Below are 72,089 nucleotides of genomic sequence, written 5' to 3' on the forward strand. Positions count from 1 at the left end.
GCATCGCGGAAACGATCCCAAGTAACTTGAATGCCTTCCTCATCAAATCTTTGAGCCATATTGCCCCACCAATCCTCAGCTTCCTTTTCCAGCATGTGAGTACCAAACTGCACTTTCTGAGCATCGGTACAATTCATGACTCGAAAAATCTTCTCAATCGCCTTCAACCAAGCTTGAGCTTTATCCGGTTCATGCTCACCCTCAAAGATAGGAGGATTGTTCCTCTGGAACTTCCCTAAAGCACGGTACTCATCATCATCACCATTCCGATTTCCAGCATTAGCTTGAGGCATTTGGCCAAGAGATCCAGCCAACATCCTCAATGCATCAGCAATGGCATCATCATTCCTTCCAGCAACCATCGTCCTACGACAACCAACAACCCAAAACAAACAAAACAGTATCGATCGTGTCAGATACACAAATCTAATACAACGGAATTAAAGACATTAACGACTCTGACCAACTGGTCGACCATGCTCTGATACCACTAATGTAACACCCCTTTTCTAACTCCAAATATATCATACAATCAAACAGAGTAAGCATGCATAAAGGAAAAGGGCGTCACATGTTATTTTCATCACAATGAAAACCTAAAGCAAAACATCCAACATTCTTAATATGCAAAGATCATATTTGTAACACAATGTAAATCTCATACTTTCATACATTATGCATAAACGCTTGCGGAAAAACAATTGAATTGCTATTAAAATTTCAATGAATATATCCCATACTATATTCATCTACCAAATCGAATTAACATTTAAATCCACAATCTTGGCCACATAGCCTCAAACAACATATCCGAGATCTCAAACAAATACATCCAAATATCCAACAAAACATAGGGAATAACAATATCCAAACATAAGCATAAGTCTAAATAAAATCCCCCCAAGTGTTACATGATCAGAGCATATGACTCGCTACCTAATCCAATAACAAACTCAGGAGCTCCTCGGCTAAATCCTCGGACAAGCTACTACTCGTCGGAACCTGCACGTTATCAACGAAGGATAACATTCAAACAGAAGGGTGAGAATTCAAATTCTAAATAGAAAATATAATAATGGGAAATGCAACATAATTAAGCATACATTTCAAGAATTCATCACTCTTCACAAAACATGTATTTATCTCCGATATAATGTTAACATGTTCCATACCATTAAGCATCGCAACCAATTCACAATCTCACATATTGACGATTCTAATTATATACACATATATCACTCATACATATATATTTCTCATTTCACATCAAACATGTATTAATCACATATATCTCATTCTCATCACATTCTCTAATTCATATAAAATGATTCATCATTCCACATACATGCATATCAATCAAATTCGCATCCACACATTCATACCACATAATCACACATAACAACATTTCACATCGACACGTGCGACTCAAGTGTGACTCTATGCGATATGCATGTGGATCCCTCCGTTATCATTTCCAGTCATGCCGATTGTCATCCTCTCTAGACTAGATAACCACCTCAAAGCCCCATACTCGTTAAGCTTTCAAACCCCGTACTCGTTAGGTTTGGGACAAGTAAATAACCTTCGCGAGATTACCCAACATTGCCACTTTCAAAGACCCATGCTTGTGTACGTGTGCAACAAAACAAGACTCATGCATTTAAGACGATCTCTCTATCTCTTAAACTACACAATCACATCTTTCCAACCTTGCATAACATTACACAACATGCAATTCAACCCAATCTCAACACAATTATCATTTAGCATTCCATTACATAATACATTCAATTACACCTCACACATGTTATTTAATCAATTAATAACACATATTGAACATATAGAAGTAATAGGTATGCAAGTCAAGTCTTAAACAAACAAGAAAATATTTTTGAATATAGTTCGCGCCGCCAACCCTTGGTCGCGCCACGAAGTAACAGACAGAAACAATGTATTTCAAAAATGCAGTACAAGGCAGAACCAAATCATTTCAGAATTCATTCAGTTCGCGCCGCCACCTTCCATTCGCGTCGCGAACACAGCGCAAAAGTGAATTTTCTGTGTAAACTCAGCACAGTTCCCTCTTTCATTTCATCACTCAATTCACAGTTCAGTTCATTATTTGCACACGAATTTCACATACCTATCATACACATAACCCATATGTATCCTTAAATTCATCAAAGTTTCATTAATTATGCAAATCCATGAATTTCACCCAAATCCAAAAGTTAGGTTTTTTACATTCTTTTCATCCAACATGTTATAAATCAAAACCCACCCATAGAATCAAGTAAAGAATCATGAATTACATGTTATTTCTATCCATTCCAAGCATAAACAACATCAAACAACACAAATATCATGGATTATGAAAATACTCAAAGTGAAATCCCATGTTTTAACACATACAACATTACCCAATCATAGATTCTACAAGAATTTGTATTCAAACCCTTACCTCTTGAATTTCTCCTTCTAACTTCAAGAATCTACAATCCTCTCCTCTTCTCTCTTCTACTCTTTTGCCTCTTTTCTCTTCTCTACTTTTCTTTCTATCTTTCTATCTAATTTAGGTTAACTCATAAAATTCTCTTCTAACTCTCATTATCTCATTGGGCTTAACCCACCTAATACTCTTTCTCACTCAACTAAGCCCATTTAACTAATTTCAAATAAAATTCTACCATTTATTAATTAGCTAAATAACATATTGCCACCCAATTAAATAATTATCGCGCAAACAATAATTAAATAAAACACATAAACAATTATTAATCATCAAATAATCCTAATTAATTAAATCTAATAAAAATAGGGTGTTACACCTTGTGGCCAAGAACTATCCCATCCGTTACCATGAAAGTGCACTTCTCCCAGTTGAGAACCAAATTTGTTTCAATACACCGCTCCATCACCACATCAAGATTCTTCAAGCACAAGTCAAAAGACGAACCGTACACAGAAAAATCATCCATGAATACCTCGATGCTCTTCTCGATCAAATCTGAGAAGATAGCTTGCATGCACCTTTGAAATGTTGCAGGAGCATTACATAGTCCAAATGGCATTCTTCGGTAAGCAAAAATGCCAAAGGGACATGTAAAAGCAGTTTTCTCGTGGTCCGCCGGATTCACTGTTATTTGAATGTATCCCTAATAACCATCCAGGAAACAATAGAAATTTCTTCCAGCTAACCTCTCTAACATTTGATCCATAAATGGTAATGGAAAGTGGTCTTTTCTTGTAGCTTGGTTCAACCTCCGGTAATCAATACACATACGCCAACCGGTCACCGTTCTCGAAGGGATCAATTCATTCTTTTCATTTCTCACCACCGTCAATCCACCTTTCTTCGGAACTACATGCACCGGACTCACCCATTCTCTATCGGAGATAGGATAAATCATCCCCGCCTCTAATAACTTCACAACCTCTTTTCTAACAACTTCTTTCATGGTTGGATTCAATCGCCTTTGAGGTTGTGCCACGGGGTGAAAATCATCTTCTAACATAATCTTATGCATACAATAGGCCGGACTAATACCCTTCAAATCGGATAAAACCCATCCTATTGATTCTTGATTCTTTATCAAAATTTCCTTCAATCAATGCTCTTCCTTGCTAGACAAACCACTATTAATGATAACCGGCTTAGTTGAATTGTCATCGAGAAACACGTATTTCAAGTGAGAAGGTAACACATTCAATTCCACCTTTGTCTCTTCAACTTTAGGGTCATCTCTCAATTCTTCAATTTGAGTTTCAAATGGATTCATCTCATCACAAGCCTCAAGATTTCTCAAGCAATCTTCAATTTCTTTCTCTTGGTCTTTGGTGAGCACTTCAAGAGTTTCCATCAAAGTTTTCTCTAGAGGATTAGACAAGTGCATTTGATTCTCCACTTTCATAATAACTTTTTCTGTAGCATCGATTCTAAAACAATCATCATCATCACTCAGATGCTTGATGGCTTCAAAGAGATCAAGACATAATTCTTCGTCTTGGTACCTTAATTTCATTAAGCCATCATCAATGTCTATCATCATTCGGGCCGTCTTCATAAAAGGCCTCCCTAAGATCAATGGTATATCAAGATCTTCCTCCATGTCTATGACGACAAAATCAACAGGAAACCAAAATTTGTCAACCTTGACAAGCAAGTCTTCCGCAACTCCATGAGGATGAGCTGTGGACTTATCCGCTAATGATAATGTCATTCGAGTCGGCTTCAAGTCATTAATTCCTAACCTTCTCACCGTAGACAATGGGATCAAATTAATGCTAGAACCGGTATCCACCAAACCTTTGCCTATATGAACATTTCCAATAGACACCGACAAGGTTACCCGTCTAGGATCATTTGATTTAATTGGTGTAGTGCGTTGAATTAACGCATTACAACACGATCTCACCGTTACTACCTCCGGATCCAAGAATCTTCTCTTTTTGGTGATGATGTCTTTGATAAATTTAGAGTACATCGGCATTTGCTCTAATGCCTTGGAAAAAGGAACATTTATTTGCAACTTACTAAAAATGTCCAAGAACCGAGCATAGTGCTTTGCATCTTCTTTCTTTGATGGACCGGGTGGGTAAGGTAATTTTTTCACATGAGTTGAGTTCTCTTTCATCTTCCCCTTTTCACTCACACTCAATTTTTTTCTCTCTTTTTCCACTTCTATCTTCGGATTTTCTTTTTCCACTAATTCTTTCTCTTTCTCATTTTCAACTAAATCACCCTCAACATTTTTTTCTACTTTAATCACTCTATCTTTTTCACTTTCAACAATTTCTTCCTCAACTATCTCTCCTACACCCATATCAATATTTCTACCGCTACGAGTTAGAATAGACTTACAATAATCACGAGGATTTTCTTGTGTAGTAGCCGGAAAAGAACCTTTGTTTTGATCGGCAAGTTGCTTTGACAATTGCCCGACTTGAGTTTCAAGGTTCTTTATGGTCGCATCTGTACTCTTTTGGCTTGCAATTTGCAATTGCATGAATTGGCTAAGAGTATCCTCTATTGAAAGCTTTGTTTGTTGAGGTTGTTGATTGTAACCACCTTGATAAGGATTTTGATGATTCGATGGACCCGCATCCGGCCTCCATCCTTGTTGATAACCTTGATTACCTCTTTGTTGGTAACCTTGGTTATTGTTGTAAGGTTGTTGTTGTTGTCTCCCACCATAACCTTGATTAGGATTAGACACATAATTCACCTCTTCACCCGGTGGAGGACAAAAACTAGTTTGATGGTCACCCCTACATAATTCACAACACATCACTTGTTGATTTTTAGTAGGGATCCCATTGATCTCTTTGATTTGTTGAGGAAGTTTTAACATTTGTTGAGTGAGCAATTCTACTTGTTGTGTCAATAACTTGTTTTGAGCAAGTATTGCATCACTAGTATTCAATTCAAGAACTCCTGACTTTCTTTGCGATGCACTACGGTTGTGTTGCCCTTGATGATCATTCAAAGCCATCCTATCAATGATAGTAATTGCTTCTGCAGCAGTTTTTGACATCAACGAACCACCCGCGATAGCATCTAAAAGTGTTTTTGGTTGAGGTTGGAGTCCATTTCTAAAGATATGGATTTGAGATAATTCATCAAATCCATGCCCTTTGCATTTTCTAACCATAGACTTGAACCTCTCCCATGCTTCATTGAGAGATTCATTCGGACCTTGAGAGAACACCGCAATAGAAGTTTTTGCTTCCATGAACCTATTGTGAGGAAAGAACCGATCCAAAAACTTCTCTTCTAACTCGTTCCAATTTTTCATAACATTGTTAGGTTGATCAATATACCATTCCTTAGCTTTTCCTATCAAGGAATGAGGAAATAGTCTCCTGAAAACCTGTTCTTCTTCGGCCTCCGGAGCACCAATGGTTCCGGCGATCTCATAGAACTTTGTTAGATGAGTAAAAGGATGCTCGTGATCTGCTCCTGTGAAAGGATTCTGATAAAGTAATTGAAGTAACCCCGTTTTCATCTCGGAGTTCCTCCTATTGGCTTGATCACGAGCAAATTGTGCATTCAGACGAGGGCTATTAACACAAGGCCCTCGAGGTGGAACATTAGGATCCGCAGCCATTTCTCCTTCAACTAAGTCTTCAACCAGATTTGAATAAGAAGATGCTTCTTGTTGTTGTCTTCTTTCCCTATCTAGTTGTCTCCTCCTACGAGTTTTGCTATTCTCTCTACGCGCAGTCCTTTCAATCTCAGGATCAAAAAGGAGTTGATCTGCAGGTACATGTCCTCGCATAAACTGTAATCTGAAAAACTAACCAAGCAAATTAACAAACACAGGGAATATAAATTTAGAAACAAGAGATTAATTATAAGACTCAATACAAAACAAACTATTGCAATGCTTGCAATATCTAAACAACAATCCCCAGTACGGCGCCATTTTGTTGAAAGAATATAATGGAGTACTTTTCGTTTATATCGTATCCACAGGGATTATTGCGATATCACCGCCGTTCTATAGCCTATTTTGTCTTGAGTTAATGTTACTTTGGTTTTGAGTTTGCAAAAGTTCATTCAATACTTGTAGTAGCAAGGAGTAAATTAATGAAAGTTCTAAGTTAAAGAAAATGTATCAAGATTCGATTTCATCGACCTAACTTTGTATGTCTCCTTATAAATATATGTATATGAACTCGTTAACGATCGATATAATTACGTATCGACGTCTATACCGTCCGTGTCCGCAACGATATAGTTAGATTTACCGTATTGTTTAACCGACGATTTCTCCACCGTTTAAACAATACAAATAACGTTTTAAAACCGATACTAAGTAAACATCAAACGCTAAATCCATGTCTGCAACTTATAGTTTGATAGATGATGAAATTAGATCAAGGTACAAACATTGATGTCTCAAACACTTATACCATAGAAAAGCTTTAATAAACAAACTAATCCATCTATATTGATCATCACTTGTTCATACATACTATATTCACAAGAAAAACATACAAAAGTATAGGAGGATTACATCTTGTCTTGATACAAAATAGATTTAGCTATCCATGAAAATGGTATCTTGCTCAAGAATGTAAGGATGAAAAACAACAAGCATCTACGGCGATTAATCGACGATCAAAGCTTCGATTCTCCAATTCTTCAGTTTGCTACAGTAGTTAAGGTTCCTTGAGCTCTTAAGATGATCAAGAAGAAGTAAAGTATCTGATTTGCACTATATATAGTAGTTCTGTTTTCTGTCCAGGGCGCGTCGCGCCCTCCAGCGTGCTTCGCGCCAATACACTCAAAAGTTAAACCGCCCAAACGCGCGACGCGCGCAACTCTCTGCTGGAAGCTTCACAAAATATCTTGCCCAGGGCGCGACGCGCCCATATCACCGCGCGACGCGCGCAAACCTCTGCCCAGCAGGCTTCAATCAAGGCCAAAACTTGCTCAATAACTTCCCAAAATGAGCTAAAACCTACAAAATCATAACTAAAACACATATTAACATAAAATGAAAGCTAAAAATTATAAACTATAAATAATTATCTAAAACTTCAGGGTATTGTACGAATACTCGATAAAAACGGTCGAAAGGTGCCACTAATTAAACTAAATATTAACACAATTTGGCACCTAACAATTTCCCTTTTGGAATTTTTCACCTAAATTTCACATTATAAATAGGATCTTTGACAATCCTATTGAGAGACTTTTTTTTCACTTTCATGTACAAAATTCACACACGCACACAAATTACTTTCAATATTATTTTCTATGCTTTTCAACATTTTTTCTACGCTTCTCTTCTCCCTCCGAGGGTTTGTCTTGAATAACCCTAACCTGCCGTTGTCGATTAACTGACAACGGCCGACAAACCCTTTCTCTTTTTCAAACTCAAATCTCTTAACTCAAACTCAAACTTTTGGCCAATGATTTCATATGAGGCCTCCCTTTTTTAAAACGTTTTTTAAACTTTTGACCAATGATTGCTATGAGGCCTCTTTTGCTTTCAAAATTTTTTTTGCCCAATGATAATACTTGAGGCCTCCTCTCCTTTCAAAATTTTTTTTTCTTCGTTTAATACATGTTTTAGCTAATGATTTCGTATGCTCTAAAAAATGTTTATTTTGGCCAATGATTTTTATGAGGCCTCCATTTTCTAAAAAAACTTTGTTTTGGCCAATGATGTTACATTGAGGCCATTTTTATTTTTGCTATACACGGTTTTTGGCCTTTGGTCATTGTTGTCTCGATATGACAATGACCATATCAAAATCTTTGGGGGTTTTACCCTTTTGGCCAATATGAGGCATTTTTTTAATCTATTAATCAACCATTATCAAAAACCTTTAAAAAAAAACCTAAAGGCCAAATGGGTCCCCTTGAATACAAGGGAGGAAAAGAGTGCCTAACACATTCCCTTTTCCTAATTAACCTACTTACCTAAATCTCTTATTATGTAAGGGTTTCTCACTTGCCCATAAAACAAATAGTGGGTGACGACTCGTTTAAACGTAAATTTTAAGGCAAGTTGCTACACACCTACTTTGCATATTACTTAGACATGTAAATATTTTCAGAAGACATCTCCATAAGTTCATTCTAAGCCTTCTTCCAACATTCTCAAACCTCGGTTAAGGATGCCTTTAACCTCGTTATTATCCTTTAAGAAGAATCCAAAGTCATGTTCACTTTGGCAAATGCAGTTTCAGCTTTCGAGAATGCCTTATGTGATTATGATAGTGCAACACCCATCTGCCTTATTCCCTGGGTAAGTTATTCCACCTTCTCCACCAATAAGTGAGGATACTTGAAAGCTAGCACTTCATTTCCAATCTCCCATAAGAGGTTTCCATCTTAAGAAGCCCATCAATAAATTGGTCTCGTTTGATAACTAAGGCATCAATGTGCTCTATAATCACCTTTTTCCCCTAAAGACGGTCATACATGAAGACGTTCCCTTTTCATGTAGCTCTAAATGCCAAGATGAACTTCCTAGTTCCAGCCCCCATTCTTCGAGTTCGTTTTAAGTACGACTTTCTGGCAGACCCCGCTTCATTGAATCCTCCCATTAGAAGACCCTCATTTTATTTGCACAATAACTAGTTCAAGGCCTCTCCCACCACCAATTGATTAAGAGATTTCACCTTAGATTATTTTATAGAAAGATGGGTAAGAGATGTCGGATAAGTAGGGCTCTTAAAAATATGGACCTCGCCTGAAAACAGAATAGTCACGACCTCGAAGGCCTAACATATAATTTGGGGAGTCCTTCTCATATAAAGGATCATTCTGTAATAACTCATCTTATCTACAAGCAAAAGGAAACTAAGAACTGAAGATACTTACTTAGGAACAAAAATACAAAGGAAAATAAATCTTCCACACTTTCACCAAATATGTCACATGCCTCTCTTCTTTGGCGACGACCTCCACTAGCAGTAATGTCTCTATGTATCATCTATTTCATCTTTGACATTGCCATATAGAGCCCGACACCATCAATAAATTTTAACCTCTCCTAGAAAGCTACCAATTTATTCTTCAGGGAAGTCTTCTCTTGAGACAGGTTGTTAAGAAGGTAGACATAATTCTCAGACTCAGCTAGGAAGTGGTACTGATGCCATAATTTTGGGAACATGTTGGAACATCTTGAAGGCACATCGGGATGAACATTGCATATTTTGGAATGAGCAATCTCCGTAAGGGAGGTAAACAAGTAATACCATTCTTTGAAATTCTTCATACTATCATTATATACCTCAAACATCTTCATGTCCAATCTAAAGGAGATAAAATCTTAAACACATACCGAATCAGCCGAACTACATTAAATGTTAAAAAGATGGAAAACGAGTGACAGGGTTGGCACACTCTTCTTGTATTTGTAGCAGTTATAATTTTTTTACATTGGCCTAACTCACTGGGTGAAGTTGTGAATGAGCTAGTCCAGAGTGATTAAGAAATTCCACTTCAAAGTCGTTAAAAGGAAGTTAGAAGCCTTTTCAGGAGAACAAGCATTCATGAAGATAAAATACACATCCTTTTTCTTCTTTTGTGACTTTTGAAACCTCAATCCATTTCTTCTAGGGACTTTTGTCCCTGGCTCATTTGACTATTGATTTCCCTTTTTCTTGGACTGCAAAAACTTGTCTGTTTCCCTGTTGGAATAAGTCTTCAATGGAACCGTTCAATTGGATGTACTCCTTGGTATTTCAGTCATTAATCATGTGGAAACAACATTTATATTTATCAAAGGTGAATGCTACTGGAACTTCTTAGAAATTAAAAGTCTTCCTTGCGGAAATCCACATTCAGGAGTAATTTTTAAGGAGTCGGCCCCATATTTTCCTTATAGGATGGGTGATCTATCTTCTTTTCCTTGTCATCCCTTACCTTTGTCACTCCTTTTATCTTAGTTTAGTTTCTTACTTCCTTTAAATTTTTACTTGAAGCCTCAATGGATGACCTTGTACGCGACCAAACTCTCCTTATACTATATTTTTATAGCTCATTCTAATAATGATTGAAGCCCTTACGTTCTTCTATCCCTGCACTTTTGAAAACTTTGAACATACCTGACGTATCGAGTTCAAAAAATAATTCTTCATCTTTTAGTTTGTGTCTTTCACTGTGGGAGAATCAACGTTAAACATTTCTATATAGGATCTTAGAGGTTTGACCTTATCCTTGTTGATTGACCCCAACCTGAACCAATTTTGGTTGCTTCTTAGGCGAGATGAAATGAACTGTAAAGCACCCGCGTAGTTTGTTCCATAAATCAATAAATTAGGCCCTTACGCCTCTATACCAGGCCATAGGTCATACTTTCAGAGTAAGCATAAACAATTTTCAAATTTCTGGGTTGTTTCCTCCACTAAAATTTAAGGACATCTACAACCTCAACGTGATCCTCAGGGCCAACCATTACTTCATATGTCTTCATCCCAAGGGGCTTCTAGAGCCATATGAAAATGTGACAGTATTTAATTATTTTGATGAAGGAATTCTTGTTGAGACGATCTTCGTCAGCTCCAGTTCTCTCAAAAGGATTGGATGGAGACAAACCTCAATCATTTATGTTGTGATGCCAATGATGACAATGGAGATTGGACATTTAACTTTTTTGTGGTGTTAGAGAATGAGATATGTGTCTCTAATGGATTCAGAATCAATAATGAAAAGACCATTCCATATGAGTTTCCTCATAGAACGCAACAATTTTGTTGTTCAAACATAAGTCCTCGACTGGTCCTTCAAGGAACTTGTTGTGCCACGTAATGAAATAAGTCATTTTAATTCACCGGAGCTTCTCATTCTAGTGATACATCTCCATACGTATCTCTAAACAATAACAATCATACCTCATAGTAGTATGTTTGTTTATTCATTAGAGGTGGGATCTGAAGGGGCTAATGATGGTGGACTATTATTGTTTTATGTTACATCATAAGATGGTTGTTGAACATTCTCGATTAGTAAAGAAACAACTAATAGTGGAACATCAACGATCGATAACAAAACCTATGATGGTGAATGTGAGGTAACTAATGTTCCCTATAACTATGATGATGCATTTTTTTTGTTTAGGGGATCTTAAGGACCTCTCTATATATAGATTATCATGGCCTAGTCATCATTGTTAATATTGTTTTTCTTCCCTTATCCGCCATTAGATCTTGATGATTGAGATTGTGGAAACATTAAAAGAGATTCCCATTGAGGGTTACAATTGATCTTGACTTGAATTTTCTTATTCACACCTTTTTGTGAACAAGAAAGGTCCACAACCAGACAAGAAGGAATATATTTTCATATACGCCACGAGACATTTCTTATACAACTCTTGTTACTAACAAATCATAAAAGCTTTTTTTTTTTCCATTGACCTAATGGCCAAAACTTCTAAGAAATTGTAATTTTTAGAAAGGGAAATGTGGTGAGTAGGGTTTGAGCTCTAGTCTCCATATAAGTTGTCCTCACCACCAAACCATTTGCCTATGACATCATAAAAACTATTTAAACCCCATTAAATAGATAAAAAGGGAAAAAAATAGCGAATGATTCTATCAGAAGAGACTAAATTGCCATAACAAATTAAATCAATATTTAAATTTCAACAAAAAAAGTACACACATTTAAAGTCTAAAATGTATCAAATATAATTTGGAAATTACTTTTCGCACTCTTGGTGACGCTCACGCAGCCTTGTGAAAAACCAAAAATGCTCATAGAATTTAGAAATGCATTTCTGGACACTCCTCATTCCATATTCCATCCATTCATAAGTGAATCACACTCTCATTTTTATAAAAACTAGTACGTAAATGCATATCCGTAAAAAAAATTCTAAAGTATGCCTTCGGAAAAAATTTTAGTCTAATTTACGCCAAAACTTCCCCTTCCTCATTTCCAGCAAAACATACCAAAATCTCTTCTCAAGTCACTTATATAATATCCAAAGTTTTTTTATCAATCCAAGTGATTTTTCAACTCCATTCAATCTAAGTAGGTTGTCAATCACTTCTTAACATCCATTTAGTCCAAGAGTTCCAACATCAATACACATTTGATAAGTTTTTCAATCTAACTTTTTTTCAAATTTAATTTTCTCATCATACATTATGAAATAGATACATTAGGTTGTGTAATAAACATTACTATATAAGTAGTTACACTCATTGTTAGATAGTTTATTGACCATGCGTTTTGAGCCATTTTTGTTTTCTCTGCATTTCTGCCATTTTTGTGTTTCCTGTGTTTCAGAAAACTATGGTAGTGTACTTTAGTATTTTTCAAAATTTGATTTTCCTGAAATATGGAAACGCACTTCCGTATTATGTCTGTTTGCATTGTTTGGTTTTATTTTGAATGTCTTTCACATGAGTTTGATTTGTTTGTTTTATTAGGTTTAGTTGATTCATTTATAGGTAACATGGGTGACAACCAAGAACAATTGAGGCAAGGTAGTGTCCCCGGATATATTTGTTCATAAGAAAGGATCCTGATCCTTGTAACCACCGATTGGTACTAGGTCATTTTATGCAAAAGTGTTAACTTATAGGGTTCAAGTGTCTCTGGCTTTGTCTCCCTGTCCATTTGTCATCTGTTGCTGTCCCCGAAGCCTCATCAGTCTAGGTTGATGCACATGTTGCTGATGATGCCGTTCTTGAGGAATTTGGAGGAGGCCCATTTGAAACTTAACTATTGACTCTATATGCAAACCATGTTGCTTGGCACGTGTGGGACATAGAGGTAAATTTTATATGTATTTATTCTTTGAAACACATGTGTTATAATTTTTGAACCTTTTGGCAATGATGTACTTTTTGCAGTACTGTGATGCTTTAATATGCATCAACCATGGTAGGAAGATTGTGAGGCTGCAAAACCTGCGGAGTAATGGTTTCATGATCCTACGGAACTATCTAGACAACGAGATTTATCCTTGATCAATTATAATATTATTAACCATGGTATGATGTCATCTTTGGTTGAGAGATGACACTCAAAGATGTCATTTTTCATCTTCCGCATTGTGAGATATCCATCACACTAATCAGGGGAAGATTATTATACCAATCCAGGATGTCCAGACCTGATGCAGTGGATATGATGGTGACCTATTTGGGAGCTGGCCTAAAGGATTCCCTAAAGGAGCTTGAAGACAATAAAGGGTATCATGCTAGATTTGTGTTATTGGAGAAGCTGTATATACACCATCCGACTACGACAGTGAAGGTCGATGGTGATGATGCACATATTCTGCATCATAGAGCACGTGCATTAAGATCATACCTCATGTACTTAGTTAGACCGTTCATATTTTTGGACAATAGTGCTTATTACATCGATGTGGTTTGCCTAGATGCTTCTTATACTTCAAGTGGATTCATGATTACAACTGATGGGTCGCTAGTTTGGTTTACGTGTATTTGAAGTTAGTTGAAGGTTGTCTTTGGAAGACCAGACAAATGATAACAAGTTTCACGCTGTTTACGAGAATACATTTACACCTTTACTATTACCATACCATTTTCATAACACTTATGTTACATCATTACTAATATTTCATATGTACCATTTTTCAGGCATGGATTCTCCAATAGTTTTCACGCATCTCAGGCTGGTCATATGTTGATGACTACACGGAGGATCAACCAAGTGCTTGTTCATTTGTACCTCTAAGAGGAAATTAGGTAACTTAGCCCTTCAGAGTGTTCTTTGACTGCACTGCAGCATATGATATAAGCTACACACCGTATGACAACCCCCGTCAGACGCATCCCTTGGATGACATAGCCTTCTACTCTTGATAGTTGACTTGTGGGTCACGCCTAATGTATCCATATCTTCTTGAGCGAGTCATGGCCAATTCGAGTATCTACAGGTTGCTCCAAGAGATTCCACTGTGCATGCTTCTCCCACCATGGTCCATAGATATGTAGATGCGATGTATGGTGATTTCTATAATCATCTAGTACTAGATGAAGGACGAAGTGTGGTAGCTCCTCGACAATGAAGTAGTACATTCAGCTATATCGAAAGGTATTTCAGAGTGTCATATCTTTACATGACACCAGATGCTCACAGAGATCCACCTAGATCAAATCATTAAGAGGTATTAGAAGAGGAGAAAGCTAGGAGTATTGATAGTATTTGTATTATGAATTATGGATAGTATTATGGTTTTGTTATTTATCATTTTGATCGTATGAAGGATTCTAAATTGATTCTAATATATAACATTTTAATCTTATTACATCAGTGTATGTTTAATTGATAACAAATTTATTGTGATAATATATTTATTATACAAGGCGTATTACATCAATGTATTTCTTAAAAAATGTCAAATTTTACTGTCTAAAGAGTGATTACGGAAATATACTTCTGTAACTTTTATAGAGATGCATCTCCAGACTAAATTATGACAAAATAAAGGTGTGAATTACTTACAAAGAGATGTAATGCATATGCGATCATTACATAAATACATCTCTGACACTTATTTATGGCAAAATGAAGGTATGACTCACTTATATAGAGACACATCCAAAAATTATTCTAATGTACTCGACTTTGAAAACATCCATCTTTAAGAAAACATAATATATTAGTAATATTACCATCTTGAATATTCCGAGGAAATAGCCGGCACTAGCATTACATGTTTGGAATATCAATCTCCACTCTAATCCTACACTTGTATGTTCCTTCTTCTTGTTGTCTCAGTTACTTACATCATGATTTTCCAAATAACAAACACTTTGTCTTCTTCCCTTTATCTCATTCAACATCTTAACTTGATAATAATGTCTTCACAATATATAAAACACAAAGTGCCGGCCAAATGAGCCTTTGATTTCTACGTTGCATATACTTCATCTAAACATTGGCAGCAACATCACCTTCATTCTCAACTTCTATTTCCTTCCTCTATCTTACAATCCTAGTTTTCACTTTGTTATTCTATGGACTCTTTAATCATAGTTTTCACTATGGTCTATGGACTCTTTAATCCTGCATGCTCAATTTCCTTCAACTTCTCAAACTTTCAACCAAACTTATATCTAATAAACTTCCAAGGTGATGCATTTTCCTCCAACAATGTTCTCCAGCTAACCAAAAACCAGCTTGATGGCCCTATCACAAGCAGCGCCGGCCGCGCTTCATTCGACCAACCGGTGAAGCTTTACGATAAACAAACTCATGAGCTCACTGACTTCACAACACATTTCACCTTTATTATGAGAGCTGTTGTCGCGACGCAGTTTGGCGATGGTTTATCGTTCTTCATCGCTCCGTTTCAGTCTGACATCCCGAAGAATTCGTCTGGTGGTTACCTTGGCTTGTTCAACAATGAAACTGCATTTGATACTGATAAAAACCAAATAGTAGCTGTTGAGTTTGATAGTTTTATGAATGATTGGGACCCGAGTTCGGATCACGTTGGAATCAACGTAAATTCGATTCAATCGGTTCAAAATGTTACTTGGAGAAGAAACATTAAAAACGGCTCGGTCGCGAATGCTTGGATATCGTATAACTCTACCACAAAAAACCTTTCTGTTTTTCTTACTTATGCTAATAATCCAACTTTTCATGGAAACTCTAGTCTCTCACATGTTATAGATTTGAGAGATTTTTTGCCTGAATATGTTAGGATTGGTTTCTCAGCTGCTACAGGTCAGTGGATTGAAATACACAACATTCTATCTTGGTCATTCAACTCAAATTTGGAAAGTGGCAATGGTAGAAACATCAAGGTAGGGTTAGGAGTTGGTTTAAGTGTTGGTTTTTGTTCTTTATCTTGTTTTGTATGTGTTTTATGGTTCACTCTTTGGAGAAAAAGAAGAGGAGTACTAAACAAAGGTAAAAGGGACAATAACATTACAGGTTTGGATTACTCGATAGATGACGACGAATTCGAGAGAGGAACCGGTCCGAAAAAGTTCACTTACAAGCAACTAAGCAATGCCACAAATGGTTTTGATGAAAAAGGAAAGCTTGGAGAAGGTGGATTTGGAGGTGTTTACAAAGGTTTACTTTCAAAGGAAACAAGAATGGAAGTAGCTGTGAAAAGGGTTTCAAAAGGGTCAAGACAAGGGAAGAAAGAATACATATCAGAAGTGAGGATAATAAGCAAACTAAGACATAGAAACTTGGTTCAACTCTTAGGTTGGTGTCATGAAAAAAATGAACTTTTACTTGTTTATGAGTACATGCCTAATGGAAGTCTTGATTTTCATCTGTTTGGAAAAGGGGTTATGCTAAGTTGGAATATAAGATACAAAATAGCATTAGGTTTGGCTTCATCTCTTCTTTATTTGCATGAAGAGTGGGAACAATGTGTGGTGCATAGAGATATTAAGTCAAGTAATGTAATGTTGGATGCAAATTTTAACTCCAAGCTTGGTGATTTTGGTCTTGCAAGGCTAGTGGATCATGAACTTGGTTCACAAACAACAGTTTTGGCAGGTACAATGGGATATTTAGCACCAGAGTGTGTGACAACAGGGAAGTCTAGTAAGGAATCTGATGTTTATAGCTTTGGAGTTGTTGCACTTGAGATCACATGTGGTAGGAGGCCAGTTGAGGCAAGAGAAGAGGGTAGGAAAGTTAGGCTTGTGGAATGGATTTGGGATTTGTATGGTAAAGGTGAGATGTTTGAAGGGGTTGATAAAGGGTTGAATATGGAGTTTGATGAGAAGCAAATGGAGTGTTTGATGATTGTTGGATTGTGGTGTTGTCATCCTGATTTTACTATGAGGCCTTCTATAAGACAAGTGATTAATGTTTTGAATTTTGAAGGTGCTTTGCCTAGTCTTCCATCAAAGTTGCCTGTGCCTATGTACTTTGCTCCTCCTATGGAGATGTGTAGGTTTTCTTATAATTCTGATGGCCTCACAAACACAACTAGAGGGTCCTCTACTTACTCTTCTTTGTCAGCAGGGTCTAGAAAATCTCTATTGTAGCCTTGAAGTTTGTGTTTTTGTGTGTCTTGTATTTGGCTTGTGATATAGTAAAATAAAGTTTGAACTCATTCATTTTATGTGTGTGTGTGTGTGGAGAGGAGAGTGTTACTTCCTTTTGCAATATTGGAAGCAAAAATATTTGAAGATGTATCTTCTTTCTATATTTTTAAAAGTCTCAAATTCTTTTTTTCTTTATCAAATTCATCTTAGCGGAATTATAGATTTTGGGCACACTTTGATAACTTTGTTTCCATACCTTTGATAACTTTGTGATTATCTCTCTCTAATTAATCACAATCTACCACTAAAATATATTATTCTATTATTTTATTTATTATATTTTAACTAGAATATGACTCACGCGTTGCGCGGTTGAGTTTAATCTATTTTTTTATATTTTATGTCATGGAAATAATAATAAAAAATTTAGATATGATTTTATTGGTGTAAAATTAAATTATTTCTCAAAAAAGTATAATTTTTTTATATAAATGATATATTTTAAATTATAAATTATATAATTTTAATGTTAAAAAATTGATATTTAAAATAATATACTTTTACATTTGTTAGGATTTAAACTTATGACTTCAAATAGAAACTCAATGCGTGATTTTGTTTTTGAGAAGTGGTGAATTTTAGAAAATATATTCAGTTAATTAAGTATATTTAGTTGGAGTGACTCTTATGTTGTTAGACATTTTAATTCAAAATGAGTTTTAAATTCACATTTTTTAAAATATTTCTTATAATAAGAATAAAATATTATAATGAGTTGAATCCTGAGTATGTTACTGACATTATATATATATATATATATATATATATAAAAGAAAATGACATATTTATTATGTTGTAAATAGTATGATGAAAGAGTAGTATAACATTTTGTTTAAAAGAAAGAAAAGAAAGAAGATACAATTATTTTAGACATATTATATGCAAAGAGATATGTAAAATTTATTTTATTTTAATTTTTATTAATTAATAAATAATTAGAAGGAAAATAGAAATATTGTTTTATAAGTTTTAATTTTTATTAATTAATAATTAATTGGAAGGAAAATAGAAATATTATTTTATAAGTTTTAAGAGAATATGTAAGTAGATATTAGATTAATATATATATATATATATATATATATATATATATATATATATATATATATATATATATTAATTTTATTATTAAAAATAAAAATATTACTTTATAAATTTTATGCCACTATGTAAATAGTTATTAGTTAACATAATTTTTTTTGCATTTTTCAAGATTCGAACTCGTGACTTCATCTATAATTTTTTTGTGATTTTTAACTTTTTGAAAAATATGTATTATATTTTTATACCGAAGACAGCAAAGTTATGAGGCATTAATTGAAGCCAATCCAATCCCATTTTAAAGTAGGCATGGCAACACTCCCTTATTACCTCCCAACCTTCAAGTCCACCTCTGGTGAAAAACCCAAAGTACCCCTGATTTCGGAAATGCATTTCCGAAATGCAAGAAAAATGTGTTTTCGGAGATGCATCTCCGAAAGCGCCTTTTTTTTTTAAAAAATTGTCTTATTTCGGAAGTTCATTTCTGAAAACAGCATTTCAGAAGTTCATTTCCGAAATACTGCGCGTTTTGCAGATTAAGCAAAACAGCCCCCCTCTCCCAATTCATTTACCCTAATCTTCTTCCAAACTCAACCCCAAAGAGATTTTTCTGCAAACCACTTCCAAGCTACATCAAAGGCTCCATCTACTTGCTCTACTTCATTCAAAAGTCCTCCAATCTATTCAATCGGTAAGCATTTAAATTTTAAGATCTATGATTAAAATTTATATTAGGGTGTTTACAAATAGCAAAAAATGTATTAGGTTAGGTTTGTACTGATATTTAGGATGTTTAGAATGTGTAGACATAGGTTTGATTTAGGATTTTTGGGGTCTGCCATTGGAGGTTGCAGAGAACTTCTGCGCAGGGGTGTTTCGGAAGTTCATTTCCGAAAACACCTCCATTCCCAGTTTCGGAAATGAACTTCCGAATTGTATTAGAAGTGCAATTTTTTTTAGTTTTTTTTGTTGTCTCGCATATTAATCGATTTCAACTGTTTACAGGAACATGTCAGGCAACCAACCAGCACGCATCAGACAGGGTAGAGAGACCCAGACTGCGTCGGCTAGACGCGAGCGGGCGGCGGCGCAGTTGGCGTCGACACAGGGACGGGGGCAGGGTCGGGGACGACGTGTGCGAGTTCCCGTGGAGATGGGCGAGGGTACCTCCTCATCTGGATCTAGGAGTAGGCTGGCTCGGGTATCTTCTTCGCGCCAGCGAGAGGAGGAGGAGGAGGACGTGGCAGTGCCATACCACGAGGCGGAGGGGGTACCAGATGTTGACCCTCCACCCGGGGAGGAGGATAAGCAGGAGGACAGCTACCCGAGAGGGCCCATTGACACTTCCGTGCTGATATCCTACCGCAACCACGTCGCTCGACGGATCTGGGAGGGAGAGGTATTTTTTATAATTTGCCCGACTACATTATTTAACCGTTTATAATTTAGACGTTTATTCAATATTTTATTAACCGTCTATTTAACCGGTCTATGTAACATACTTTTTTATTTGTTTTTTTGTAACAGGAGAGTGAGCCGTTGAAAATGGTGAACCATGCCCGAAAGATTTTCAGTCTGTTTAAACCGACCGCCGAGTGGTTTAACGACGCTGTGAGAGGTTCAGGGCTCAGTGGGCTCTGCATGACGGGGTACACCACCATCAGCCACGGCATGCAGGGGGTTTTGTGGAGCGGTGGCACAAGGAGACGTCTTCTTTCCACTTGCCGGTTAGGGAGATGACGATCACCTTGCATGATGTGGAGTGTCTTCTCCACCTGCCGATCAGGGGGCCACTGTTGACCCACTCCCGGATCTAGAGGGTCGTAGCCACTGAGTGGATGGCGCTCTATTTGGGTATGGAGCCCGAAGTTGCTGACTTTGAATGCGCCACGACATCTGGGCCTCATATCTGGTTCACCACACTGAGCCGCTATTTCGAGTACCACCTGGACGCGGCGGCCGATGCCGAGGAGGCGGGGGACGAGCTATTTACACAGTATCACTGTGGCTGCGCTCTCCGGTGCTGGTACATGCATGTGGTAGGCGCTGCAGTCTTTGTGGACAAGAGTGCAAGGTACGTCGACGTGACCTACCTCCGCTACTTCATGGACCTGGCCACCGTTCACCAGTGGAACTGGGGGGCAGCTACTCTGGCATACCTAAACTAGAAGCTGAATGAAGCCTCCAACTGGAGGATGAGGCAGTTGACCGGATCCTGCATACTACTCACAGTACGTTTCATTTTAATTGTTCCGTATTTATTTATGTTTCGTATTTGTGTTTCGTATTTACTTATGTTTCGTATTTATTTATGTTTCAGAGTTGGATCATCTCCTACTTCTAACGCATCCACTGCTTCCACATCGATCCTGCGTACGTTGACGCCATGCCCAGGGCTGCCAGATACATTCTCCAGAGGGGGAACAATGCGGTGGGACCATACCGTGGGTACTTGGACCGCACGATGCACGATGACGTCACCTGGAGGCCGTTCAGCGACTACACTCAGATTGTCCCCTTTGACGGCATATCTCTATATTCTGGCTGGTTGGCATGCGGGACTACCATCATGGTCCGGTATCTCCCTGAGCGGTGCATGCGGCAGTTCGGATTTGTGCAGATGATACCCAGGTCACCTTTTGAGGCTGCTCCCGACACAGTGACCAGAGTGCAGCTCACTGCCATATTTGAGAATTAGGAGCATCATGTGGTACCGGAGGAGTATCGTCACATTCGGGTCACCCAGGACTGGCACAGTGTGGAGGGGTACGTCACATGGTTCTAGCAGGTGTCACATCCTCTGCTGACACCCGACGCTCCCAGCGCTCCTAGGCCAGCACACGAGGAGATCCTGGAGAACCAGCAGGCCGAGGATGACCACGCCATTGATCTCCCGCCGATCTGCCAGCGGATAGAGATGCTTGGGCGGGACGCGTTGGATCGAGGTGTCGTTCATCAGGGTGGTCCAGAGGCAGTCGCCGTGATGGAGATGATCGTCATTGATGCGGGCCGTGCGGCGGCATACAAGCGTCAGAGGAGGTCCTAGGGAGAGAGGGTTAGGAATACCCAGTAGTGGTCGGGTTTATTTTTTTTTTGTTTTCGGATTGTATCTTTCGTACACTATTATTATTTGGATTTGGATCGGATCGGTTTGTACATATTACTATTCTTATCATATTAGTATATTAGTATTTTCTGTTTATATATCGCTTATTTTATTTGCCGTCTTCCTTTAATTAAAAATACGAGGCTGTTTCCAAAAACATAAAAAAAAAAACACAGTTTCTGCATAATTCGGAAGTTCATTTTCGAAACCCCCCAAAATCTGAAAAAAGGTGTTTTTGGAAGTTCATCTCCGAAAACACCCCCGATTTGGTGTTTTCGGAGATGAACTTCCGAAGTCTGAGAAAATTTTAAAAAAACAAATTACTTCGGAAGTTCATTTCCGAAGCAGGGGTAAACTGGGTTTTTCGCTGGGGGTGACCCCCATAGGGAGGTGGGTAAAGAAAAATTCTAAAAAATCTTTGTTTCTTGTCTCGATCAATGGCTCAGATGAATAATTGCACTCCAATATTGTCCCAAATAAATTTTAGTATACCCATCTCGTCCTATGCCTGCAATGAAATCTTTTTTATTTTATAATAAAATAGTATATTTTCCCAAATCAAATACTTGCCCAAATTAATAATTTTTCCGAATTCACAACATATCCTCAATTTTAACATTAAAATACATTACAAATAATAAAGTAAGAAAATATTGAAAATTACTATCATACTTTTCAAATAATTCAAATAGTTAAGAGTCTACATCAGTCCATACATGATATCAATATGTATTATAAGTAGGGACAATTTTCCCTCTAAGTTATGTTTTCTAAAGATGAGTTAGGCCCAATCACATTTCTTAACGTCGTATTATAGTCTATCGATCGAACCATGGACCGCCCAGAGTTTATATTCGCTGATCAAGTTCAAAAAGAGTGTTGGGCGTGAGGGGATGTATTAAGAAAATCGAAGTCCAACATTAGTTAAAGATAGAAACCACAAGTCAGTTTTGTAAGGTTGAGTTAACCCCAATCGATTACAAGAAAAAAGAATCATAAAATTACAAGAAAAAAGAATCATAAAATTATACAGAAGCGTCCTGAATCGTTATTGTAGATTGAATCAGATAACGATGATCAATGACGTTGCTGCGCTGAACTCACCTGTGTTCTGGAATCGTTGCAGTTGTGTGTGTCAGTTTTCGTTTTCGCCGATGATGATGATGTGGTCCGTGAGGTGAAGCTCGCGTTGGTGTTTGCGATTGCGTTGAAGATTGGAGGATCTGTAGGTTGTGCTTCTGTTGTTGATGCACCGTGGTTGCTATTGAATCTGCTTGAAGGATAAAGTTGTGTCGATGTGCTGCAGATGGATGATGGGTTCTGTATGTTGCGTTGCTGCGATCAGAATAGTGAGGCAAGTGAAGTTGTATGTTGGAGACTCTCTTGCAGGTTTAGATGCGTCAATGAAACGAATGTTTGAAGATTGTGGATATGTTCATTTGCGGTGTCGAGTTGAGTTACAAAATTAAATAATTTTTTTAAGCAATTTAAATTTACATCCATTTTAAATTTAATGGGAGTAATTGATATCTGATTATAATAATATTTTTAATTTACACCCGATTTTTAATAAATAAAGTGTAATTTGTCACATGTTAATCCTTAAAATGAAACTTTATTTACAAAATTGCCATCACGTTTCTAATTTACACCCGTTTTTAGAATATCGGGTGTAAATTTTTAAATTATATTGTTCTTTTTGTACTAGTGATCACACATTTTAACATGATATCAAGAGTCTCGTTTAAAATACGGTGGACCAATTGCTGGTAGCTTTCGGCTATTTGGCTACCCATTATTTATTTTCACGCTCTAGATGTCCAATCTTTAGCTTGAGGTAGTGTGTTAAGAATCCTTTATACGATAATATATGACTTGAACAAGTGTTTATAAGTGGAAAAAAATCTTCAATTTAAAAACTAATTTTATAGAGATGAGTTAAGTTAAATCTCCTCTTAAGACAAATAATAAAATACAAAATAATATATCAATGCATTAAATATATAACTAATATTTTGAATTATAAAAAAAAATCAAATAATCAATATTATTAAAATAAAATGGTAAAAAAAAATCAAATTAATGTTCTTCCATATGTGTTTGTCCTTTTGATATTTTTTCAGAACCCTTTTGAACTCACTCGATGCTTTTCGGATATGTCTGAATGCTTGTACCTCTAGAGTCTGTTCCCGTACATTCAATGCTTTTCTGGATGTTTCGGACGTATCTTAAGGATCATTGCTTTCATCCAACGCTCTTCTGGATGCCTTTGAGTCCTTCAGGATCATTGCTTTCATCCAACGCTTTTCTGGATGCCTTTGAGTCCGTCAACCACAGTAGATTATAGTACTTGTACTCTGGATTTATTTTGGATTGTATTTTATTTAGACTTCTTTCGACTTTGTTATGTACTCTTGATTTATAACTTTTATTTTAGTTTTTGCATTCTGGTTTCCAGAGGAATGGGGTCCTAGTAATCCAGAGTTCATGCTTAGAGGTATGGACGCTGGCCAAGCATTGTTCTCACCAGAAATCAAACTCGACATTCCTTGAACCTCTGTTGCTTAGCAGAAACTTGTTTACCACTAGAACCCAAGTGTTTGGTTACTCTTGATTTATAACTTTATATATGCCATTTTCTGCATAGCTGTTTTATAGTTGTAGTTTTTCATAGCATAACTTCTGACTAATTCATCTGAGTATCACTAAAAAAACTTAAAATTTACTGTCTAAACTACGTACAAAGATATATCTCCGAATTCTGTCTAATAAAAAAACTTAATTTTTTTTTACTTATATCTAAATTTTAGCTTTAGCATTAATCTATCTAATCTTCTAATTATATTATGTCTATTTTATTATGTGCATCAAACCAACCAAAATCAAAATGTATTCAAAAAGAAAATATTAAAATTAACAAAATCAAATAACTTTTTAAACTAAACTAGTAGGAAACCCGTGCTATCGCACGGGTCTGGTCGGGATGATATTACATGAATCAGTCTATCATTTGTAATGTTCCCTTATATAAATTAACGACATATATTTAGCCTAAGTGTTTTCCAAGTTTTAGTAAATATTAATAAATGTTAAACACATGACACAAAACGGCAAAACAATGAAAAAGCTATTAATACATTCAATTTTTTATGTCTTAAAATAAAAACAATAAACATATTTGCTGGTATAAATATCAGATGCTATCTTCTTGTATGATTGCAACCAGCCAACAACATGCATCGTATACCTACATTATAAAATGTATAAAACAATATATGATTAAGAATAAAATTTAAGGCATATCAATATTGTGTGTTTCATATAGAGTTACAAAGATGGAAAAGAAGAATAAGCTTACCTTCTAACAAAGTGATTGGAAAACCTCCTTGTATACAACATTTGTGGTAGTGGAGCACAGAACATTCTCTTTGTCATGTATTAAGATTTTAAGACCACTTTTTATAGTAACTCTTGAGATTGCAACATAAAGTTGTCCATGACTAAACACGGGAGAAGGCAAATACAAACCAACACTATCAAGAGACTGGCCTTGAGACTTATTAATTGTCATTGCGTAAGAGACAATAATTGGAAATTGTCTCCTAATCAACTTAAATGGCCACGGTGACTCTGAAGGTGACATAGACATTCGAGGAATGTAAAAAAGGTTACCTATGTTCTTGCTGTCATACCCCAATTTTTGACCCTAAGATCCTATATCATTCATATCTCAATCACTAATCAAGAGCTTCACTTGGAAGTTTTGTTTATGGTGTTGCACTCACCTCATCAATAAGAGGGACCATCAAGCACCAATGATTGTTTATCTTGTATGCATACTATACTAACCCAAATACCAAAAACATTGCTTTGTTTCTTTGTAGGCTTTTTTTTTGTAGGTACCAAGCCAAGACATGCAATAAACAAGGCATTTTTCAAATTTTTGACTGATGAAATCGATTTCCCTACTGGGTAAATCGATTTCCCTGCAGCAATCTTCAACAAAATCACATTCTGGACAGCATGAAATCGATTTCCCTAGTGTATTTTGCGCCAAATTCTCTTCTGGAACAGAGTGAAATCGATTTCACTCCTGGGGAAATCGATTTCCTTAAGGCGAAATTCAAAAAATATAAGGAGGGAAGCTTGACATCATTTTGGCACCTTTTTCTTTGATTATTTTTGATCATTTTACCAATTTTCCACCTCATCAAAATTAACCCCTTCATTAAACCCACTTAAACCTCATTTTACCATTTATTACCATTTAAATGCCACTTTAATCACCAATTAAACACAAGCTAATTACCAAATGCAAAAAGACCAAATTACCACTACTCTTGCTCTCATCCTATAAATAAAGCCCACTACTCTCTCATTTCTCAAGCTTTTGAGAGCCAAAAAACCCCTTGCAATTTCTCTCCTCATCCCTACCAAATTCACCAAAGCTCTTTGTTCTTTCATAAAGTTTGTGAGTCACATCTTGAACCTCACAAACTTTGAGCTAAACCACCATCTATTTCACTCTTTTTTCTTCAATTGTTGAGAGATCAAGATTTGTGTTGGTGATTCTTGAAGTAGATCTAAGTTTTGTTCAAGATTTGGTAATTTTCTTCATCCTTTTTGTATATCATGATGTAGATCTTTGTTGCTTGTGTGTGATGCATCTTTGATGCTATATTGGTGCTATTTGATGGTGATTTGATGGAAAATTCGTGCTCCAATTGATATGTGATCATAAGGTGTTTGTATGTTTGCTTAAGTCAAGTTTTATGCCTTTAAATGTTGTTTTTGCTGAAATTTGCACTGGTCAAATCGATTTCCTTAAGGCTCAAATCGATTTCATGCTGTACGTAACTTGTTTTTTTTGAAAACTGCCTTATGGAAATCGATTTCCCTCTGCATGAAATCGATTTCCTACTGGCAGAATGTGTTTTTTTGCCTTTTTTTATGCTTGTTTTGGCTTCCTACTTCCTCCACTTCATTAATATCATTGGATCTAGGATGTTGATAGGTTTGAAATGACCTAATCCATAATATTAGATGAATGATACTAATGATAGTGTGAGTTGATTATCTTTTATGTTTTCATTCTTATTTTCATCTTATCTTTCTTTTGATCGATGAAAGTCTTAACATCTTGAGAATTCTATGGATTCTTGATGAAGACTAGATCAATTTGTTTTCATTCTTAATTTCATCTTATCTTTCTTTTGATCGATGAAAGTCTTAATATCTTGAGAATTCTATGGATTCTTGATAAAGACTAGATCAATTTGTTTCTATTCTTATCTTTTTCATCTTGTTTTCTTTGATCGATGAAAGTCTTAACATCTTGAGAATTCTATGGATTCTTGATGAAGACTAGATCAATTTGTTTTCCTTATTATCTTTTCATCATATTTGCTTTTGATCGATGAAAGTCTTAATATCTTGAGAATTCTATGGATTCTTGATAAAGTCTAGATCATTTCTTCTTCTCCTTCTTATTTCTTTTGATTAATAATCTTGATACATGGAGAGTTCTCCTACATTTGTCCCGACTCGATAAAAGATCAAATATGGAAGAGAATTGTATGCGGTTGATTTAAGACTTGTGGAGGTTTTTATCGTGTAGTCGCTATGATTTTATCAAGCTTCTGATAAGCCCCATTGACTTTAAATCCGAGTACATCATTCACTCACCATAGATCTTCCTACTAACTTTGATAACATACTTGACAAGTTTCAAGATGGTTATCTTTAACATTTAACAACTAACTTTAATTTCCGCACCTTTTATATTACCGCTCTTTATATTTCTCGCCTTATCGCTTTACTTTATCATTTCATCATATTTACTTTCCGTCATTTTCTCTTTGTCCACTTGGACATATGTTTATGCTTCTGTTATTTTTCTTTTGACCACTTGGACCATACTTTATTTTTTCGCTAAAACACTAATAAATAACCAAAATCTAAAAAATACATAAGGTTCTCTTTGGACTATCGGTTACTATCCCTAGCACTTTGGAGATTCGGACTTATGGACCTAGTACCTCTGGACTCATTCTATTACTATCCTGTGATTGTTCTGTCTGTCTGGCATTGTTCTGTTGTATGTTTATGTGTGCAGGTATTTCCTTGAAAGTCCTTGATGGTTAATTCCAAGGCATTGAGATAAGGATTTTACCTGAAAACAGCCGTTACTCTGCCCGATTTTCGTCAGAATTCTTAATGTGCTTAATGAAAAAGGGTTCTAAGACAATAAGTTCATCTGGATCCCCCAAGTGTTAATGCGTTGGTATTGATAAGTCCAAAGGATGGGAAATCTACCTTGACTCACAATGTCAAGTGTTGGCTTCTTATTTGGTTAGACCGTTTCTTTCCTTAGCTTTTATTTTACGCAATAGGATAGCCTCTTCATCTCCTCCCATTCTTAAATTTTCAAAATCTTCTCCCTTTTTCCAAAACATTCTTATGTTTGCAAACCTTTTCAAAACCTTTTCTTAAAAATATCTTTCGCCCTTAGTGGCTTTTCTTCAAAAGTTTAGACACCGTTAATTGTCGAAACGAGCGGTTATACCCCACGATTTTGAAATTGATTGATAATAACGAGATCTTTTCCGCGTGAGAGAGCTAGTGGCATACTCGTTGATTTTATCCGAGTTGGAGCCCTTCTTTCATTTGCGATGCAAAGAACTTGTTTGTTCTCATGCTCAAGATCAATGGTTGAGTATTTCTCTCTAACGACAACAAAGTGTTTATTCGTTTTTAAAACGTTTTTCCCAAAAGCGGAACTACATTAGCTCTGACTTCTCCATTGCACCGAGGAGGTATGTAGGCCCAAAGCTTAACGCTTTGCCGAGCTTATTTTAAAAATAAAACAAACCGTTTTTTTAGCACACACACAACACATATTTTCAAAAAGGTTCCTGTGGAGTACCACAGATATGAGGGGTGCTTAAAACCTTCCCCTCATATAATCAACACCCGAACCTGAGTTCTCTTTTCTTGTTTTTTAAAAACAAAATTTTGGGTTTTACGTTCTTTTCCCTTTTCCTTTGAAAAAATAAAGCGCGGTGGCGATTTCAAAACGGAATATTGATTCGAGTCAATCCCATGGCTTCGATGTCAGATTTTCCCCGCTACAGAAAAATGGCGACTTCACTGGGGAACCAGTTTTTTAAGTGTGTTAAGCCTATTTTTGTTTATCTGTGTGTTTTATCTGTATATATTGTTGTGTGCTTTGTTTGTTATTTTCTTTTTTTTTCTGTTTGGTGCTCGATGGTTCCTCTGTGATGAGATAAAGTTCTAACCCGAACTTTTGTGAGTAACTTGAGATAGGAGGTGGTAAGACCAATAGTCGCATGTCAGGAGCAATCCTTACCATGAGCGTCATATGGTGGAACCCCAATCAGTGGAGGCCTCATGGAAGGTAGTAGAGGTTGTTACGAACCATCGTGATAACGCTATTACTTTCAATAGTGAGTGTCCGTAGAAGCTGAATGGCCTAGAACCTTTTTAACACATCTAAGCCTTTTTTAGGATGTAGTGCAGAAACAAGATCAAGTACCAATTTGAGCTTGTTGTCATGCGATACTACGCTCAGACGAGGTCTTTTTAGGCATATTATTGGCGCCCATGAGCAATTGTGCGTGCCGGTAATATCCGATAGAAGATTGAAAACTCTGGGAACCTTTGTAGAACCCGATCGGCAGGTACAAAATTCCCTAGATCATACCTTTTGGGATGGTTGGACCCATGACTCCATGCTCGTGACGTCGAACCTTTGAACTATGATCTTATGTGACCTTGCGTACTCTTGGTTGTGGTTGATGCATAAACCATGCATTCATGCATCCATGAAAACTCTTTTTCTTTTGATTTTCAAGGAACTTAGAGGTCTTTCCTTGTAAACATCATAAGTTTCATCAAACTCAATGGATCTTGGGTGTTGATGGGGTGAAAACTCTAATCCACCAAAATGGATGATTGATTTTGATGATAACTTAATCAAGGCTTTAGTCCAATGTTTGAGTGTTTACAAGTTAATATCTTAAGTTCCTTGAAACTCAAAAATTAAAATAAAAAAAAACAAATTACTGCATTGCATGCATCATTCTACATTTGGTCCTGCTTTCTAAAGAAGTTTTCCAGAGCCTTATTTCCTTTCTCCTGGTATCATCAGTACAACGCTCGTGCTAAGAAGAAATGGAAAGCATCAAACAAGAGATTCTTGAGCTCCGTGAAGAGGTGGTTACTTTGAAGGCTGGTATGGAGCATCTGACTGCTCTAGTTGAGGCTCTAGTTGCTGCCCAAATCAATCCTCCTATGAAGGAAGAAAGGATGGCAAAAGTCTTTCTTGAAACTCTGAACTCATCCTTTCCTAAGGGGATAGTAGTCCGTACACCTACTGACTCCCATGGAGAGGTGGATATGAATGCGCTTCTAGAAAAAGATGTCAGAAAGGAATGTTTGCTTGAAGAAGGTAACTCAGTTGGTATTGTGAAGAAGTTTGGTAATGACTTTTCAAAGAAGAGAATCAGAGGAGTTAACCATCATCAACGTCAGTATGTCATTCCTGTATCCAATGCAGTTCATGCGATTCCAGATTATCAGCAGAGTACTCGTCATCGAGCTCCTCCACCGAACGAGCAAAATCAACCTCAAAAGGGGAATTTTGGTCCTATCCCCATGACTTACACAGAATTGTACCCTGCTTTGATTTGTAAGAATTTGGTTCAGATAAAGTCACCGCCTCCTAATCCCGAGAAACTCCCTTGGTGGTACAATGCTGATGTTACTTGTGCTTTTCATCAGAATGCTCCTGGACATGACTTAGAGAATTGTTGGCCTCTAAAAAATGAAGTTCAAAGATTAATCCATGCTGGTATTTTGAATTTCCAAGATGTTGGTTTTGATGTTCAAGCCAATTCTTTGCCAAAACAGGATTGAATCACTATTGATGGTAGCCTGAAGTTTGAAAGATGTTTCCTTCAGCACAAACCCAGATGGAGAGAGTTTTTCTCAGTTTTTAGTATTCTTATTGATTTCCATTTGTGATATTTCTTGTTTTTCAATGCATTGTTTGCATGTAGAAACTTGTTTATTTTTGAATGTTAATGCTAATGCAATGATAATGTTTGTCTTGAAGTAATCCATTCGTTTCACTCATGTTTATTTGTTTTTATGCATTATGATACCAATTACTTTTGCCAAACTCTTGCTTATGCAAAGATTGGAAGGAGGATGATGATCTGAAAATGCAAAATTTCTGGTTGTATGCTTTTGAATAAAACCCTGCTGATGATGTACAGGCATTGTTTCAAATTCCCAAACACTGGAGATATAAGGAAGATAATCCCTTGTTAACCCCTTTGAGCCTTGAAGTAGGAGTTTATTTTCCAAACGAAAAAAACCTAATTTTTAACCTGGGGCAGGGTAGTCTTCAGTTAATTTGACCGAGTGTTCATATTTCAAAAAGGATTGTGCATCCAAAGGTCAAGCACGTCATATCCACATCAATGGTTGGATCATGGAAAACCACAATGGTTATTCCCCGCACATCAAAGGTTGGATCATGGAAAACCACAATGGTTATCCACCGCGCATCAAAAGGCTGGAAAATGTGAAACCACAATGGTTATCCTCCATACGCCAAGAAATGAGGCAGTCACAACCCTCTCAATAAGTCAAGACAAAGTCAATGTCACACGATTTGTTCAAATCAAAAGAATAAAAAGGAAAGAAAAAAGAAAGAAGAAAAAAGCTCGCTAAGTCAAAAACTTGAAAACAAGTGACTTAGGCAAAAGTTAGAGCATCCCGCTGGACGACCAATTCAAAAGAATCAGTCCAGGCAAAAGTTAGGGAAATAAATAAATAAAAAGAGAAAAGAGTGAAAAGTGAAAAGAAAGGACTATAAAGCAAAAGTCCTCAACAATGAACAAATCTGTGTGAATACAAAAATGAAGACAAAAGAGGTGACTGTTACTCCCAAGAAAGCTTCATTAGGTCCTTAATGGCACAAAATCCTTTTGAGAGATGAATACTCATGTTGAGTTAACTGAACATAGGACTGGAGAACATCACGAAGTTGGGGTGGGCTAAATAAACTTTGAGCCTAAAAATCCTTTTTTCTGAAAACCGTGAACCAGGCCAAGTTACAACCCTTGAAAGTCCTAATTGAAGCAGGGTTTATTTCGAAAGCATACTTAAACAAGAAAGCGTTCCTGACTCCTATCGGTTATGCTGAAAACTTGTGTTGGTATCATATGCATACAAAAATCAATGTCATTCCTTAACCAGTGATTCATTCACAAGGTTTTGTGACATCTTTTCAATAAAACTTCAAGACTTACATAATTGTTGCATTTTCATTATCATTCTCAGAATAAACATTTTTCTGCTTGTAAACATTTGTTTGACATCCAGGAAGTTTACATCTGATCATCAGTAGAAAAATAAAACATTGCCAGGGGCATGTTGTTTTCCCAGTATAATGCTTTTGCAAGTTTGACTACCATCATGGGGCAAAGCTCGAAGACTTTGTCGAGTAAAAGAATGTGCCAAGTTTAGTCAATCTGGGGCAGTTACGTCGAGATTTGACAAATCTCTCCAAAAATCTGTTGATATGGGGCAGATTATTCCAAGTCTTCATGATGCCAAGGATCTCTATGAACCTTTTTGAGGTAGTTTCCTTTCATAGACCATGTAATCTGAGGCAAGTTTTGAATCAGAAGTTACCTTGATCACCTCATTAGCTTGAAGAACAAAGGTTGTTGCCATGATCAATCCAGAGTATGTCACTCTCTACCAAGAAGTTTTGAGACAACCGTTGACTGTTGGGTTTTCTTTCTCACCTTGTGTTGAGTTTTGAACTAAAATCCCCCGCATGTTAACTTGTTTGCTTTGATGTTAACTTCTTATTTCCTCTGCAAGTTCAGAATGGAGATTTTCTCCAAAGAAATTTTCTCTGATTTCCATAATAGAGCTTGATGTGTTGTCCAATCTTTTTGATAAGAAGAAGATGATCTGTAAACTCCTCACAGAGATTGATTAATCCCCAGTTGAGTTTATTCCTCAAGGGGCAAAGCTTTGTTTGACCGTTTCTATCCAGCTTGTTCTTGGAGTTGAACTTTGGTCTCTTACAATACTATTTTGAACCTCTCTAGGCTGGGAAACCTAGATTGAGAAGGCATTTATTTTGCACCTCTTGAGGATTATGCTTTCCTCTATAATGGAGAACTTGTTTGTGATTGATGTTCCTATCAGATATCGAAAGATTTATTTTCCGGCAGTGATGTTATTGCACTCCCTTGGAATTTGTGCTTGAAAGCAAGGGGCAGGTTTTGACTTTGAGCAACTTGTGTTATCCCCATCATGTTTTGGTTGACAACAAATTGAAGCCTCTTTATTTGAGCAAGTTTGTGCGTCTCCACATATCAATCTTATCTTCAAATCAAGTGATGATCTCTCATACTTTATGAACTTCTTGATTCCAAATGGAAGAAGCTCAACGAATGGCAGTCTCTTTCAGCAGAAGACAGTTCGTTCCGCTTAAGGATTTCTCGACAGGGTCGGCAAATGGCAGTCTCTTTCAGCAGAAGACAGTTTGTTCCCTTTGAGATAACGGATGGCAGTCTTCTTCATGAAGACAGTTCGTTTAAGAATTCTAATTTTAAAGTCAGCAAATGGCAGTCTCCTCCATTAGAAGACAGTTTGCTCACTTTTTCCTAAGATGGGTCAACGAATGGCAGTCTCTTTCAGCAGAAGACATTTCGTTCCGCTTAAGGATTTCTCGACAGGGTCGGCAAATGGCAGTCTCTTTCAGCAGAAGACAGTTTGTTCCCTTTGAGATAACGGATGGCAGTCTTCTTCATGAAGACAGTTCGTTTAAGAATTCTTGTTTTAAAGTCAGCAAATGGCAGTCTCCTCCATTAGAAGACAGTTTGCTCACTTTTTCCTAAGATGGGTCAACGAATGGCAGTCTCTTTCGGCAGAAGACAGTTCGTTCCGCTTAAGGATTTATCAACAGGGTCGGCAAATGGCAGTCTCTTTCAGCAGAAGACAGTTTGTTCCCTTTGAGATAACGAATGGCAGCCTTCTTCACGAAGACAGTTCGTTTTTGCTTAAAGATTCCTCAGCAAAGTCAGCAAATGGTAAGTCGCTTCAGTGTAAGTGACAGTTTGCATCCAGTTCCTTTTCTCAAGCCATGTCCTTGATTAAAGAAGAAGTTGATCCCTATTCTCAGCGGCAACTCATTGTTCTCAGCAGCTTATCGTCAACCATTGAGGCGGTAATTCAATTTTCTTCTACCTTCAACTATTGAGTTGGTAGCTTATCGTCAACCATTGAGGCGGTAATTCGATCTTCTTCTACCTTCAACCATTGAGTTGGTAGCTTATCGTCAACTATTGAGACGGTAATTCAATTTTCTTCTACCTTCAACTATTGAGTTGGTAGCCTATCGTCAACCATTGAGGCGCGAAAGGTGGTGCTATAACCTCTCTGACGCGAAGTGTTTTCCCCAGAGAAGTTTCTTTTCCCACCAAAGTTCCGTCTCTCCAACAAAGTCTTGCTTTCCCCAGTGGAGTCTCTACTTGCAAGACATTTGTTTCCCCAGCGGAGTTATAGCAAGACATTTATTTTCCCCAGTGGATCACCTGTTACTCCCCAGTGTTGTCATGCTTTATTATCATCACATGCATTCATTAACATTGCATTGCATCTTAGGATCAAAAATTGTGTCTTATATATTTAAGTCTCTTCGATTTTGTCAAAACGAAGATTTCCAATCATCGTATCTCCAAATCGAAGAAACTTAAATAGGGGCATCTGTCATACCCCAATTTTTGACCCTAAGATCCTATATCATTCATATCTCAATCACTAATCAAGAGCTTCACTTGGAAGTTTTGTTTATGGTGTTGCACTCACCTCATCAATAAGAGGGACCATCAAGCACCAATGATTGTTTATCTTGTATGCATACTATACTAACCCAAATACCAAAAACATTGCTTTGTTTCTTTGTAGGCTTTTTTTTTGTAGGTACCAAGCCAAGACATGCAATAAACAAGGCATTTTTCAAATTTTTGACTGATGAAATCGATTTCCCTACTGGGTAAATCGATTTCCCTGCAGCAATCTTCAACAAAATCACATTCTGGACAGCATGAAATCGATTTCCCTAGTGTATTTTGCGCCAAATTCTCTTCTGGAACAGAGTGAAATCGATTTCACTCCTGGGGAAATCGATTTCCTTAAGGCGAAATTCAAAAAATATAAGGAGGGAAGCTTGACATCATTTTGGCACCTTTTTCTTTGATTATTTTTTATCATTTTACCAATTTTCCACCTCATCAAAATTAACCCCTTCATTAAACCCACTTAAACCTCATTTTACCATTTATTACCATTTAAATGCCACTTTAATCACCAATTAAACACAAGCTAATTACCAAATGCAAAAAGACCAAATTACCACTACTCTTGCTCTCATCCTATAAATAAAGCCCACTACTCTCTCATTTCTCAAGCTTTTGAGAGCCAAAAAACCCCTTGCAATTTCTCTCCTCATCCCTACCAAATTCACCAAAGCTCTTTGTTCTTTCATAAAGTTTGTGAGTCACATCTTGAACCTCACAAACTTTGAGCTAAACCACCATCTATTTCACTCTTTTTTCTTCAATTGTTGAGAGATCAAGATTTGTGTTGGTGATTCTTGAAGTAGATCTAAGTTTTGTTCAAGATTTGGTAATTTTCTTCATCCTTTTTGTATATCATGATGTAGATCTTTGTTGCTTGTGTGTGATGCATCTTTGATGCTATATTGGTGCTATTTGATGGTGATTTGATGGAAAATTCGTGCTCCAATTGATATGTGATCATAAGGTGTTTGTATGTTTGCTTAAGTCAAGTTTTATGCCTTTAAATGTTGTTTTTGCTGAAATTTGCACTGGTCAAATCGATTTCCTTAAGGCTCAAATCGATTTCATGCTGTACGTAACTTGTTTTTTTTGAAAACTGCCTTATGGAAATCGATTTCCCTCTGCATGAAATCGATTTCCTGCTGGCAGAATGTGTTTTTTTGCCTTTTTTATGCTTGTTTTGGCTTCCTACTTCCTCCACTTCATTAATATCATTGGATCTAGGATGTTGATAGGTTTGAAATGACCTAATCCATAATATTAGATGAATGATACTAATGATAGTGTGAGTTGATTATCTTTTATGTTTTCATTCTTATTTTCATCTTATCTTTCTTTTGATCGATGAAAGTCTTAACATCTTGAGAATTCTATGGATTCTTGATGAAGACTAGATCAATTTGTTTTTATTCTTAATTTCATCTTATCTTTCTTTTGATCGATGAAAGTCTTAATATCTTGAGAATTCTATGGATTCTTGATAAAGACTAGATCAATTTGTTTCTATTCTTATCTTTTTCATCTTGTTTTCTTTGATCGATGAAAGTCTTAACATCTTGAGAATTCTATGGATTCTTGATGAAGACTAGATCAATTTGTTTTCCTTATTATCTTTTCATCATATTTGCTTTTGATCGATGAAAGTCTTAATATCTTGAGAATTCTATGGATTCTTGATAAAGGCTAGATCATTTCTTCTTCTCCTTCTTATTTCTTTTGATTAATAATTTTGATACATGGAGAGTTCTCCTACATTTGTCCCGACTCGATAAAAGATCAAATATGGAAGAGAATTGTATGCGGTTGATTTAAGACTTGTGGAGGTTTTTATCGTGTAGTCGCTATGATTTTATCAAGCTTCTGATAAGCCCCATTGACTTTAAATCCGAGTACATCATTCACTCACCATAGATCTTCCTACTAACTTTGATAACATACTTGACAAGTTTCAAGATGGTTATCTTTAACATTTAACAACTAACTTTAATTTCCGCACCTTTTATATTACCGCTCTTTATATTTCTCGCCTTATCGCTTTACTTTATCATTTCATCATATTTACTTTCCTTCATTTTCTCTTTGTCCACTTGGACATATGTTTATGCTTCTGTTATTTTTCTTTTGTCCACTTGGACCATACTTTATTTTTTCGCTAAAACACTAATAAATAACCAAAATCTAAAAAATACATAAGGTTCTCTTTGGACTATCGGTTACTATCCCTAGCACTTTGGAGATTCGGACTTATGGACCTAGTACCTCTGGACTCATTCTATTACTATCCTGTGATTGTTCTGTCTGTCTGGCATTGTTCTGTTGTATGTTTATGTGTGCAGGTATTTCCTTGAAAGTCCTTGATGGTTAATTCCAAGGCATTGAGATAAGGATTTTACCCGAAAACAGCCGTTACTCTGCCCGATTTTCGTCAGAATTCTTAATGTGCTTAATGAAAAAGGGTTCTAAGACAATAAGTTCATCTGGATCCCCCAAGTGTTAATGCGTTGGTATTGATAAGTCCAAAGGATGGGAAATCTACCTTGACTCACAATGTCAAGTGTTGGCTTCTTATTTGGTTAGACCGTTTCTTTCCTTAGCTTTTATTTTACGCAATAGGATAGCCTCTTCATCTCCTCCCATTCTTAAATTTTCAAAATCTTCTCCCTTTTTCCAAAACATTCTTATGTTTGCAAACCTTTTCAAAACCTTTTCTTAAAAATATCTTTCGCCCTTAGTGGCTTTTCTTCAAAAGTTTAGACACCGTTAATTGTCGAAACGAGCGGTTATACCCCACGATTTTGAAATTGATTGATAATAACGAGATCTTTTCCGCGTGAGAGAGCTAGTGGCATACTCGTTGATTTTATCCGAGTTGGAGCCCTTCTTTCATTTGCGATGCAAAGAACTTGTTTGTTCTCATGCTCAAGATCAATGGCTGAGTATTTCTCTCTAACAACAACAAAGTGTTTATTCGTTTTTAAAACGTTTTTCCCAAAAGCAGAACTACATTAGCTCTGACTTCTCCATTGCACCGAGGAGGTATGTAGGCCCAAAGCTTAACGCTTTGCCGAGCTTATTTTAAAAATAAAACAAACCGTTTTTTAGCACACACACAACACAGATTTTCAAAAAGGTTCCTATGGAGTACCACAGATATGAGGGGTGCTTAAAACCTTCCCCTCATATAATCAACACCCGAACCTGAGTTCTCTTTTCTTGTTTTTTAAAAACAAAATTTTGGGTTTTACGTTCTTTTCCCTTTTCCTTTGAAAAAATAAAGCGCGGTGGCGATTTCAAAACGGAATATTGATTCGAGTCAATCCCATGGCTTCGATGTCAGATTTTCCCCGCTACACTTGCCAGAAATAATTTTTGCCTCAATGACATGATTGGCCAACCTTGTGACAATCAATCTTGTTCCATTACACAATCCATCTGATTGGTCCAAATTTCTCATAAGCATAATGGGAGTACCAACTTTCAATTTGATTCTAAGATTTGGTAAACCTAATGTCCTTAATTTGCTAAGAAATTCTGGAGTTAGCACTTCATAAGCTTCGGTATAACTCGTGTCAGTTCTATCGATTGAATCGTAACTAAGATACTCTTTCTCTTCACCTAAAAAAAATCAACAGAAAGATACGAACATTAGTAAATTCAAAATCATAGGCTGCATATTCTTTTTCCCATGCAACAAAAAAAGAATAAATAATTATTACCTGGTATAATGTCCAATACATAATGATTGATCTTATCCACAACTTCAATGGTTGAGGCAAGAATTGCTTTTCCTTGTAGATATGCAACATCTTGGAATACATTAACCAAATTGGGATATGTATTCTCAACAATAGCTTTGATAGGATCTTCATAATTGGTAATCAATAAATCTTGAGGAATCTCTATGTCCACCAATCCATAATTTGGTTCAGATATCTTACCATCACCGACATTTAAAATCCATTTTGAGAACTCCGCTAATTCCTTAGAACTTGTATTATCGCTTCCCTGCTGAAGTCTCATGTTTTTTGTCAGTGTTAGAACCTGGCAATAGTCCCAGATATAAGAGGAGCATATGGATGCATGAACAATATCAGAACGCCCTGCTCTCGGAACAACTGGAAGAATCTGTCTGAAGTCTCCTCCAAAAACAACAACTTTGCCGCCAAAGATTTTATTCCCAAATCCCTTCTTGGTCATGACGTCTTTAAGTGTTCTATCCAATGCCTCAAAACAATTTTTATGAGCCATAGGTGCTTCATCCCATATTATCACGTCCGTTGCCTCGAATAATTGAGAATGTTCAGTGTTTTTGTCAATATTGCAAGTGGAGTTGTCAAGTGTTGGCACAGGAATTTTGAACTTGGAATGAGCAGTTCGTCCACCTGGTAATAACAACGAAGCTATACCGCTTGAAGCAACAGCAAGCACAATTTTTTTCTTCGAACGAAGTGCACTTGATAGTGTCCTCCACATGAAAGTTTGACCAGTCCCTCCATAACCGTGTAAAAAAAAGACCCCTCCTCTTTGTTTTCCGACAGCTTCCATGATTTTTTCAAAGATCGAGCGTTGTTCATCTATCATGCATAATGTAAATTGTGATATTTCAAAAAATATCTACCTGTGGGACTGTCAGCTTATGCAATCAAATAGTATAAATATAAATTATCACCTGTAAGGGCTCGAAAGAGATTGTTGAAGTTTTCTCGCTCAGTTTCAGTATTATAATCATGTTCTTCGTAAATCAGTCGGTTTCCAACGTGCCGTGTGACATAAGCATCCGGATAAGGAATGTCTTTGAATTCGTGCAAACTTCTTCGATTGGATTGCAACATATTCTCAATCTCAATGAAGGTCAAGTTTTTCAACTCAGCTTCTGTTAACTGCATATCTATAAAAAAACACCAATTAAAACTTGATATGTCGTGGCATGGAAGTTAATTTAAAAGGAACATATTTTAGAAGATTCCTTGTTTGTGAGAACCTCAAACTGAGATACGCATAAAAGCTTGTTATACACACAACAAATAATCTATTATAAATATATCGCAACAATGTACCTTTTATATTAGTTAACTGTCTTTGTTGGTGCAGAATACCGTCGGACAGCGTCTTCCAAGTTTTTTGCCAAACGTGACGCGGTCTGTTAATTGTACCGGACAATAGCATAGTTACGAATAACTTTCTCAAAAAATGTCCCGAACCCCAATCTTTGGCCTCGTTAATGGCTGCAACATATTCCTTGTCATCATTAAGAAATCCCATTTCAAAACATGCATCCCTAAAACTGTCCCGAACAATTCCACCGACCTTTTTTATATCCTCGTAACATGTTGGCCCTTTTGCAACAGTCAGCATCATTCTCAGGTAATACAGCTCACCTGTACTTGGAGGAACCCAGATTAGTCTTCCAATGGTGTGCCCTCTCTTACGCGGTCTCCATCGTCGGTATCTTTTATCATAAACAAACTTAGTGAGGAAATTTGAGTAGGTCAGATTTCTGGCCTCTAGATATGTTTTGTTTGCTTCCATCCAAGCGGTAAACATTGATTCCTTCACACTTGGTTTTTCAAGAACCTCATCTATCAGTTCGTAATTTGTATAATATACCGAATTATCGCCCTCAAGATGAAAATATAATCTTTCTACTGCAGGAGACCTTCCATGAATGGGAAAAGAAAATATTCTCCAACATGCTTCGCTTGGTGAGACATATCTACAATCAAGATACTGCTTGATTTCATCGCCATTTTTAGTGGTCAAAGGACTGTCGTTGTCTCCTACGACAGCAGCGGTAATCCTGTCATACCCCTTGTTTATATATTTAAATAAGTACTTAACCGAAGTACCTTGATTACACCATTCCATATTAATGTGAGCTTGAAATTTCTTCAACAGATATGGATTGTGAGGAACAACAGATCTGTTATCAAGAACAACGTTTTTTATCGTAACAGTGTTTCCAGTATCCCTCCTTCGGTACACAGGATATCCATCCTGATCAACTACGGTCTGAGGCTGCCATTTTTTTGGAAAGAATTTAGAGCATTTTGCGTCTTTCATGCAAGGTGACAGCATGTTTGCCAAACCACACGAACCGTGAATCATATGTCTCTTCACCAGATTATACAATTCCACATCATCTTCTTTTGATGGTATATCTGCTGAAATGATGTTGTTTATGTCCTCGGCAGTGGGATACTTGCTTTGAGGATGCATGAATAGCAAAATATGTGCATGTGGTAAACCCCTCTTTTGAAACTCAACGGTGTATATATCTGCATAAAATTATAGCAATGAGAGCTTATGATTATATGAGGTTTTAAATAGAAGTGATAAACATAAAACATAGTTTGACGGCATGAAATTAATAATATGACTTACATGCAACCACTCTCCCTAAGACATGCTTCTTAGTCAAATCAAACAACAACTCATCCAACTTAATTTTAAAAACTCTTGATATAATGTCGGGACGATCATGGGGCTGCAACCTCATTGGGTGAAGCAGTCTTTTGACTTCGGGCCACATTGGATTGCATGTAAATGTGATAAAAAGGCCAGGAAAACCAATATGACTACAAATAGCCATTGCATCAAAATACAATTGCTCCATGTATCTTCGACTTCCAACATAAGTTGATGGTAAAACAACCCTCTTACCCTTGTTTGCTCCTTGAGTGTTCTGATCATGTTCTGGATCGTTCAAATTATTGTATTTTGAAACTCTTAGTTTTTTCTGGTGCAAGCGTATGTAATTCAACCTTTGAGACTCCATCATGGTGAAACCATCAACCAAAAATTGCTGAAAAAGCCTTCTGGACATCAAAAGTGTGTGTGCTTCGGTTGGTCTGGTTTGAATCCGAAACGTAAGCCATTCTCTGATAGTAAGTTTATTCTTCTTTTTCTTTGCTTTTGTTTCCCTGTGTAGAATACCGATTCTAAAACCATCTTCGCCATATGGAAACAAAAGTGGATATTGTAAAGCAAGATAACTTGGATGAAACTCACTTATCCTTTTCATCCTCCCACTCTGTCTCTCAAGTATAATATGTCTCTTAGAACCTGTATCAACATCACCAACGATAAGTGCGGCAACTTCAGAAACTGTTGGTTGATTATAAACTCTTCCGTCCTTGGATCGATCGGCGATTAATTTCAGTTTTAGATCGGGTACATGAGAATCTTTTAGTCGATCTGCTGCCATCCTAAATGTTTTAGCATGTGTGTTGAACTCATCAAGCATAAGTTTCAATTTTCCAACCGCTTCTGGATTCACATTAGGATTATGACTGTAACACATTTTATAAAACAGTTAGTGTACATGCATTATGAACTTATATAGAAGAAGGTAAAACATAATAATGTCATAAAACAAAGGAAGAATTCAGACATTACCCTATTCCTTCCATTCTATGATGGATTTCATTATCAGTGTCATAAATATAAAGCTGTGCAAATTTTGGTGTTTCTCCATCTAAAGGGAGCATGCTCCCAATTCAATGGCAAGTCTGTCCATGTATCCTTATGTTAGGCGGTCCTCCTGCCGATTGGTATCTATTGTCAAACTTCATTCCGGGTGACGTAAAAGAAAACATAATGTTGTATAATCTGCAATACTGCTGATTGTTTATACAGTCTGAATCATTATCATCAGACAATAGATGCTTTAGTAACAGTGGCGGTTCATTCAAAAGCGGCAACACAACTTTAACATTTCCACAACATAATTGGAATTTGGGTACATCACTATGTTTTCGTTTGTCTGTCTTCTCTTGATACCACATCAGTGCTCCACAATGTATGCATTCGACAATTGGATCACCGATATCAGAGTAGCCTGTTTTATTCAAACAAACACGAAACAAGTCATAATTTAGAATTAAATAGTCACAAGTATAGATGTTTCATGACTACAGCATTGAATATGGCATGGCTTACAGGAATCTAATCACATTAGTTAGTTTGAAGTATAAAATAAAGTGTCACATACATCTATACATATGTACCAGAATCTTTCACGTTTTGCGGCGCATAGTTTGGTTCTATGGTTTCTTCATCATCAAGAGTTGATGCTGTGTCATAGTCAGGATTTGCATTTATGAACTCACAATCACTATCAGATATTGAATCATCCTTTGTTCCATCTTCAACGGTTTCATCTGCTTCTTTATTAACACTTGTGTTGCGGTGAATATTGCTTGTGGATGAAGACTCATCATAATGATCAATATTTGAGAATTTTTTGAATAGATTGGCGGCCATAGATTGAATAGCACCAACATTCAATTGTCTTCTGGATGAAACGACTAATCCACTTTGCAGTGTATTAACGTTTTTGAAGACTTGATTAGCAAAGGAAGATGTTGTACCACTTGAAGGTGTGTTTGTATCGAGGCTGACAGGAGAATTGAAAGCATGTTGTCTGCTCAGCCGTGGCGTATTTGGTTGAATAATTGTCTTTGTTCGTTGATATGATGTCGCAGCTACCAGGTTAGGGGACATGGTATCCATAGTACATGTTGAATTTGAGCTGCATGAACCAACTTTGGGTGTTGTCGTATTTGACTTCAGTTTATAAGCATTGCGTTGCCTTTGATTCTGAAACTTATTGACACTAACGTTTCCACCCGTTGCTGATGACCTTAGAAGCTCTGCTGGATGTGTATTCAAATTTTGACTCCTTTGATTAATCACTGAAGAAGTGATGTTAGAAAGTGGTGTTCTGATGTTGTCAATGGATGGATGATAGTTCCTACTGAAACATACTTCAAAATCCAATTCTTTATCACCAACTCTACTTCTTTTCAATCTTCTTTCACTGAGAATTTGTTTCCTCCTTCTTCTTGCCAATGCTGCAACTTTCTTACTCTCACAATCGTGTGATTCCATAATAGCTATGTAAATGGTTTGCTAAGTATACCTCATGCAAACAAAATAAAAGACAACACCTATAGGATTCTAATGTGAAAAGTGTTTTCTCATACCTATTTTGTTATTTGAACAGTCAGCCAATTAAAACAGAGAGAATATGGTAAGGATGTGTATACCTATTAAATGTCCACGCACAATGGTATTTGCTATTATCTTTAACGTGCTTTGCCTTATTAATAATTAACCATCTAATTATGACAGTAAAAACGTTAAAGACATGAGAGGGGATATTAAAGTTGATGGTTAAGTGTTTGGTCAGCATAATTATTCCATTTAATCAATTAATGGTAAAATAACAAAACTATTGGTAAACCACAAAAAGGTTACAATCAATGATAACATTGAATACAGAAAAATGGCATTAACGAAAAGTGCAATTAAATTAAAAGAAAAAAAACATTGGAAAACGCAAATGCAGTAAGTATAATCCCTCACCAATGAATAGTAACAACTTATACTTGTAATGTGAAAGGGCAGACACGTTTTGCAAGGCCATACCTTTTGAGATTTGCTTCCAGATTTTCTTCTTGTGTTATAATCAAAAATCAAATCACATATCTCCTCTTACTATTATCCCTTGCATGCAAAAACAAAACCAGTCAAAGAAACATACTCCCAAAGCATTCGATTCAACACATCCCTGCGAAAATGTCTTATTCTTCATGGAGTGGCGGGTAAGGTTATGGATAGAACGTACATACCTCTGTTTGTCTTTGTTGCAACATCCATTTGATCGTTTTTTTATAATAATCTGGAAACAACCGTGGTAACTTCTGTTTGAAAACAGGTTCTTGTCTATTGACACTGAGGAAATCAACTGCATATTAGGCAAGAAAGCTGATGACGATGAAGTATCTGATGGAAACACCAAATCTGTATTGAAAGAAGTGAAAGTTGAGGAGGATGAAATAGGGCAAAGCTCAAAGACCCAACTGGCTTCTTTGTTGAATGAATTAGGGCAAACCTCTGGAGCAAACCATGATGCGCTGCCGAAGGATGTGAAAATGGAGTGTGATGCTGGCCAGCCTTCTCAGATGAATAACAATGATAAAGTGCTGCAGAAAGAGATATCATGGGAAAAAGAGATCACCAAGTCCCAAATTAGAGGTCATCAAGTGATGGTAAGATTTCTGACTTCAACAGTACTTTACTTTGTACGGTTAATGATGTGAACATTGTTAATAACAACAAATTTGTAATGCAATAACACAAACCAAACATCATTTAACAACTTCAATAAACTAATTGTGTTGATCATTAAGCATGGAAAGTTCAAAAATTAGAAAAAATCATGTAACTATTTATACTTTTTAATATCTTCAAAATCTTGGTTGGTGATTATTGCAGACTATTAATTATCTTCTACTGCATCATTTATAAGATCTTTGATTTCAATATTAAAGTGATGTTTGTACGATTAATGATGTGAACATTTGTAACAACAACCAATTTGTGATGCAGCAATTCCCTCAGGAGGTGATAAAGAAAGCTCTAAGACCGGACATAACAGGATGTAGGCTGTATGATCTTGAAGACTTATCTTTCTATGAGTGCAAGATTCTGAAGTCAAACAGAAAATACGTTGAAGTGTATCTTGGTTATGGTTGGTATGCATTTGTACAGGACAGAAAGTTGAAGGTCGGTCATAAGGTGGTATTCAACTATAATTCAGACCAGGAAATCTTGTACGCGAGGGTTGAGAGGAAAGTGAAGCAGACCAGCAATTAAGTTAGCTTATCTATGTGTATTTGTTTTTTCTCTTTGATTTTAACTTAACTGTGGGTACAATCAAAACAATCGTTTTTTTGTTAAGGATATTTAAGACATGTGTTGATAACTGTTGTTTTATTGGCCATGACATATTTTGATGTATGATTAAGTAACCTTCATAATGAAGGTAGTACTGAATTATCTTTAATGTTTAAACTTGCATATATGGTGTTGTTCTTTAATTTTCTCATTAAATTCGCAATGTGTACACATTGCCTGTCCATTATTGGTTGATACCCTACTTATGTAAATATGTTTATAACTTAAACCACGATAGTATTCAATATAAGGTTACTTATTTTGTCTGCACTGGATATATCATCTGGATCAAACTATACATTTTTTTTGCTGTTTAAATATATTGTTAACACAACTTCATAATTTGCTCAATGGTTTAAGTTACATTGGCTTGTCAAGAATGAACTCACCATTTTGGATTTAGAAACCTAATCTGTCAAACACAATCCAAATATCTATGTAATGATGACACTTATAGTTTTCCAAAACTTGTTACAGTCAATTTGTAAGGGCAGAACCTAACTTCTACAAAGTTTTCCATAACTGTTATTCACATATCTGTTTTTTAAAATGTTTATAGTTAGGCTCATTTAGACAGGGTGTTTTTTAATTAGAGTGTTCGTTTTCTACTTAGAATATAAACCATGCCATCAACTCTAAATTATAAAACATATACAAATGCATATCAATACAGCATGATAGTGTTAAAGATAAAACTTTAGGTTGTTCGGAATTCGATCAATTAAAATCTTTAATAATATATGACAACAATGGTATATTATTTAAGCAATTCAAATTCAAATTCATTAGAAGCATTTCAAACAGAAGTAGATTTGAAACAATGCTCATCATGATAAACTCAAATCAATGAAAACCTTGTATATATCATAACTAAATGGGACAATTGTAATTCAACATATCTATGTCTTTAGAAAACCTCAAACTCAACAATTATGATAAACTAAGTACCAGAACAGCAAAATAAAATATCATCCAACTAATTAAATAAACCAAATCTCTTGATCATAAGGCAATGTAAATTTAAAACTTATAAATTTTGAAGCTAACTATTTCTCCTGTTTAATATCTTTGGCCATCTTGGTTGATGATTGTTGTACACTATCATTATCTTCTACTGCATCATTCATAAGTCTCTTACATGGAGTGAGTCCTGAATTTTCAATGCTCAGGTCATTTTCTGCAGATGCAGATAGAGGTTCCTATCATGAATAAAGAAAGGCAACGATAAAATTTACAATAATGACACAATGATAAAGTTGCCCAGCAAGTATAGAATATCACATGTAAAAAATACATACAGAAATGCTATTCATGTCATCCTGGGACAGAGGTTCTGGTGCTCGAAGCTTTGAGGTCTGGTGAAAATAACAAACAGTTAGTGTACGCCCTAAGAAAACTAAGCACTCATCAAACGAAGATTACAAAAGATTACCTCTTCAAATTTGAAACTCTCCTTAATTTTATTACGCACATCTTCATCAATCTTGAAGCCAATGACAGAAAGTCTCCCATTTTTAGGCTGATAAACAGCTCTAATTGCCAATTCTTTTGCCAATATGGAGTCAAGTTCGTAAGGGAACTCAAGTGGATCGTAATCAACAGACTATAAGAATAAATAGTATTAGACACATTAAAAACCAAAAACAATTGATTTAAATATTGTTGTATGCAACAATTACATACCTGTGTTAAATCCATCTTCATTTGAAGAGCAGACTTCCCAATTAACTTCACGCAGTTTGTGTCCCAAAAGACGAACTTTGCCTTCGAACTGCCGTCAACAGCTGTTATATCAAGCTTATACCTTAATGATTCATGAAACATAGGAGAACACATCAATCTTCACTGTTTGTAAGAGAATATAAACATTACCAGTTGGTAATGGAAGAGGATTATAAAGTATACCGTGGCACAAGTTCTGGGCTAATATGATCCTTAAAACACTTCAGCTTTCCATCCTTGGCAGTCACACTCCTTGTACATTCCACACATCCATCATAGTACCACCCCATCTGCCCAGCATCAAACTTATCGAGGGTAGCAACGGTAACACAGGTTGTTTCCTACAAAGTTGGAGAATATCAATTACAGTTATATGAGGCTTTAAGAACGATAGCAATATAAGGAAACATTCATTCTTTCTTACATGTTGCAGATTTGTTATCTCAGAGAGACTCATTATTTCAGCCTTCCAAACAAATTTGTCATAGTCAGAATAAAATGAGTTTTGCGTCGTCTCAACTTGTACACTTGAAGATGATAACAAAGGCAAATCAACACCAAGTCTGAAAAATGTAAACACAACATTAAATTCAATTAAAATCAACATCAAGTTAAATAAATTATTATGCAAGACAGTTAAGAAGAAGATCAATAAGCATTCCAAACGATATAAAAAAGAAACAGACACATGCTATAGCACCTTTCTGTTAGACTCTTGACTTCCTCAATAGCAAGGTCATTAATCAACAGTTTCGTTCCATTCCATGTGTTGGAAACACTAACTGGAAATCCTCCTGAATCACAGGAATTGAAGAAACATTTACAACTGTTGGATATAAAAGATATTGAGCATTTACATTTAAACTATTGTATCATGCATGATTACCTTGAGCCTCTTTAACCCTTGCATTGATTAGCACAATGACAATATTTGATGCTTGCTTATTATTCTTATAATACTCATATAGCTGAACTGCAAGTTGGCCCCAAAGAGTACATTGTACAACTGTTTTGCTGGCATCTACAATTGAAAAAACTATTCTGTTCTTGTTGTTGTCACCGTTAACTTGGGTTTGAGTGATATCAGTGATTCCTCCAATCAAATCTAAGAAAAAAATGGTTGGTTAAAATTTTTCAACAAAAATAAATTATAATTTCTGAAACTAGGGTGTAGGGAACTTACCAACCAAAACATTTGATTGAAACCTTCCTTCAACTATGGAATTCAAAGCAATAATGTTAAGGTAGTTATGAGGGATGTCAGGAAATTCTGCCTTCTTAACAGAAGTTGACCCACAAAAAACCAATTTGTATGCATGATTTGTCGACTTAAAAGCAAAATCATTCCTCCCAACTTTAAAATTTTGCATGATATAAGAGTTTCCTGTTTCAATTTCAGATTTGAATTTCGAAAGCAAATAAGCAGGGACAACAGCCTGAATCATATCACGCTGAAAGAAACGAACATTTCATCATCAGTGGTTAATCAATACAAAACATATAATAAGTAATCAGTGGGGAACCATATCCTGCTACAGTACCTTACAATCAACCAAAACCATCTCCATGTGTTCTTTGTTTGAAGAACTTGTGACAGACCATAGATGTTTGCATCTAACAGCGATCTTCCACAAATCTTTTGAATCATTGATCTCTTTCAATGGCTCAATTGGGCGAGACATGATTCACATACAAACTCTGCAAGAAGAGTAGAGATTTCAGTTAATTATCAAAGATGAATCAAATGGAGATTAATATAAACAATGTTTAACAGAAGTTAGAGACGGGGGGATGGAGAAGAAGATAGTGTCTTGAGACGAAGGAGGAGTGAAAATCGCGGGGAAGGTGATGGAGGCGAATGATTTGTCTTGAGATGGAAGAGGAGCGAAAATCACAGGGAACTGAGATGCAGCAGAATATACATGGTTATGCATTTGGTCATGTTTCATGCAGCCTATGGAACACAAAAAGTTTATGGAACAATGAAAGGTTGCAGTTAATGAAGAAATGGAGTTCTGTGTTTTCCAAGCCAGATTTGTGGCTTTTTTTCTTTGATTCACGTGGCCAGGGATTTATTGTGTAGGGGAGTAATTATGAAATTGCTTTGATATTTAAACTCAATTATATTATCAATGCAGCTTTTGACATTATTTCACCTAAAATATAAAATAATATAAAATAATATAAAATAATATAATATAAAATAGATAAAAAAAAGGAAAAACCAAATAAATAAAAATGAAACCAACCAATCAAACAGTGACACAATAGATAGCATTTAATGTCAAATGAATATGGTGGCTTTATTTTTCAGAAGGACAAATTTACCCATGGAATTTGAACGGTTTTAGTTATTTAATCAGAGGGCTTAAAGTGTAATTATCAGGTACTTTACTTTTTATATATTATAATAGATTTATTATTATTTTAACGTGTAACTTAGGGAAGTAGTATAAATAATTTATTGCTTTATTCAATTCAATTGAATTGAACGAGTCAAATGTAATGAAATTTTTATATTTTTGTAGGTACCATTTGATGCAACCATTTTCAAAATATCATCTATATAACTCATTATTATCATCTCAAGATTGTCACAAAAAAACTCATCGTTTCTTTTGAACTTCAAAGCATGGCTCCTAGATTCTATTCTCTTACATTCTTCTTCATGTCCTTAATCTTCTTCACTTTCCCTATTAATTCAATTCACTTCAAATTTTCCCGTTTTGATCCTAGTGAAGCCAACTTAGTCTACCAAGGTTCTGCAGCACCAAGTGATAGACTAGTTAACTTTAACATCAATGAATTATATACATGTCAAACCGGAAGAGTCTTCTATTATGAAAAAGTGTTAATTTAGAACTCAAAAACAGGCCAAGTCACTGACTTCACAACTCATTACACCTTTATCATAGACACCCAAAATAGATCTTCATATGGCCATGGACTTGCCTTTTTCTTGGTTCCTTTTCGTTTCGAAATCCCACTCAATTCTGATGGTGGATTTATGGGCCTATTTAATACAACAACAATGGACTCACCTAGTAATCAAATTGTTCATGTGGAGTTTGATTCTCGCGCAAATGGTGAATGGGGTGAGACAACGGAGCATGTGGGAATCAACAATAATTCGATCATATCATCAACCTCAACATATTGGAATGCGAGCGTGCATAGTGGAGATAATGTTGATGTAAGTATTAGCTATAATTCTACAACCAAGAATTTGACTGTATCGTGGAGATATCAAAGTACTTACGATCCTCAAGAAAAAACTAGTCTTTCATATCAAATCGATTTGATGAAGGCTTTGCCCGAATGGGTAACTATAGGATTTTCTGCTGCAACAAGTTATGTTGGAGAAATAAATCATCTTTTGTCATGGGAATTTAACTCCACTCTGGACGACAATGAGGATAGTAATACAGAAGAAACGAGACTAATTGTGATAATAACAATCTCTTGTGGGGTTGCAATAGTAGTGGGAGCATTGGTAGCATATGTAGTAATCAAGAGGAAAAGAAAGATTATTGAAAAGCAAAAAGATGAGGCTATGCATTTAACTTCAATGAATGATGACCTTGAACGAGGAGCAGGGCCGAGAAGGTTCGTCTACAAGGAACTTGATATTGCCACCAATAACTTCTCTGTGGATAGAAAGTTGGGCCAAGGTGGTTTTGGAGCTGTTTATAGAGGTTACTTTGCTGATTTAGATTTGCATGTTGCCGTGAAGAAAATATCAAGAGGATCAAAACAAGGTAAGAAAGAGTATGTAACTGAAGTTAAAGTGATTAGTCAACTTAGACATAGGAATCTTGTGAAGTTGTTGGGTTGGTGTCATGACAAAGGTGAGTTTCTTCTTGTTTATGAGTTCATGACTAATGGTAGCCTTGATTATCATTTATTTGGTAAAAGGACGCCCCTTTCTTGGAGCTTAAGGCACAAAATAGCTCTCGGGTTGGCGTCTAGTGTGTTTTATCTACACGAAGAATGGGAGAGGTGTGTGATACATAGAGACATCAAATCAAGTAATGTTATGTTAGATTCTAGTTTCAATGTCAAGCTTGGTGATTTTGGGTTGGCGAAACTAATGGATCATGAGCTTGGGCCTCAGACAACTGGTATAGCCGGAACATTAGGCTATCTAGCTCCGGAGTACGTGAGTACTGGACGGGCCAGCAGAGAGTCAGATGTGTATAGTTTTGGTATAGTTGCTTTGGAGATCACCACTGGAAAGAAAGCTGTTCAAATTATGAAAGACAAAGATGGAGGAGATAAGGGAATGATTGAGTGGGTTTGGGATCATTATGGAAGAGGAGAGCTACTTATGGCAATGGATGAGAATTTGAGAAAGGATTTTGATGAGAAAGAAGTAGAGTGTTTGATGATTGTTGGATTATGGTGTGCACATCCTGATGTGAATCTAAGACCATCCATTAGACAAGCAATTCAAGTGCTTAATTTTGAGGTTTTGATGCCAAATCTTTCACCAAAGAGGCCAGTTGCAACCTATCATGCTCCTGCGTTGGATGTAACCTCAGTACAAGCTTCTATCACCACAAGCCTTCAAGATGGTCGTTAATTGACACTAGCAATGGAATCATCACGGTGTTTATAAAAATGTTGTCATCTAGGGAAATGTTAACCAGTATCCTTAGGGCAATGATTAAGACTTTAAAATAGTAATCTTATCTCGGTAATCTGCGTATTTAATGCCTTGAAAATTGAAATATTAAAATTTCTATAAAATATTTTCTTTTTTAGGAATGCTTAACCATTGCCCTGAGGGCACTGGTTAGCAAGACCCTTATATGTATTGTATCTTTGTAACATATAACTTGAGGTATAAATGTTTTGTATAAGTATAGTGTTATGTGTTTACGAAGAAATGAAGTATGTATTATGTGCTTTGAGGAAGTAAAGAAATACATTTATTAAAATTTCTAAGACCAAGGAGAATCACTTATAAAAAATATCTTAATATTAATATAGATTCGTCGAAGCATAGATATATAAAGGCGCGGTCTATCGTGAAAGCATAGATATATAAAGGCGCGGTCTATCGTGAGAAATTTTCATAGGTCTCTAGAGATATTTTTTTTACCTGAGTTATTTTGTAGAATCTAAAACCTCTGTTATTTACAAATTTTATTTTTACTATTCATAAAAAATGTACTGTTTATTAATATTTTGCTAGATTTTTTATTTTTTTGGGGTTAATAACCCCGCTAAATACTCTAAAAAAATTTAAAAAAACGACGATAAATTATAGTCGCTCACTTGAGAGACCTTAGTATAAACTTTAATCAATTGTGAACACAAAAGTTTTGTAAGGTTGTAATGTGGCCAAGCTATAAACATCTTTGTTTTTCTTAGAATTTTATTAGCCGAAATTATATACAAACACATATCTTGGTGATTATCTGGATTTGGTTCTGTTTACAACATTTTCTATTCTTTGATTTTTCTTTTTTCTTCAAAAATATATATTCTTTTTCCTATTGCAATGTCAACGAACTTTTTTTTTTTTTCATTACATCACCAATTTAACACACTTGTATTTCTTTATTCTTTTCTTTTCACAACAATAAAATAAACCCTTTCTAACTTGTATAAAATTATGTCTTGAAATTTTCTTCTTCTATTCTTAGACAATAGACAATTCATAACTTTTCTTTTGAGGTTTAAGGTTTATTGTTTTTCCAAATCAACAAATTTTTATATACAGTATTAAGTTTTGTTATGACCAAGTGGTTTCATTAATCATTTAAAAAAGTACTTTGATTATTTCCATGAATCATACATATTGATTAAGAAGTAAGATTTTGTCAAATATCACATATTTTTGTGCCATTGTCAACAACTCTTAGTATATAAACAATAGGAGTTCACGTATTTCGCCGGCTAGGTCTAACGCAATTAAAAAATATAACCAACAACTTATTTTACAGGAAAAATGAAGTTGCATTATGATAAAGAAATGGAATTCATTTTCATTTTAACATTCAAGGATGATTATGAAATTTTGAACTTTAATAACCTTTTGAGTTGATTGCTTTTCAATTCATGTAATTGCTTTTAGTTTTCTACATCTTTTGACTTTTTTCAAAATATAACTTTTTGAAGTGATATGTTTTATGACAAGTAAATATTTTACCGTTGACTTGTCGAATCTTTTTCATTTAGACCTTTCTCTAGTTTTCATATTTTGGAGATATTCAAACTTTTATTATAATCTATTCAAACTTTTATTATAATCGTCAATTTTCAAATCTTTAACCTTTAAAAATTCTCTGTGTCTCACAACCGTTTGAACTTCATTTAGAGTAGTACATTTCTTACAAAAAGCAAGGTATCCTTGAAGTTCACAAAGGATCTGGATAATAAAAGTAGAGTCTTGTCCTCGTCATCAATCTTCATCTCAATATTCTCAAGATCATCAATAATCATATGTAATTCGATCAACTGTTTCACTATGGATTTATTCTGAAAATTTCTTTACCCACCTCCCTATGGGGGTCACCCCCAGTGAAAACCCCACTTTACCCCTGCTTCGAAAATGCATTTCTGAAGTTTTTTTTTTTTTTTAAAATTTTCAGACTTCGGAAGTGCATCTCCGAAAAACACCAAATGGGGGGTGTTTTCGGAGATGCACTTCCGAAAACACCTTTTTTCAGATTTTGGGGGGTTTCGAAAATGAACTTCCGAATTATGCAGAAACTGTGTTTTTTTTTATGTTTTTGGAAACAGCCTCGTATTTTTAATTAAAGGAAGACGGCAAATAAAATAAGCGATATATAAACAGAAAATACTAATATACTAATATGATAAAAATAGTAATATATACAAGCCGATCCGATCCAAATCCAAATAATAATAGTGTACGAAAGATACAATCCGAAAACAAAAACAAATAAACCCGATACCACTACTGGGTATGCCTAACCCTCTCTCCCTGGGACCTCCTCTGCCGCCTGTATGCCGCCACACGGCCCGCATCAGTGACGATCATCTCCATCACGGCGACTGCCTCTGGACCGCCCTGATGAACGAAACCTCGATCCAACGCGTCCCGCCCAAGCATCTCTATCCGCTGGCATATCGGCAGGAGATCAATGGCGTGGTCATCCTCAGCCTGCTGGTTCTCCAAGATATCCTCGTGTGCTGGCCTAGGAGCGCCGGGAGCGTCGGGTGTCAGCAGATGATGTGACAACCGGTAGAACCATATGACGTACCCCTCCACACTGTGCCAGTCCTGGGTGACCCGAATGCGACGATACTCCTCCGGTACCACATGATGCTCCCAATCCTCAAATATGGCAGTGAGCTGCACTCTGGTCACTGTGTCGGGAGCAGCTTCAAAAGGTGACCTGGGTATCATCTGCACAAATCCGAACTGCCGCATGCACCGCTCAGGGAGATACCGGACCATGATGCTGGTCCCGCATGCCAACCAGCCAGAATATAAAGATATGCCGTTAAAGGGGACAACCTGAGTGTAGTCGCTGAATGGCCTCCAGGTGACGTCATCGTGCATCGTGCGGTCCAGGTACCCACGGTATGGTCCCACCGCATTGTTCCCCCTCTGGGGAACGTATCTGGCGGCCCTAGGCATGGCGTCAACGTATTCAGGATCAATGTGAAAGTCGTGGCTCCGGGAGAAGTAAGAGATGATCCAGCTCTGAAACACAAACACGATAATGTAACGTACCGTAAGTAAATACGAAATATAAATAAATACGAAACATAAGTAAATACGAAACATAAATAAATACGAAACAATTAAAATGAAACGTACCGTGAGTAGTGTGCAGGATCCGGTCAACTGCCTCGTCCTCCAGTTGGAGGCCTCATTCAGCTTCTGGTATAGGTATGCCAGAGTAGCTGCCCCCCAGTTCCACTGGTGAACGGTGGTTAAGTCCATGAAGTAGCGGAGGTAGGTCACGTCGACGTACCTCGCACTCTTGTCCACAAAGATCGCAGCGCCTACCACATGCATGTACTAGCACCGGAGAGCGCAGCCACGGTGATAATGTGTAAATAGGTCGTCACCCGCATCCTCGACATCGGCCGCCGCGTCCAGGTGGTGCTCGAAATAGCGGCTCAGTGTGGTGAACCGGATATGAGGCCCAGATGTCGTGATGCACTCGTAGTCAGCAGCTTCGGGCTCCATACCCAAATAGAGCGCCATCCATTCATTGGCTTCGATCCTCTGGATCCGGGAGTGGGTCAACAGCGCCCCCCTGATCGGCAGGTGGAGAAGACACTGCACATCATGCAAGGTGATCGTCATCTCCCCAACCGGAAAGTGGAAAGAAGACGTCTCCTTGTGCCACCGCTCCACGAAGGCCCCCTGCATGCCGTGGCTGATGGTGGAATACCCCGTCATGCAGAGCCCACTAAGCCATGAACCTCTCACAGCGTCGTTAAACCACTCGGCAGTCGGTTTAAACAGACTGAAAACTTTCCGGGCGTGGTTCACCATTTTCAACGGCTCTCTCTCATGTTACAAAAAAAACAAATAAAAAAGTATGTTAAATAGACCGTTAAGAAAATATTGAATAAACGTCTAAATTATAAACGGTTAAATAATGTAGTCGGGAAAATTATAAAAAATACCTCTCCCTCCCAGATATGCCGAGCGACGTGCTCGCGGTAAGTAAGCAATACAGAAGTGTCACTGGGCCCTCCCGGGAAGCCCTCCTTCTGCTCATCCTCCTCCCCGAGTGGAGGGTCAACATCCGGTACCTCCTCCGCCCCGTGGTATGACACTGCCACCTCTTCCTCCTCCTCCTCTCGCTGGCGGGAAGAAGATACCCGAGCCAGACGACTCCTCGATCCAGATGTAGAGGTACCCTCGTCCATCTCCACGGGAACTCGCACACGTCGTCCCCGGCCCTGCCCCCGTCCCTGTGTCGACGCCAACTGCGCCGCCGTCCGCTCGCGTCTAGCCAACGCAGTCTGGGTCTCTCTACCCTGTCTGATGCGTGCTTGGTTGCCTGACATGTTCCTGAAAACAATTGAAATCGATTAATATGCGAGACAACATAAAGAACTAAAAAAATTGGACTTCTGATACAATTCAGAAGTTCATTTCCGAAATTGGGAATGGAGGTGTTTTCGGAAATGAACTTCCGAAACACCCCTGCGAGGAAGTTTTCTGCAACTTCCATGGCAGACCCCAAAAAAAAAGTTCAAAACAAGTTTTATTCAATCTAAACAACCTAAATAGAAGTACCAACCTAATCTAATACAGTTTTTGCAATTTCTAAACACCCTAATAGAGATTTTAATAATGGATCTAAAAATTGAAAAAATTGAAAAACTTACCAATTGAAGAGATTGGGATGATTTAGGTTGAGTTTGGGAAGCTTTTGGAATGTCTAAATGTTTGATACACACTTGCTTTTGCAGAAATTTTTGAAGAGAGGAAGTTTGAAGTAGATTTAGGGTAAAGTGAATGGGGGAGGGAGGCTGTTTTGCTAAATCTGCAAAACGCGCAGTATTTCGGAAGTTCATTTCCGAAATGGTGTTTTCGGAAATGCATTTCCGAAATAAGACAAATTTTGAAAAAAAAAGGCGCTTTCGGAGATGCATCTCCGAAAACACCTTTTTCTTGCATTTCGAAGATGCATTTCCGAAGTAAGGGGTATTTTGGGTTTTTCACCAGAGGTGACCTAGAAGGTAGGGAGGTGGGCAAAAAATTTTCCTTTATTCTCTACCTTTTGAAATGAGTAGCGTTGTTATTTCATATACAACTTGTGAGTCAATTAATGGATCATATACAATGAATCATATTTTGCCTACATATCAAAGTCGCATCCTTCTTCCTAGCAAACTCCATTAGAGCTTTATCCCTAAAGCACAATATAGTAACACTAATGACCTTATCCACCATATCGGTCTTCTTTGCTTGTTTTAGGCGTTCAAAATGAGGATCTATGTGCTTGCAGGTATAGTCAAAGTGATCCAAGGTGAATATTATGGATAGAAAAGTTGCAAGTCAACTGATAGTTATTTAGGACATCTATGCTATGCTATTAAAGATTAGGACATCTATTTAAAGTTAACATTATGGTCAAACAACTTTCAAATGAAGACTTTGATTTCAAGGATTACACGTGGTTTGACCTCTCAACTCTCAGATGATGGTAATAAACATGAAGATGTCTCAAGCATCTTTAAGAAGATTTAAGGCTCTTGTATGATGCTAAAGTCAAATATAAATATGTCAAACTTGAAGCGTCAGATTTGTGAAAGAGAGGAAATACAAAAGCTCGCCTAGTCGTGTCCTTCTGAGTGACTTATGTCTTGTAAAGAAACAAGAGTATTTATGAAATATTATGGCTAAATCAAACACATCTTATAAAAATATTTTTGAAGCCTCTCATTTTTTACTTAAACCACAAAAATTGTTTTTAAAGCCTAGCCAATTGAATAGAAGAGTGTCTAATTGATTTAAATACATTTTCCAACTGAATAATCAATTAGATCAATTACCTAATCGATTAGATTATGCTTGGTTGAGTATAAAAGTGATTGGGAAAGTCTCTTAATGATTGATAACAACTGCATATCAAAACCTTCTATTTTTGGCATTGAGAATCAATTATTTAGGTCCTCTAATCAATTAGCCTAATTGATTACAACATTGATTTGGCCTATGGATTATTTCCTAAATTATACCACACATTAGCCTATAAAACGAGAGCTTCTTTATCACTTTTGCACATCCAGAATACGAGCTTTGTAGTGTTATATTTTCAAAACACCTAGCATAGAGCGATACCCTAGGACCGCCCTAGGAGAAGACAATGAAACAAGGTCGCATGAATGGAGGTATTACCTCTCCCTGAAGTCTCCCTCGCCCATGGAGGATAGAACATGGTGTAAGACATGTATTGGAGAAGGAAATAGTCATATCGCTAATGACTCACGTCTTCCTTGAAAATAGGGATTCAGCTGTCCACCATTTGACTATGAGGGCGGTGTCCTTTCCAATGAAAACCCTAGGTACTAAAACTCCTATAAATACATCATCCCTCAAGTGAATAAAGACATACTCTAAGTCAGACACACTCTAAGTCATACATACTTTAAGTCACACACACTCTCCACTAATAAAAGGGCACTACCCTCGCAACCATCGTAACATATTCAACCAATCTAATTACCCGTCTACAACCAAGCAGTGTCGATCATCTACAAGATCTCTTGTAACAACCCGGACCCCTCGCAAGGCAATCCCGACACTGTCACCTCACGATCTTCTCTACCCCCATCTCTAGTAAAGTTTTTGCCTTTCATGGGAATCGAACCTTGTACCCTGGGGATCAACTACATGTTCAATCCATTCTCACTACCAATTGAGCTACATCATGTAACACCTGAGGACAAAGAGGGCAGAAGGTGGTTGTGCAGGTAGACTGCATGGTTGAAGAAAAACTTATAAGGATTGATTGATACTACCTATACCAATAAGATGCATCTTCTTTTCGGTAGCCCATTCCATAAGAACTCCACAGTTAAGTGTGCTTGACATTGAGAAATTTAAGGATGGGTGACCTTCTGGGAAGTTTCCCGGAAAGCGTGTGAGTGAGGTCAAAGCATGCTAAAAAGACTCGTGTTAGTTTGTGGGGTTAGTCGATAATCCCGAAAGCATCAGACCTCTCCTAGTGGTTTCCACATCGGAATTTTCACCGCATGTAACACTCGAGGCCGAATATGGAAAAGAGTGGTCGCCACATCGGAGTGAGAGGGATCCCGAGGCTGTGTAGGTATGGGACTGCATGGTTGAAGAAAATCTTATAAGGATTAATGGGTACTAGTTGGAGACTCGAGGAGTTTGTACAGTCTGTCTAGTTGTTCTGTAGTGAGTGGAAGCTGAGGTGAAGAGATTTGCTGCCCTTAATTATAATTACTAGCCTGAAATGCACAACCACCTTTCTTCTTCCAGTTAGGAGGTTTCCCTTTGAGCTTCCAACAGGTTTCACGCGTATGCCATTCACGCTTGCAGTGGTCACACCACGGAACTTTGTCTACCCTTTTTCCCTCGTCAAGGTTCCTAGTAGCCAAAGTTGAGCCTTCAGATTCAGAGCTTCGTGGTGTCTTGCCCATCATAATACCTTGTCGTGCCTCCTCCCTTCTTATTTTTGCAAAAGTTTCATGAAGAGTTGACAATGGTATTTTTCTTAAAACTCTACCTCTTACCTCATCAAGGTCTTTATTGAGCCCAGCGAGAAACATGAAGACAAGATCATTTTCTTGTCTTTTGAGAAACAAAACACTATCTTCTGTACACCTCCAATTATCGTCATGACATATATCCAACTCTTACCACAGAGTCAACAACTCATTGTAATAAGCACTAACATTCCTGTCCCCTTGTTTCGCATGCCATAACTTTGATTTCAAACCAAACATTTGTGAGGAGTTTTGAATATCAGAGTATGTTTCCTTAACAGCTTCCCATACATCCTTTACAGAATGCAAAAACATGTAAGGCTTACCTATTCCACTTTCCATAGAGCTTACCAACCACGCAATAATCAAGGAGTTTTCAGATTTCCATTGTTTGTAAAGAGGGTCTCCTACTGCCGGTTCAACTACTGCTCCTATTAAAAAACCAAGCTTCCCTTTGCTATCCAATACCAAGCAAACTGGTTGGGCCCATTCATTATAGTTATTCCCATTCATCTTAGGAATATTGACCTTGAGGGAGTATGAGGAACCCTCTTGGTCATTACCGCCTATATTGAAATAACTGTCATTATTTGTGACACCCGACGTTTCGTCATCGTTTCTGCCACCATTGTCATTTCCTCTACTGCCGCCATTTCCACGGCCACCGCCGTCACCGCGGCTACCGCGGCCGCCTCGTTACCGCGACCACCATTACCACGACCACCACCATCACCGCAGCCACCACCATCACCACCATCATTGTGGCCATCACCGCGGCCACCGCCGTCTCCTCTATCGCTGCCATCATTGGATCCGGTGTAGGATGCTTCTCTTTCAAGATCTCATGCATTCATCAATGGCTGCCACACAGCTTTATATGCATGATTCTGTATGTTCACAAGATTAGTTTTGATACTAATTGGGATTGTACTTGTTGGAGTTGGAATGGGAGTGGGAGCAATTGCAACATATGCATTACTTCGGAGAAAGACAAACAAAAGTAAAAAAGAAAAGGAAGAGGCTATGAATGATGAAGATCTTGAAAGAGAAGCAGGTCCAAGGAGGTTCTCCTACAAAGAATTGAATTTCGCCAACAATAACTTCTCCATTGATAGAAAGTTAGGTCGAGGTGGTTTTGGAGATGTTTATAAAGGTTACTTTATTGATTTAAACTTAACAGTTACTGTGAAGAAAATATCAAAGGGATCTAGACAAGGGAAGAAAGAGTATGTAACTAAAGTTACAGTTATTAGCCAGTTGAGACACCGAAATATTGTGAAGCTGTTAGGTTGGTGACATGAAAAAGGTGAGTTTCTTATTGTTTATGAGTTTATGTCTAATAGTAGTCTTGATTCTCATTTATTTGGAAAAAGAACACCTCTTTCTTGGAGTGCAAGGCATAAAATAGTTCTTGGATTGGCTTATGGTTTGGTTAATCAACACGAAGAATGGGAGAGGTGTGTGGTACATAGAGATATCAAATCAAGTAATGTTATGTTGGATTCTAATTTCAATGCCAAGCTTGGTGATTTTGGGTTGGCGAAACTAATGAACCATGAGCTTGGGCCTCAAACAACTTGTATAGCCGGAACATTGGGCTATGTAGCTCTTGAATATGTGAGTACAGGTAGGGCCAGCAAAGAGTTAGATATGTATAGTTTTAGTATAGTTGCTTTAGAGATCACCACAGGAAAGGAAGTCGTTGAAGTTATGAAGGACAAAGATGGTGGAGAGAAGGGAATGATTGAGTGGGTTTGGGATCATTATGGAAGAGGAGAGCTACTTATGGCAATGGATGAGAATTTGAGAAAGGATTTTGATGAGAAAGAAGTAGAGTGTTTGATGATTGTTGGATTATGGTGTGCTCATCCTGATGTGATTCTAAGACCATCAATTAGACAAGCAATATTCAAGTGCAAAATTGAGGTTTTCTTGCCAAGTCTTTCACCAAAGAGGCCAGTTGCAACCTATCATGCTCCTACACCTTCTGTAGCCTCAGTACAAGATTCTATCACTACAAGCTTTCAAGATGGTTGTTAATTGAGACTTTATCAATGGAATTATGAAGGTGTTTCCACCTTTCTTGCATCGGTTTATGAAAAATTGTGATCACTTGTACGATAATATTTTCTTTCTTGATTAAGTTTTAATATAGTATGTGTGTAAATATGTTGTACATAAGTTTAGTGTTACATACTCAAGAGTATTTGGATGCACTACTAGAAATACTCGATTGGAAAATATTCTGCAGGAATACCTGCGGATTTTCCTGGGAATTTCCTAATAAAATAAAGTTTCTTGTGGATAAAAAATTGGTAGAAAATTCCGCAGGAATACCTGCGGATTTTTCTACAGAATTTATATTTCAGAGAAAATATCTCACTACACTATAAAATCCGCAGGTATATTCGCAGGAAACATTCATGCGGAATTTGCTGCGGTTTCTTTTTATAACAAAACCAAACTAAAATACGAAATCGGCAGGTAATTCCGCAGGAAATTTTCCTGCGGATTTTACTGCGAATATCTATTTTAATTATTATTTTTTTTATTTTACTATTTTTTATGGTGTTTTTTATTTAGTTTAATTCTAATTTTTAATCCTTATTTTTTCTATGTTAGTAATTATTTTTATAATGTATTTTAATTAATTTCTAATTTCAATCTTAGTTTTTAATAATAGATATATTTCATAATTGTTGAAAATTTTCATTTTTAATTTTATTAATTACTTAAACGTTTCTCATATTGGAATCAAACCTACTATGTAACTCATATTGCACCAAACAATCTACCAGTAGGACAGTATTTTAAGTTAATATTTCTCTAAAACAAAATATATGTATAATTTATTAATTTCTCTATTTACGTCATGTTGGTCCAAAGAATCTCCAAGTAGAACAGTACCTTAAGTTAATCTGACCAAAATTTAAATGGTGTGTATCGAACCTGCATTCTTAATTCTTAAATATTGAGTCAAGAACCTACCAATAAGACAATAATTTTTAAATTATTGATTATAAAAAATAATATATAATTTTTTCCATTAAAATAAAACATTATTTTATAAAAAATTAGTAGATTTAAATATTTACTAAAAATATTAATAGTATTTTATTTAAATTTTATCAAAATTTAATAGATATAAAAAGTATGTAATAATTATTTGTTGATAGTTATTATATAATAATCATATCAGTTTGGTTTTCATTATTTTGCTTAGGTTTTGAATCAAATAAGTATAATGAAGATTTTTTTGATTTGGTTTAGTTTGTATGGTTGGTATAATCGGTTTTTTTTTCTTTCACTTAGACCCCTATTTTTGTTATATGGTGATGTTTCAAACAAGTTTCATCATTTTTCAAACATTTTCTTTCCAAATTTACTTGATGTCAAATTTCAAAGTAAATCTCACTAAATTATATTGAATAATTAAAGCAATTTTTAGAAATATACTTAAATAATTTAATAACTTATCTTTTAAGAATATAAGATATAAAATGATATAATATATAAACATAATTAGTAATAATAGTAATAATATATGTAAATATAATTATTTTCATTTAAAAATGTCATATGTCAGGATGTCACGCTACATTTTTTTATAATTCTTTTTATTTAATGTTAGATTTTATATATTTTTATTTTTTGAAAGTATATGAAAGTTATACTTAAAAATATTAAATAACATATAAATCTAAAAAAATTAGAAAAATAGAGAAACCCTATGGAGCATTCTCATGCCACTCTCGTCTCTTCACTATCGACCGTCGCTGTTCGTGTTCTCACCGCAGTCCACCGTTCTTACCGCCGTCCACCATTCTCATCGCTGTCCACCGTTCTCGTCACGGTTTGAATTCTCATTTCGTTCAACTTTCCCATCACAGTTCTACGATTTCATATCTTCATTTTCACTGAAAACTTGCTCGCAGGAACTTGAAACAGTGGTGTTAAACAATGGAAAATAGAAGGGAAATGTGTATTGAAAAACAACTTAACCAAAGTTCATACAAGAGTTTGAGAGAGAGAATAGCAGAAAGATCACAAATCTCACATGCCCTCAATATTCTTATTACAAGCATTAAATATATCTCATGTTCTCATGTATCCCTTGAGCCTGGTGCTTTCCTTGCGTACTCTCTCACTTCTACGTGCTTCCGCTATTTCCGGTTGGTTAGCAACAGAATCATTCCCTCCATTTACTGCATGTGGGTCCACTTGTGAAATGGGTGACTCACTGGTTTCTAGAAGCTTTGTCATATTTGTTTTCATTACAATACCTTCCTCTTTGAAATCAACCTTGTCCTCAAGGTTGAAAAGTGGAAACTTCTGCTGCAAGCTTACTGCATCCTCCCAAGTAGCTTCAGAGATAGGCTGCTGATCCCATTGCACAAGGACTTGGTAAACTTTTTGTGACCCTTTGAAGACGGTTCTAGCTTGCAAAATCTCCACGGGCCAAATAATTGGACCAGTATCACTCATAGTAAGAGGAAGTGGCATATATTAGTTTTGAGGAACACCTTTAAAAGGCTTCAATTGAGAAATGTGAAAAACTGGATGGATCTTAGCATGGTCCGGCAACTTCAACTTATAAGCAACTTCACCTACTTTGGTTAAAACTTCAAAGGGTCCAAAATATCTCATTCCCAACTTTAGATTTTTTCTTAGTGCTACAGATTGCTGCCTGTATGGTTGCAATTTCACTAACACCAGCTCTCCTATTTGCAATTGAACATCCCTTCTATTCTTGTCTGCTTGTTTTTTCATGTACTGTTGAGCCTTTTCCAAGTTGCTTTTCAATTGTTGTAAGATTCTATCTCTCTCCAGCAACTCTTCTTGCAGTGGTGGCGGGTCCGAAACTTGAGATACATATCTTGTCAATGTAGGAGGATCCCTTCCATATAAGGCCTTAAATGGAGTCATGCCGATGCTGGTTTGTAACGCCGTGTTATACCAATACTCTGCCCATGTCAGAGCCTTAAACCATGACTTAGGATTGTGAAATGTGAAGCATCTCAAGAATAATTCCAAACCTTTGTTAAGCACCTCTGTTTGACCATCGGACTGCGGATGGTACGCCGAGCTCATGGCTAAAGTAGTCCCTTGAAGTTTGAAGAGATGTTGCCAAAAAGCACTAGTGAAAACCTTATCTCTATCGGACACAATCGATTTAGGCATACCATGTAGCTTGACAACATTGTTCATAAAAGTTTCTGCTACTGACTTACTAGTGTAGTCAGACTTCATGGCCATAAAGTGAGCATATTTGGTTAAACGGTCCACCACTACCATAATAGTAGTATAACCATGTGAGGAAGGCAAACCTGTAATGAAGTCCAAGGCTATATCTTCCCACACCTGTGATGGTATTGGAAGAGGTTGCAGTAACCCTGCCGGCAATGTGTTAGATGTCTTAGCTTGTTGACAGATTATACAATGCTCCACAAATTCTTGTATATCTCTCTGCAATGTTGGCCAGTAAAATTGAGCTTTGATTCGGGCAGCAGTTCTAGTAATTCCCGCATGACCCCCTATCGGAGAATTGTGATACTCTTGTAACACTTTTTGGACCAAATTAGATGGAGTAGGAATTACAATTCTATTTTTCCAAAATAGCAAACCTTCCTTCATTGTGTAGTGCTGGTGAGACTGAGTATTCGTGCTACACTTGGACATAATATCCAATAAGTGAGGATTTGATTGTAATGCATCTTTGATTTCCTGAATTATTGTTAATCGAGGTTCTGACCAAGTCAATGCCATCATTCTAGATAGAGCATCCGCAGCGATGTTCTCCTTGCCTGGCTTATACTCAATAATGAAATCATACCCAAGAAACTTATGCAACCATTGTTGTTGTTCTGGTGTCTGCAAGGTCTGCTCCATCAAATTCCGCAAACTCTTTTGATCGGTGCGGATTATAAATTTATGACCTAACAGATAGTGTCTAAATTTGGAAACCGCTTCAGAGATAGCCAACATTTCTCTGAAGTAAGCAGACTTTTTCTGATTTCTAGGCACTAATTTTTTTGAAAAGAAGGCAATAGGATGGCCATCTTGTTGCAGCACTGCTCCTACTCCAATACCTGATGCATCAGTCTCCAAAACAAAAGGTTTTTTAAAATCCGGTAAAGCCAACACTGGTGCAGAAGTGATTGCTAACTTTAATTTCTGAAAAGCAGTATCTGCTTGCAGGTTCCAGACATAATTATCCTTTTTTAGCAAATCTGTTAAAGGGGCAGCTAAGTTAGCATATGACTTAATGAATCTTCTATAATACCCTGTCAAGCCCAAAAATCCTCTCAATTGCTTGATGTTTTGTGGAGTTGGCCATTCCAAGACAGCTTTGACTTTGTCTTTATCCATAGAAACACCTTCTCCATTCACAATGTGACCCAAATACTCAATTTCCTGTACTCCAAATGAGCATTTGGATAACTTGACAAACAGGGTATTCTCTTGTAATAATTTGAGAACTTCTTCTAAATGTCTCAAGTGTTCAATCCAATTGGTGCTGAAAACCAATATATCATCAAAAAATACTAAGACATATTTTCTTAAAGCATGTTGAAGGATGTGATTCATTAAGCTCTGGAATGTCGCAGGGGCATTTGTCAAGCCAAAAGGCATGACCAACCATTCATAATGACCGTGATGAGTTCGAAAAGCCGTCTTGTACCTGTCCTCTGGATGAACTAATATTTGATGGTAGCCTGACCTGAGATCCAATTTAGAAAAGTATTTAGCTCCAAACAGTTCGTCTAGCAATTCATCAACTGTTGGAATAGGAAAGCTATCTTTGATTGTTAGAGCATTAAGAGCTCTATAATCAGTGCAGAATCTCCATGTTCCATCTTTCTTTTTCACCAAAATGATTGGTGATGAAAATGGACTTGTGCTAGGTTGAATGATCCCCTGCTGCAGCATTTCTTGAACCATGTTCTCAATTTGAGTTTTCTGACTATGAGGGTACCTATAAGGTTTGACCTTAACAGGATTTGACCCCTCCAATAAGGGAATAGTGTGGTTCTGTGCTCTGACAGGAGGTAGCGATGACGGTGCTTGAAAAATATCTCTATAAGTGTGTAACAATACTGCCACTTCAGGTTCAGTGTTAGTAGGTAACTCTTTAAAAGTATCTTCCAGCTCATGAGATTTCAGTAATTGAATGGTGAAATATTCAGCGATTGCATCAGTAGTGTGAAGTCTCTTAAAGTGATGGAATTGAGCTGGAGCCGGTGCCCTAGTAGTCTCTCTTGTCAATGTCACAAACTTCCCATTCAAGAAGAATTTGAGTGTCAATGCTGCATAATCAGCAACATGTGGACCTAATGTTGCTAACCATGATGCTCCCAATATAACGTCAGCTCCAGCCACCGGCAATAAGTAGACTGGCACTTCCAATTTATGTCCTTGCACCTCAATTGGTAAGTTTTTGACCAGTCCCTCAGCAGTCATTATCTCACCATTACCCACCAACACTTTGAAGATTGGGGCTGGTTCAACAGGTAATTTGAGAAACTTTGCTATTCTTGGCTGCAAAAAACTATCGGAACTACCTCCATCAATGAGAATTTGCACCTGAATATGTCCAATTGAACCGGAAAATCTCAACACACCCATGTTACTAGTTCCTTTCATGGCATTCAAAGATAGATGGTGTTCAGTTTGGGTGGTCTCAGGGTTTTCAGTAGGTATGTCTGGTGGCTTATGCATTGTCTCGAGCAGTTGGTCTGCATCAGTATCATCATATTGTAATAACATCAATTGCCTATTAGGACACTTGTGTGTAAATGAAAATTTGTCATCACACCAATAGCAAAGACCTTTATCTCTTCTCACTTGCATTTCAGCTGGTGACATTCTCTTGATATTAGGATTTTTTTGGTTTTGGCTCATTGGTCGGGTTGGAGGTGTATGGAGGATGGGGGCCATATTTTTCTGGTTATTATCTGGTTTATTGAGGAAGGATCTGTTTGGTGTATAAGTGGTTGGGTTGGCTTTTTGTTGTTTGGTAATGGGTGTATATTTTTCTTCATAGACCTTTGCTAGAGACACTGCCTTAACAATGGACGTGGGTGTGTGAATCAGCACATCACGACGAATATCAACATTTAATCCACTAATGAAACAATCAATCAAAGCATCATTACTAAGACCATACACCCTATTAGCTAATGAAGTAAATTGCAAATAATATTCCGCAACCGTACCAGATTGGGTCAGCTTAAACAGGGTAGCTCGAGGACATTCATAAATGGATGGACCGAAATCCAACTCTAACGCGCGCGTAAACTCAAGCCATGATTGAAAAGGGTTAGATCGTTGCATCATTTGATACCATGGTACCACATCCTTATCAAGATGTACCGATGAAATTGTTAAACGATCCGAATCTGGAGTATCATAGTAGCCAAAAAATTGTTCCGCACGGAAGATCCATTCATGTACGTTCGTACCATCAAATCGAGGGAATTCGAGTTTCACGTTTCTCACCTGGAATGACGATTTGTTGGTGAGTCCAGCACCATGGTTGGTTTTTGATGGAGTTTGTTGGATCAAGATGTCAAGCGCAGAGTGAATTTGAGAAAACTTGGCTTCAGAACTCATCTGCATCGCCTCCATACGATCGAATCTGGAAGAGTTTCCAGCTTCCAACCTTTCGAACCGCTCGAACATCACCTCCTGAAGCTGCTTTAGTTCCTCTGCATTGCGCTTGATCTCAGCTTGCATTTCCTTTGTTTTTGAGTCAGCCATGGTGTAATGAAAGCACCAATGAAACAGTGGTGTTAAACAATGGAAAATAGAAGGGAAATGTGTATTGAAAAACAACTTAACCAAAGTTCATACAAGAGTTTGAGAGAGAGAATAGCAGAAAGATCACAAATCTCACATGCCCTCAATATTCTTATTACAAGCATTAAATATATCTCATGTTCTCATGTATCCCTTGAGCCTGGTGCTTTCCTTGCGTACTCTCTCACTTCTACGTGCTTCCGCTATTTCCGGTTGGTTAGCAACAGAATCATTCCCTCCATTTACTGCATGTGGGTCCACTTGTGAAATGGGTGACTCACTGGTTTCTAGAAGCTTTGTCATATTTGTTTTCATTACAGAACTTTAATCTATTATGTCGAATCGCAGGTAGGAGATTTGAATTAGGTCAGTTGAAATCGTGTTGACATTGTAATTGTTGTTCAAAAAATAGTTTTTATGCTTCCTTTAGATATAATTTAGAGTTGATTCGGTTCATGAATTTGTTATAGAGGAATAACTGAGCATGGAAAAGTAACCTTGCTATCATATGTTATTGATTTGGTTCATGAACTGAGCTTATGAAAGATTTATATTTATTTAGTATAAGGTTTTTTCTTTGTTATGGACAGGTTTTATTTATAGAATGAGGTAAATTGAAAAACTTGAAGAAGAAAATGTGCTTGAAGTAAATTGGTTGATGGAATTACTGAGGGAGGTGATGGTGTGTATGTTTATTTTGGTTTCCAAGAACAGATAGATCAATGCAACAACAGAAGAGCATGTTATCTTTTTTTTTTTGACGGGAAAGTAAATTCCATTAAGAGGCCAAAAGCCTAAAACCAGAAACATGAGAAAACGAAGGGATTGACTGTGGGATGCAACCCAACCAAGTCCTAGATCCCTCACTTTTGCCAACCCTCACCATGTGATGGGCATCACCATTCAAGGACCTGCTAAGAAAAATTACAGACGCATCAACACAGGACTTTAACAGGATCCTACAGCCACCACAATATCATGAAAGTGGCCAGAAGTTTGGACATTATTAATACAATCAACAACAAAAAGGGCATCAGAATGCAAAATAAATCGTTCAATTCCCAATGATTTAGTCATCTGGAGGCACCACCTAATTGCCAGCAGTTCCGCGAGCATTGGTTCCACTCTCCCGTGATTAAAGCAACTTGCTGAAAGGAAGGTTTCCAAGTCATGATTCTTGATCACACACCCATAGCAGTATGAGTCATCAACAAAACAGCCAGTATCCACGAAAATGTAAGCTAAGCTCCTGGGGTCAATTTCCGTAGCGGATTGCGGTTGTCTTGGGTTTGTGTTCACTATGCCAAATTTATCTTTTAGCAGCACCCCTACTAAAGCGCTTTTAGGAGAAAGCGCTGGTATAGGTTTCGCTAAAAACAAAATAAAAAAACACGCAAAAAAAGCGCTCTTAAAGGGGGGGTTACGAAAGTGCTTTCAAAAAGCGCTCTTATAGGGGGGGTACGAAAGCGCTTTCAAAAAGCGCTCTTATGGGGGGGGGGGTACGAAAGCGCTTTCAAAAAGCGCTCTTATAGGGGGCTTATGAAAGCGCTTTCAGAAGCGCTCTTAAAGGGGGGGGTACGAAAGCGCTTTTACCCTAAAAAGCGCTGGTAAAGGCAGGGCTACCAGAGCGCTTTTTAAAAGCGCTTTCATAGCTGTTTCGTTAATTAAAATTTTTAAAATCAAAATAATAGCTGTTTCATAATCCCTAATTCTTCTTTCACTGCCATCGCTGCCCAGAACGAAGAAACGAAGAACCATCGCTGCCCAGAACGAAGAACTCCATAAAAACTCCTCAAAACCGTATCTCATCCTCAAAACAGCAACACTTAATCTCCATAAAAACTCCATTGCTGCCCAGAATACGAAGCTAGACGAAGAAGAAACCCTGCCCAGAAAACGAATACGAAGAGAAGACGAAGGTACACGATTTATAGTTCTGTTTTTGACATTTGAAAGATTAGTGTTTATAGATATTTTATTCAGACCTTTCAAAAAAGACAGTGTATGTTTCTTCAGAAATAATGCATTTTTGTGTTCTCTGAGTGATGTTGGGGATGGAATAGACCAATGAATATATATTGTATTCAGGGACAATGTAACATAACTGTATAGTTCAGCTTGTGTACCCATTCAGCTTGAGAGATTACTATGTCGTTATGCTGCCGAATCGATATGTTTGTTGCTGTGAAAATTATGTTTTTATCTTTGAAAATTCTGTTTATGAGCAGTCATTTGTTGCTTTATTGAAATAGGTACATGCTCTTCTAAATTGATAATTTTCTTATTTGGGTTTTTTTGTCGTTGTGTGTGTAAATTGGCATACTATTACTTTACCTCTTCCATCAATTTTGTAGAACGTGAATTTACTAAATCTAACCACATAGGCATGTTGTAGTATCTCGATGTTCATTCATGTATACATGATTTTACAAAATTTAGACATTAATCTACATATAATTTAATAGCTGAATTTTAAATATGTTTTGAATAACATTATTGAAGAACTACATAATATGATGGAGTATCAATTTGTTTGAGTTGTATCAATATTTGAAGGCTAGACCTTGGGTTTGTTAAACTTGCATTGTTTAAATAATTGCTGAAGATGTAACCATGCTATCTTTGAAATTGGTGTCATAGATGTTTCCTTTCTGTGTTATATAGGTTAGTGTATGTCCAGCGATGGTTTTAGGTTGTAGTTTGTGCTACAGTTTGCATATAGTTCCTTCATTTTTATGATATTTGTATTTAACTGCATCGTGTGTGTGTTTAATTTTACAGTTACTTTGAAGATATAGAGGGTGGAAAGCTTTTTTGACAAACACCTATCTTAAGGATAAAGATGGAAACTTTCTTGAAGAGGCACCGGGACGGCCAAAAAAGTATGAGATCTTCATTGATGAAAAAGATTGGGTTGAGTTTGTAAATCAAAGAGATGAAGATTTTCGGAAAAGGAGTGTCACAAATAGTGCGAGAGCATCAAAACCCGTGTATCCATACAAAAAAGGGCGTTTGGGATATGCACGCTTAGAGGATAAAATTGTAAGTAAATAGAAATGCGTTTTAATTAATTGTCTAAATGTGTTTTATTTGACGATTTTATCATTTTTGTCAATGCATAGTTAGAGGAGACTAAAAGTGAGGAAACCTCACTTCCTGTACATGTGTTGTGGAAGGAAGCTCGTGTGGGCAAGAATCAAGCTGTCGATCCCGATGTTCAGAGAGTTTATACTGAATGTGTAAGTATAATACTGTGTCTTTAATTAAATAAAATGTTTTTTAATATATAAATGATTTTTTATCTCCACTAATAATTATTGAAATGTAAATGATTTACAGGAGACCTTGTCGCAATCGGTGTCCACCAGTGAGGACCAGGATGATAGGAGCGTACTTAGTAGAGCACTAGATGCTCCTGAATATCCCGGTCGGGTGAGGGGTAAGGGTCATGGTGTGACTCCAACCTCTTTTTACAAGCATCCTAGGAGAAGAAATCCTACCAATCAAGAAGTGTTGCAAAAATTGCAGGAATTGCAAGCACAAGTCTCTGAATTGCAAAGAGATAAAGATATGTATATGAGAGAAAAGTGCAATACTGCATCGGTGAAAGAAACTAGTGATAAAGCTAGTTTCAACTGTCAAAGAAAACTTCCCAAGGTAATTATAAATTTCTTTTCCTTACAAATTGTTCTATTTTATTAACGATAATGACTTTATATTTACTATTGGTTTAGGGCATTTCTTCTTGCCAACTATACTTATCGTCACCGAATTATCGCCTAATTGGCAAGGGAAAAGTGCACAACACTGTGGGAGATTTACTTCACCATAGACCGCTCCCGGATGGACACCTGAAAGTATCAACTGATGTTGTATTAGATCATGATGCGGTGCTACCGGTACCTGACATGGTCTCAGAGCAACATTGATGCGAGATGCAATAGGGTCATTTGTTGCATGGCCCTCGGAGCTCATTATCATTGGTGATGAGGTATATTGAAAACCATTATGAATCATTTAGTTTTCAAATGTCAATTCTGCACCGTTACGTTAATTAT

The 72,089-nt window shown here is 36.7% G+C and overlaps 3 protein-coding genes and 2 pseudogenes across 3 annotated transcripts; 3 read left to right on the forward strand and 2 right to left on the reverse strand.

Annotated features, from left to right (window-relative positions):
• Nucleotides 1-13,579: 13,579 nt before the first annotated feature.
• LOC131648651 (L-type lectin-domain containing receptor kinase IX.1-like) lies at nt 13,580-17,469 on the forward strand. The gene is made up of 3 exons (XM_058918388.1): nt 13,580-13,914; nt 14,083-14,155; nt 15,448-17,469. The coding sequence occupies exons 1-3, from the start codon at nt 13,580-13,582 to the stop codon at nt 17,467-17,469; spliced, it is 2,430 nt and encodes an 809-aa protein (XP_058774371.1).
• A 7,400-nt stretch (nt 17,470-24,869) lies between these two features.
• On the reverse strand, nt 24,870-43,476 carry LOC131648652 (uncharacterized). Its single transcript, XM_058918389.1, has 10 exons — nt 42,594-43,476; nt 42,221-42,424; nt 41,983-42,061; nt 40,969-41,876; nt 39,645-40,862; nt 39,257-39,475; nt 38,304-39,161; nt 37,945-38,202; nt 25,059-25,306; nt 24,870-24,923 (listed from the first exon to the last, which is right to left on the reverse strand). Exons 1-10 carry the CDS (start codon nt 43,474-43,476, stop codon nt 24,870-24,872), a joined length of 4,929 nt encoding a protein of 1,642 aa, XP_058774372.1.
• Nucleotides 43,477-46,373: 2,897 nt separating this feature from the next.
• Nucleotides 46,374-48,731, reverse strand: LOC131648653 (uncharacterized). The gene is made up of 9 exons (XM_058918390.1): nt 48,591-48,731; nt 48,233-48,500; nt 47,936-48,154; nt 47,750-47,843; nt 47,474-47,612; nt 47,233-47,390; nt 47,011-47,131; nt 46,760-46,930; nt 46,374-46,526 (listed from the first exon to the last, which is right to left on the reverse strand). The coding sequence occupies exons 1-9, from the start codon at nt 48,729-48,731 to the stop codon at nt 46,374-46,376; spliced, it is 1,464 nt and encodes a 487-aa protein (XP_058774373.1).
• A 936-nt stretch (nt 48,732-49,667) lies between these two features.
• On the forward strand, nt 49,668-51,906 carry LOC131645961 (L-type lectin-domain containing receptor kinase IX.1-like; annotated as a pseudogene).
• An 8,217-nt stretch (nt 51,907-60,123) lies between these two features.
• LOC131648654 (L-type lectin-domain containing receptor kinase IX.1-like) lies at nt 60,124-61,272 on the forward strand (annotated as a pseudogene).
• The last annotated feature ends 10,817 nt before the right edge of the window (nt 61,273-72,089 follow it).

The sequence above is a fragment of the Vicia villosa genome, linkage group LG2 (assembly GCF_029867415.1).
Source record: "Vicia villosa cultivar HV-30 ecotype Madison, WI linkage group LG2, Vvil1.0, whole genome shotgun sequence".
Classification (NCBI taxonomy): Eukaryota; Viridiplantae; Streptophyta; class Magnoliopsida; order Fabales; family Fabaceae; genus Vicia; species Vicia villosa.

Excerpts from the sequence above, each read along its gene's own strand:
- LOC131648651 (XM_058918388.1), top strand. The coding sequence starts at position 13,580 with ATGTCCAGACCTGATGCAGTGGATATGATGGTGACCTATTTGGGAGCT. Across the intron at positions 13,915-14,082 it reads ACTGATGGGTCGCTAGTTTG|GCATGGATTCTCCAATAGTT; the intron begins GTTTACGTGTAT and ends ACCATTTTTCAG. Across the intron at positions 14,156-15,447 it reads CTACACGGAGGATCAACCAA|TTTTCACTTTGTTATTCTAT; the intron begins GTGCTTGTTCAT and ends TTACAATCCTAG.
- LOC131648652 (XM_058918389.1), bottom strand. The coding sequence starts at position 43,476 with ATGGAATCACACGATTGTGAGAGTAAGAAAGTTGCAGCATTGGCAAGA. Across the intron at positions 42,062-42,220 it reads TGATGATAATGATTCAGACT|ATGGAGAAACACCAAAATTT; the intron begins GTATAAACAATC and ends TGCTCCCTTTAG. Across the intron at positions 24,924-25,058 it reads CAAATGTTGTATACAAGGAG|GTATACGATGCATGTTGTTG; the intron begins GTTTTCCAATCA and ends TTTATAATGTAG.
- LOC131648653 (XM_058918390.1), bottom strand. The coding sequence starts at position 48,731 with ATGTCTCGCCCAATTGAGCCATTGAAAGAGATCAATGATTCAAAAGAT. Across the intron at positions 48,155-48,232 it reads TCAATCAAATGTTTTGGTTG|ATTTGATTGGAGGAATCACT; the intron begins GTAAGTTCCCTA and ends TTTTTTTCTTAG. Across the intron at positions 47,391-47,473 it reads AGATAACAAATCTGCAACAT|GAAACAACCTGTGTTACCGT; the intron begins GTAAGAAAGAAT and ends CCAACTTTGTAG.